This window comes from Sturnus vulgaris, chromosome Z (genome assembly GCF_052056855.1).
Source record: "Sturnus vulgaris isolate bStuVul1 chromosome Z, bStuVul1.hap1, whole genome shotgun sequence".
NCBI classification, from domain to species: domain Eukaryota; kingdom Metazoa; phylum Chordata; class Aves; order Passeriformes; family Sturnidae; genus Sturnus; species Sturnus vulgaris.
This window is the reverse complement of record NC_142283.1, coordinates 17,914,721-17,986,809: the sequence shown is the minus strand read 5'-3', so window position 1 is coordinate 17,986,809 and position 72,089 is coordinate 17,914,721. Positions and strand designations below refer to the sequence as shown.

General features: G+C 42.1%; 1 protein-coding gene across 5 annotated transcripts; it reads left to right on the top strand.

The window, feature by feature from the left end:
* Window positions 1–13,315: 13,315 nt before the first annotated feature.
* MUSK (muscle associated receptor tyrosine kinase) lies at window positions 13,316–70,806 on the top strand. Of its 5 annotated transcripts, XM_088156156.1 has the most exons (17): window positions 13,316–13,394; window positions 17,356–17,482; window positions 20,677–20,828; window positions 22,217–22,344; window positions 22,826–22,967; window positions 38,755–38,879; window positions 42,690–42,849; window positions 44,315–44,321; window positions 47,047–47,313; window positions 52,051–52,226; window positions 52,643–52,666; window positions 55,541–55,629; window positions 55,976–56,135; window positions 57,368–57,557; window positions 57,903–58,094; window positions 64,205–64,353; window positions 66,182–70,806. In XM_088156156.1, the coding sequence occupies exons 1-17, from the start codon at window positions 13,316–13,318 to the stop codon at window positions 66,856–66,858; spliced, it is 2,844 nt and encodes a 947-aa protein (XP_088012282.1). In that variant the 3' UTR covers window positions 66,859–70,806. The 5 variants fall into 5 exon arrangements, with proteins under 5 accessions (XP_088012282.1, XP_014739592.1, XP_014739593.1 ...); XM_014884106.2 differs by lacking the exons at window positions 55,541–55,629; window positions 55,976–56,135; XM_014884107.2 differs by lacking the exons at window positions 47,047–47,313; window positions 52,643–52,666; window positions 55,541–55,629; window positions 55,976–56,135.
* Window positions 70,807–72,089: the final 1,283 nt, after the last annotated feature.

The window sequence follows — 72,089 nt, the reverse complement described above, 5'->3', positions numbered from 1 at the left end:
TTGCTGTTCTATTGTCCCACCCAGCACTGTGAGCCCTGTGCCCTCTGGTTCTGCTGTCTCATGGTGCTGGGTACCACTAGGGAAATGCTCTCACACATTGAGCCACAGCAATCTAGGATTTTCTGGCTAGATTTTATTTTTCCTACACTATCAATCTAGTACTAACATGGTAACTTACAAGACAGCAGCTAATAGAGAGAAGACACTATTCTGGCAAGTTTTACTCTTTGCCTCTTGAACTGGTTGCACAGTTTCTTGGTTGCTGCTGGTGCCCAGTGATTGATGTGGATATTTATTGATTAATACCTCCATACTGTAAGTTTAACCCCATACAAAGGGTTAAAGAGCATTCCTACAGGAGCAGACTGGAAGCAGACTCAGACTGTCTGCGCAAAGATAGCAAAAATCACAAGCTGTACTGTAAATTATGTCCTAACAGACTTTCCTCTGACTTTAGGAACTCTTGATTGGTCCTTATTGCCTCAGTTTGAGGCCTCTAGGTCATGCTTTTTAATTGTCCTGCAAACTCCACCCTCTGAACTCTTGCTGAGAATAAATTAAGCTGATCATATTTTCAGGGGTGTTCAGAGTCGGTGCCTGACCTCACCTAGTGTAGGCAGCATCACAAATATATGATGTGCAGTCTCTCAGTGAGAAAGTTTAGGTGACCCTGCTTTAGTTGCACGATGCAGTCATGTTGGTTGCATATGCTGGCGAGGTCAGGCTAACCACACCAAATCTCTTTCAGCCAAACACCATCATGCAGATTTTTTTTCCATTAGCACTATCCCCTTTTTCTGAGACCTGCTTCCAACCAATGTAGTGCCTTCATCTTTCAAGGCCAAACTTGGCTTCTCCCCACATCCCTGGTCAACTCCACATCTTTCAGATTCTTTCTCCTTCTCTGCTGTGAATGGGCTTGTTTCTCACTTTCTTATTTTACTGTTGCCTCCTTTCTTGCCACGTGTAATTTGTGCTATACCAGTGACACACCCAGTTTCATCTCTGGTTACATGTCCCTCTTCCTTTCCGTCAGCACTGGTGTTGAGGCCAAGTAGTTGCAGCATGGAGGCAAAGGAATGTGTCTCATCCCACACAGACATCAAAGGGGGCTGTGCATTATCAAAGATAGGTACTACAGAGGGAACAGCATAGTCATTGCCACAAAACAGCAGGTCTTCATTATAGCCAGCTTCTTGTACCTAATTCAACATGAGGTATGCATAAGAGAGTCTAAATCCTCGTGTGCTGGAGGACCACATTGACAGATGTGTTCTTGGCTGGCACACAAGAAGGTTCACAGATCTTTTATCAAGCCTTGTAGGAGCTTGAACTGGGGCAAAGTGATGCCTCTGAGCTCACACAAGGGAGAAGAAAGTCTAGACATTACCACAGTTGCTCAAATAGCAGCTGCACAGAAATCATTGTGTAATTTTGTGCTTCTGACAGGCGGGGAGAAGCCTGTGAGGATTGCTTGTGCACAGAGTGCTATACTGGCAGCACCTTTGTTTTTAAGAACAATGGCTGATGAGGAAGAGCCTCATTGCTTTTCTTAGCAAGTACATGTGGTGCTCTATCTTTTGTAACAGATCCATGGCCAGATGTGGCATCACTTGGCAAAGAAATTATGATGAAATATTCTTGCAGGAAATGTTGATCCATGTTTTCTGAAAAACATTTTGATCACTGTGTGATGTATGGCAACAATCAAGACTGGGTGAATCTGAGGGGGTGAATGAAAGGTCTGGCAGAGGATTATAGTCACCTATGTCCCAGGAAAAACCCCAGCATGTGGAGGATATGACAGTTAGTGTAAGTCTGTGATTCTGGAATTGTTTCTAAATGTGGAATTGCCCTCTGTCAAACATGGGATGTGCTTTTCCCAGTGCAAAGTGCATGGTGACATCCTTAAAGACTAGGAAACCATGCCAGATCCATTCTCACTGTGATGGTGGAGACCCAAGGCCCCCAGATGATCTCCCATCATGAGGAGCTTGACAACTGGAAGAGCTTTGATTTACGCTAGGAGGTGCCGGGCATCTGCAAAGACTTTTGGAAGTTTTGGAAGCTGAGTTTTTCTTCCTTTTGAATCAAACCTTAGGTCCTCTTAAAAGTTAAGTTGTTAGCAAATAAAAAAGTGTATTTTGGCCAAACCTAATGCTACACAGGAATGTCATCACAATGTAATATACAGGAGACAAGTTTTAGAGGAACACATTGCCTTTATTGAAATACAATGGGGGACATTTGCCTTGAGTAAAGCGCCTAAAACCCCAGGAGGTCCTTTGAAATGTTGTGCTTTGTTCTGTTAGTTAATTTGTCACCGCAGAAGTCTGTTCCTCCAGGGGTTTTCTTTTCTCTTATTCAGAGAGACTTTTTCCATTGAATGAAATAGAGATATAATGTAATTTCTGACAGCAACTATCCAAAAACTGCATCCTAGGAAAACTGTGTCTGTGAATGACTCCACCAAGGCACACCATTCCTGTGGATGTGGGTTTTTGAACCAGCCCTGAAATCTACTACACAGATTAGTTTAGCTCCAGCATTGTGAACTGTTCGGGTTTTATCATATTATCTGATGTACTGCTAAATGCATCAGCCCCTGGGGCTGGTGGACTATGTAAGAATCTCTGCTTTTATTCCAAAATAAAGTTCAATTTTCAGTTTTTCCAGAAGAGTTTAGGAATGTGACCATTAATAGTGCAGACAATGCAAGGTTACTAAACCCCACAACTCTCATTTTTAAGCCAACTATGATTTTTTTCAGATCTGACTCATGATTTTTGAATGCCTGAGGGACACTAGTGTATTTTCAAAAATACAACTATTCTTCAGTTTTTCAGCTTGTTATCTTATTTCCTCAGCCTGACAGAATTGCCTAATTCGGGGATTATTTTCCTGTGGATGTTTTGAACACTGTAGCTCTGTACTGCATTTCTGACATTCCAGAAGCAAGCCCCCAGGAATCTCTGTCATGCATCTGTTGTTGGAAGTGCCTTGACAAGTGTGATACTACACATTAATATATCCAAAATCATGTTTGTCCACAAAAAAAACCCCCAACCTAAAACCAAAGACAAAAACTCAAACAAAAAACAAAAACAAAAAAAAAACCCCAAACCCCAGAAAACCCAAACCAAAACAAACTAGAACAACAACAGAAAAACAACCAAAACCCCAACAAAGCATTCATTTCCAGATATGGAATGTCACTTTTTGACATCCTTCTGTGATGACACTTTCCTTAGAATGTAAATTTCATCAGGGAAAGCAGATATCTTTCCTTTTCCAATGTCTGAAAGCAGACACACAAGTGTTGTAAAGCACCCGTGTTTGCACCATGACTTTGTGTGCAGCCATCCCACATGCTTTTGTCACTTTACAGATACAATTGGTTCCTGTTTTTCTGGCCCAGTATCTGGGGAGATAAAATTATGCATTACCCAGACACATGCTGTCATCCCCCAGAGGGGAGTCCTGGAAGAAATGCATCCCCCATTGTCTGACCCTTGACAATGCCAGCGAGTGATGTTCCCTCTTGCATGACTGCCAAGGCTTCTCCTTGCTCACAGGAGGCAAAGGAGAGGACTGAATGGGAAGAAGACAATGCCTCCACTAAAGTGCAGCTGAATTTTTGTGCTGTAGCTCTGGAGAAGGAGGATAGGCAAGAATGTTTTAGAGGAGTTGACTGAGATAAGTGCATGACCTGGGACAAGCCTCACCAGCTGGCAGTGGTGACAACAGCTACCAGAGCTAGGTCTGTGGCTTCTACATGAGAGTTGTAGACAGCTGCCCAGTAACTGCCCAGCTCAGATGGGTGAAGAAAGGAAAGTGATGGTCATCTCTGAAAGGCCCATCCAGAGTACTCCTGTTGGTGTGAAAAGCGTGAATTTTGTTTGGTCTAAAATAAAATTCTAGGCTCTCTTAGAAAGGGGGTCCCTGACATTGGTTGGGTGTTCTAGCTCCATATTTACCTGCAGATTGCAGCTGTAAATGGTCCCAATGCTAGAAGCTCAAGGTGCACACTGTTCATTGGCTTATGAACTGTTTGATGTGGTTTTGGGCTAGGTTAAAACAATTCTTAGAAGTGGCTTGCGTTTTAGAATGGACCCTCACCAGATGGTGGTTGGAAGGCTGTCCACCTCGAGTGGTTCAACAGCACAGATATAGACTGGTGGATGGTGGTGGTTGCTGTTATAAAGCCTTCTCATCTTAACCCATCTAAAAAGAAACTGCATTTTGCCTCACACATGGTACATTATAAAAAATTACAGGAGTTACAGAATATTCGCTGTTGGAAGGGACCCACAGGGATCATCAAGTCCAAATTTTAAGTGAATGGTCTGCACGGGGATCAAAACCACAACCGTGGCATTATTGGCACCATGCTCTAACCAAGGGAGCAATTCAGACTTATAGCAGAAACTTCATATTCAAAATGCAGAATCTGGCTTCTGCCCTCATTTGCCTTCAAATAGGAAGATACATCTACTGATGTTTTAATTTAGATTCTACACAGCCTCTGTGTCACAAGTCTTCACATAGACTGGATTTAAAATGTGTCCATGGGCTGAACAACTTATTTTTGAGCTGAAGGTAGGGTGTGGGAGAGAGTAGTTCACAGAGCAGGGCAGCTGCAGAGAAACTCTGATGTACACATAAGATAAAGAGCTGAATTGCCAGTGATACCAATCAAATATGAAGTTCTCAAGGAAAGGCAAACTGGCATAGTTTCACTTTTGCCAAGGGAATGATAACAGTTTGCACGACTTGGAAATCTACAGACATTTTGCTGACATTCAAATCCATCCTGCTTTTTCTGTCTTGCATCTTCAGCTGTCTTGTCAACAACATTAGAAATTGGGCCACTGGTGTCAATGAAAGTGGGATTTCCAGCTCCTGCTAAGAGAGGAGTGGGTCTCCCTGCGCACCTCAGACGTGGACATGCCCCGTGTGTCTGGAAGGCTGGGGAAGAGTCATGGAGTTGGGATGCAATGATCCATCCCTTGGTGTAGGACAGAGAGGGCTGCAGGGCACAGAAGATTGCATCCTGTGTAGCTGTGTGGCCTGACCAGGCAGTGTGGATGACTCTGCAGTTTGACAGGCCTGGTCTGCAACCACACCAGGATCCTACCATGGGAAAACCCCGCCTGCTCCAGACGTGCCGGCAGGCCCTGCTCAGCAGCTGCAGTCCATTAAACTGGTGCTGGGCAGGGGGAAATCCAACCCTGCTGCATGCCTGTTGCAATGGTCAGAGGAGATGAATTTGGCCCAGTGAATTTTTAATTCATCCAGATGCTCCAGAGCTGCTACTGCTACTCAGAGAAAAAAGGCAAATGCTATGAAAGCGTCCAAGGCAAAAGCTCTCCACAGAAGCAGAGACTGGAAGAATTGACTGATTAGGCTGTAAGCTATTTTGGGGGCTGAAACTCAGTGCTGCTTGCCAAGTATGATTTCTAAGACAGAATGAAACCTCGGCCACTGCTGCAAGGATGCTCAGGTATCTTGCTACTCCTGGAGAGCATCTGCATCCCTGAGCTCATGCAGGTTTCCCTAACATGATCTCCTCTCCAGTGACCCTCTGCCCGAAGCCAATCTGCCACTAATGAGGGAAGGCGGTCCAAGGTGGACATGTGCTGAAGCACTGACCAGAATCCCCCTCTCCAGCTGGAGTGGGATGGAGAAGAGGGAGGGAGGGAGGGAGAGGGGGGAGAAAAGGCCCTCACCCACGCTAACATCCCTCTCTAGCTGCCATCTGGGGACAAAATGTCAGGGCAGGTGTATGTAGGAGAAGTCACTTGGCAACAGTAGGTACAGCCCTTGGAAAGGACTCTAAATCCACCTTCTGAGTCTTGCCTCTTGCAGAGCTACCCAAAATGGCTTCTGCCCAGTGTGATTTTCAAATGAAAGTGTTTCCCTTTAGTTAGCCACAAGACAATTTCAGTTTAGGTGAAAACACTTGACCCCCATCTGTATTATCTTCTGACCAGCTATACAGCTGACGCACAATTAATTAGTTACTCATAATATACTAAATGGCAGAAGCACAACCTGCACACCTGTGCTGTAGGGGTAGGCCCACCAACTGTGAACATTGCCTTCACTCCAAACATATTTAATGATGCTGCATGGACAACATACAGGGACAGGACCCTCAGGTCAAGTCCAGTGAAGTGAAAGGACTAATGTGGGTATGCCAGTACTTTGGATCTGATTTTCTATTTCCTAGTTCTTTCTCAATATTAAACAAACCTAAGGAAGATTACTGGACAGTGCTAATAAATACGGGACAGAAAAGCATAACATCTTTCATTAACTTAAATGCCACCTGCTATGCAGAACCTGCTGAAGATTCTTCTCACTGTCTAGCTTTCTTCCCTGGCTCATAGGGCCTGTGCAAATTCCCATACCTATCCCTCTTTTGTAACATCTTATGGACTCTTGAACACCCTTCTCTCACCCTATGTTCCTCAGATGCTTTTTTGCCGGGCTGTTAAATCTGCATAAGGGCGCAGAACTGCACTCTGGTTCCTGCAGAAAGCACTGTGCTGGCTGTAGTCCCCCTGCAGGGGCCTATGGTCCATGGAGAACTGTGTGTTGCTCAGGAGGTTTCCTTGAGGCTTCTGTCTTTGATTCTTCTCCCATTTCTTCCCTCATGTCACCCGAATATCACTTTTGCAGTGTTTGCTCTTAAATATGCTGATGTATTGGATGCATCTTTGGGCCATTATCTGCCATTTGATTAAGAAGGCGTACTCACATATACTGCTGTGCTAATTATGGTGCTTCCAAATAATACACAGCAATGTTTAAATAGCTGCCAATGTGGCTGCTGTGGCAGGTAGATATTGAGATGATCCAAAACACCATGGCCAAGAATGCCTCATTGAGTGAAGTTCCCACTGGGAGCTGATCTCTGCTGTGCAAGCCTCTCTCTGACTGGGATGTCACCAAGGATTATGGCTTCAAATGAGCAGCAGGTGAACTCTAAGTAAAATAGATCACAGGCAACATTCTGCTCTCAGTTACACTCCATTGACGTCAATGGGGTTGCCTGGGGTGAGCTCAGAGCAGAATTTAATTTCTCATTTTTAATACGTATAGCCAAAGGCCCCCACAAATTACTTTCAGCATATAGCATATTGTCTAAAAATTTCTCAGCTACACATGCTGTAAAGTTCTTCTTCCTATCAGAGCAACAGGAAAAAGCTATCCTGTCAGGAAAAGGAGGGTGGAGATGTTTCACATGTTGCTGTATACTGCCCACATTCAGTGAAAGGAAAGGGGATAGGATGCCCCTGGGACCTGTGTATTGCACAGCTCCCGCAGCCACTCGTGGCAACCTGCCATCAGCTGGCAGGATGCAGCAGCTCCATTTCAAGTGTCCTGTTCCACTGGCAGACAAGCTATTGCATGGGTGCAGGTACTTCTGAAACTTGAGTGTTTCCTCATATCACACCCCTATGTTCTAACGCTCTTGGATCCCAGTTGGCTGCAGAGAGATGCTGTGAGTTTCAGAGGTCTCATGGTGATGGAAGGAAAAGATATTTACAGGTGATTCTATGATCACTCAGGACAGTTGATTTCTACGCTGTGTACAGGACCACAATCTTTCACTTGAAGGCAGTTGTGCTAGAGGCTGTAGGTTTGAAACTAATCTGCTTTTTTTATTTTGGCATGCCTATTGACACCTATGAACTCTCACTGCTGGCCTTTTGCTCTCCCCCATATAAAATAGGAATCAAGAGCAGCAAATAATGACAGAGAAAACCTTAAAATTGAAAATTCGTCGATCTGATGCGTGAGATATATGAGTTTAAATCATTGTGCTTTTCTTTGGTTTTAGTTTTGACTGTTTTAAAGAAGTGTTCGTAATAATTAAAATATTACTCAAAGGAGTTCTGATATAAAATAGCCAGATTTTATTTTGTAGTGACTGTATTTGTGCAGTAACTGCCAATATTATTGTCAGATGAAGCTGAGGTTTTATTTATTTTTTGGTGAGAGTGAGATATTACAAAGTGCAGTATTCTGGGATCAAAATCAACGAGATATATGAAATCTCTAATGTATTCCTGTTGTGAAACACATCCTTATTTCTGCAAAAACAGACTCCGTAGGAATCTTGCTCTCCTTTGTGTGTCTCGCACAGCCTAGAAATCCACACTGAGTCCCTCCTTTCCCAGTTCCCTGGGGGGGTCAGTAACAGCTCTGCTATCATTATATAATTATATCTAAATGCAGGTCTTGTTTCTCGCTTGCTGGGTTCTGGTACCATGTGGTACCACGCGATGGAGAGCAGGTTTTGTGTGTCAGCAGCCATCCTGGTCCCCACATTGCACTCTTCCAATGGCAAGCACAGGACAAAAGACTGAAACCAGAAGCTAAGGACCAAGGGTCATATATTTTTTGTGGCAACCCTTTCTGGGGGAACAAGACATCTCTGTCCCACTACAGCTCAGCAGTTGGAGTTGGTTCAGCATTATCCTCTGAGAGGAGAGGGTTATCAAGGGTGGGGTCTTTCCTTGTGTTATGATGTGGGGCTGGATAACACTAGCAGCAACTGAAATAGGAGGCAGATCTGTCAGCAGAAGAATTAGCTTTATATATTATGAAATAACTGCATTCATCTCACCCTCTGTACAATATACACTGTGCACAGTTAGCTAGGTGCATGACAAGGGTTATTTCTCTTTCTTTACAGTGTTTATATTATTTCACTACACTAATTATATCTCTTAACCCAATATAATTTTGTGCCACCACAAAACATAGTATGGCATCTTAGATTGATTGTCCTTAGTCAGTACCATCAGATTCTGTAAGCTAAAAAATTACAGGGAAGTTTATAGCAAGATAAGAAATTAATGCTAATTTTAGGTTTCCCAATTGCCACAAAATCTCAAGAGAATGAAACAGGATTATTTTAGATTTGGGCATCAGAGTTTAGTAAGTTTTGAAATATTAGTAGGAGACCAGAGATTGGTCCAGATGGCTGAGGGTAAAGGCCAAGCCAAGTGTGTCTGAAACCCTCAAATTTAAACACTAAGTGGGGCTTTGGGCAGGGTCTGTGTTTCTTAAAGGACTTTAGAGAAAAGGCTTCCTTTCATCTTGACAATTAAAAAATCAAAACACTAAACAAAAAAGCCTCAAGTGCAGGGTAAAGAATAGCAGCAGTACAGCTCATTCCTTTACACATTACACTGAGTACAGTGTACTATTTTTTGATGTTCTGACACATAGACATTTCGGTTCTATTACTGTTCTAAGCAGCAATACCTTACTGGCCACCTGTGTCTTGGAGGTTGGGTTGAAATCCTTGGAGCTGGTGGCTACATGAGCTGCTTCCACTCAGGATCACTGTAAAGAAGTGACTTTAAGTATGCAGTAAAAGAACTAAACTGTACTGCTGGCATAGTGGGCAGGGTGGAGTGGGAGGACTGGTGTGACCATAACCCCATGACAATGTGACCTTGATTCATTCCTAAGTAGAAAGGCACATCTGCAGCCCCAAAATGGGTTTCACTGTCAAATGTTTTCTGAGGATGCCCCTGTCAGATTAATGCATACCGGGACATGTGCATGCATCCATCTGAAGGGAAGACCACACAGTGCATCTTTTTAATCTCTCTGCTGGCTGGAAGAGGCTTGGAGACATGACATGGCATGGAATTTGAAAACCACTTGTCTTCTGTACACATCTGCTATCTTAGCAGGTTAGGGCACGCTCATTTTCTGGCTTGCCTTCAACAAAGCACAAACAATCTGGGAGGTTCTTGGAAAGTATTGATGGTAACTTTTTCATAGAAGAGGTGGAGAAGCCAATGACAAAGGTGTACTGTTGCACCTCATATCAACAACAAATCTTTGAAAGGTTGTTGTGACCAGGAGAGGTGCCTGAAAGCTGGAAGAAAGCAAATATCACCCAGTCAAAGGGCAAGAAGGAGGATTCAGGGATCTACAGGTCAGTCAGCATCACCTCAATCTGAGGTCAGGCAAATCAATCACTACTCAGGCTGGATTAGTGCTGACTTGTATTATTTCAGTGTGAATCACCAGATGCTTGGGTGATTAGGGCCATTGCCAAAGCTATTTCATTAAGTTGCTTTGTAGGATGATTTTGTTTTCTGTCTGGACAGTTTCTGCTGGAAAGACCTGTTGTAGCCTGTCGACTTGGATGAACATCTTGGACTACCTAGGGAGAATATACCCCTAAGGGTGATGTGGGAGAAAAGGCAGTTTTCAAATGCAGTGGTCGAATTATGTCACATTAGCAAGCAAAACTGTCAGCCTCCAGCAGAATACTTGGAAGAAGGAGGGACGTGTACAGAGGTGTACAGAAAAAAGATCCAAAATGTTTCTGTCCTGCAAACAGTTTCCAGTCATCATAGTGGAGAAATACCAAGCAATTAATTGACTACAAGACAATTATCTCTTCTGCCAATTGTAACAATTACTAATTTCTTTGTATTTATGCTTTCATTTCAAAATACTGTGTTTGTCACTTCACAAAGAGTTTGCAGTGGGAAAAAATGGTAGCTGGGTGAATGAACACTCCACATCTTGTCTTGTGTACTGAACTTCATGAACTGACTTCTTTGGAGTGTTTGAAGTGCAGAGAAATAAGCAGAAAGCTGTGGGAACAAAGCTTCACCCACAATGTCTGAAAGCTGGGGACTGAATTTCTTCTCATTATTGTGTAGGCTGCTGGGCCCTTATTTCAGCAGAAACCTTGGGGCATGACTATAAGTAACAATAGCTGTAAATACAATAATCTGTAAACTGCATGCATCTCAGCTTTATTAGGAAAAAAACCTAAAGACAATAGCCAACAAGCAGCAAACTCATAATCCCAGGAGTAAAATTTAAAGACACATTTTAGTTTTACAAGGTAAGCCTGGAAAATACTTGGAATCAAAAAGGGTTTGGTGTCACTAGCATTTGATTTTCACTGCATAGAAACATCTTTCCATGATGGGCAGAGGTAACTACCAGCTTCCCATATTTATTGTATGTTAGTTATGTGGCATGTGTAGCTGAAGCTTGTGCACCTTTGCCCATGTATCCTCTCTGTAGCCGTGGCAAGGGGTTTTAACCCTTTAAGTGCAGCGGAAATGAGATGCACAGCTACATGGTTGTCTTTCATGATAGAAAGAAAGAGACAAGTTTATTCAGAAACACACTTGGTTTTATATCATGACTTGCAATTCCAAGAGTAAAGAAAAGGTGACTGGTTCAGAGACAAGACACCTCATTGCCAGGGCCTGGTCACACACCACAACAGGTGTTCTATCTTGTTATTAATTCCTTTTTATTTTGACTAAATAATCACCTTGGGAGAAATTCTCCCTAGCCTTGAGCTGGACCAGCTTATCGGCTGGGAACAGAGCTGAAAATCTCCAGCCTGGATTATTTTTCAGGCTGTAATATTCTTACTTTCTCAATATGTGTCCCTTCACCTCTCTACTCTAATTTACTGTGTAAATTTACATCCTGTCCATTTAGAGCAGTGGAGTCATTATGATCCTTAATAAAAAATACATGAAGTAAAGGAAATGAGAGATTAAGACTACTTTGGTAATCCTCAAAATGCAAAGGCATTATTAGCATTTAACAGTCGTTGCTGGCCGTGTCATTTCTAAATGCTGTAATTAGCAAATAAAAAGGAAATATTAAACTCTGCACCCATATGGATGGTGCAGCTTCAAACACATTCCTTGTAACACATTCCAAAAGGGAATCCACCAATATAAAGGTCTTTGGTCAAGTCTCTCCATGGACAGAATTTTACCCTAGAAGACCAAGTTGTGTTTCTATGGAGCAGTTTAATTGCATATGTCTGGACTTAAACAAAAGAAATGCTTGTAAATTCAGCCATGAATCATTATTTTTCTGTTCCCTGATAGGATTACTGTTGTTTCATTGTCCTCTTCTTGTTTTGCTTTGTTGCCATTGCTAGCTCCAGAATTTCTGGAATATCTTTAACGTCTTCTCTGAGCGTTTCTGCCTTTATTCATCTTCAGAGAAACACTTGTCTAGAGATCTTTGTTCCTAATCAACAATGGCACGTCCCCAACATAACATTGCTATTATAAAGCCATGCCAAATCATGGGGATTCACACACTCCCAGCACCTCTCAGCTTTACTCCATTTGCTCCTCAGAAGAAGCACTGCTGAACCATGTTAATTGCAGAAATGTCTGTTAAGAAGCAGTTTAAGTCAAGAGTTTCAGCAAATAAAGGAAATTCCAGAGATCTCAAAGTACCTTTTACTGTGATATGTTATGACTGCACACTCACTTTCCTCAAACCATGTAGTTTAGTGCAAAGCTCTTTTCCACTCTGCTGATAAAATTATGAAAAGGATGTGGAGTCATGTTCCCAGAGGATCATCATCAATTAGGTTCTTCCCAGACTGATTGTTCATCTTTTTCTCCTGCTCATGCAGATATTGCCCCTGCATCAACCTTTCCACAGTGGAAAGCGTCTTTGCTCTTCATATAAATATTTATGTTGGAAAAACAGGCAGTACAAATGACTTGACATTTTTGGAAAAGATGATGTAGGCCCTTGTGGTAGGATGGGGAAAGACAGAGTGAGTCAGGAGATCTTGATTCTTATGTTCCTTTAAACCTTCCTCGAAAATGGGTCTTGATTGTCTGTCTTTTATCTTAGGCAGAGACCTGTGGTTAACAAGATATTTCTGAAGATTAAACCCCACTGTCATGCTTCCCTACAGAAAGGCACTTTTAGTCACCAATGCCAACCTCTTCTGCTCCAGCAAACACATCTGTTAAGAAAAGAAATACTATCAGCAGGGCAACAGGTGGCATATTACAGCCAATCTTGAAAGGTTATAATAAGAGGGAATATGTGTGAGCGAGAGGAGAAAAACTGGAAAAGAGGCGGACTAAGATGAAGGAAAAGGCAATGGCAAGTATTTTTCCTGCTACTGCACTTATAGTCTGCTGTAATAAAGGTCTGGTGAGTTTGCAACACTGGGGTAGGGTACTGCCTTGAAAATGCATTTGCCCATTGTGCTGTTCTCTGTTTGCTTAGGAGGAATTCAGAAGGGATTTGCTTTCTCTTGTTTCATGAGCCCCACGCTTTCACACTGACCAAAGTGGATACACACCAGCTGGCCACGTCCATCACCACCACTGGGTGGGAGAATTCCTGATTATACTTAGATCTCTCAGACCCCACTCTGTCACTCGCTGAGAAGCTCTGCTTGCACACTGCTTCCGAAATGCAGCCGGCTGGGAAGTCTGCACGCCTTGCCTGAAGGAGCTGGATGCCTTCAGGATCAAACATGAATGACCTGCTGAAGGTGCCCCTGGTGCACGTCCTCACCCTGGCAGCCTTCAGCTTGGCTGAGACACTTCTGAAAGGTTTGCTTGGAGGGGCTTTTCCCCCGCTCTTCTTCTTCCATTTGCTGAAGGAGGTTTGGCACGGGGGAAGGTATCTTTGCTAATGGTGGGGTGGGTGGTGCTGTAGCATTCCCAAAAAAGACAAAAACGATCTGCTTTCAATGGTCACTTCTCTGCTTTTAGAAGGATAGCAGTGAAAATATTCTCTTATTTGTGTTTGGAATTGAAGGATTTTGTCTGTGAAGGGCACATTGTAATAGGGAGGGGAGGCCTTTGGGTTCAGCCAGGGTGGGATGTAAATTTCTCATGTGAAAGAAAGCTCAGAAGCGTTAATGACTGGTAGCACCAGTTGCTGCAGAGCCCAAGACTTGTTGTGTTCAGCACATCTGTATAGCTTTGCAAGCACATAAATCTTAAAAAGAAATAAATATCTATGATATCTTTACAAGCAATATGTATATAAGTACAAACATGCACTGTTTGTTACAGTATGTAACATAGAAGTTATCATACCTTCTTCCTATCTTGAGTGAACAGATGCATATGGGCATATACATACGTACTTTTAGCCAACAAAAGAATTGGTAAAAAGTCTGTTTAGAAAAGTCTTTCAGGTATGAAATGCAACTCTGGTACCATTCTGGACGTACTATTTGGTAAAACTGCAGACAACAATTTTTGCTGAATGGTGATGGTCCAGTGCAATTCAACACTTACTAGAAACTTTGCAGCTTCAGGAAAACAAAATGAAATCTTAAGGGGAATGCCCTTAAGAACTCACACGTTAGGCCAACATTGCTGCTCTTGCAGGGCTGTGCTTTTACAATTGTTAGGTTATTCCAAAAACGAAAAAAAAAAATGGATCTTCTTTATAAAAATATTTTGAAATGAAAACGTTAGTATTTTCCTCAGGCACTGAAGTAAGTTTGTGAACTTTATGCTTTTCGAATGTTGTGGTAAGACAAGTGGTATTGGAGAGAGAAGAAAAATGAAGAGGATGGGGATAGATTTTTTCCTGATGTCATGGTGTAATGAACAGATACATTCCCTTTTCAAGGACATCACAGCTGAGCTGGTTTTTACCATAGGAAATGCAGTTTCTCCAGGTGTTTGCAATGTTGCAGAGGGACTGGTTCTGTTTTCTGCACTGTTTTGTTTGCCTGGTTGATCTGGTTTCGAAAGTGTGAATCCAAATCCAAAGCCAAGACATTTGGAAGCTTCTGGTGGGCTGGGGATAGAAGGGGATTTGGCTTTCTCATGGTCCCGTGACCAGCCTTGGGTCATTTTTCTATCTCGGGAAACTACAGCTGACATCCAGAAAAATGGCACCTGTGTGGCTTTACACATACATTAATTTATTTTCAGTTTATTTAGAGCCACAAAGATACCTTTAAAAATGTCAGAAAGCCCCAGTATATTCACGTGTAAAAGCCTGGCTCCATTTCAATGTGATGATATTTCTATACGTTTTTCAGATTTTATTTTCCTATGTTAAAAATTGGTAAAGCACGCATCATAAGTTTAGAGTGCTTTCTGGAGAAAACACGGACTGACACCAGCCCCAAGCTGTTTGGATGGCTTTTAGATGTAAGTACCATCTCAGCCATTTTGGGACACTGTTGCCACCTCACAAAATGACGGCGTGCTCCGCTGCCCACCGTCCTTACTTGGGTTAAATATTACAAAGGAGAAAAGAGCATTTGAGAAAACGATACATCACTGCTGCTGTCATGGTTGCTCTCTGAGGATGTAGAATTTGGGAAGGCAGCTTTAAAATAATTTATTTTCTTGTTACTCTAGTGCTGTCAGTTTGGACACTATTTTCTTGCAAGCATGAGCCTTGATTCTGCCCAAAAAACTGTATGCTGACTTTCAAAAGGTACCAGCTCAGACCATGTCTATGCAATATGCTGTCATCTATTGAATAAAAGACACACTTAAAAGTATGTAACTGTTTCTAGGGAATTTATTTAATATAGAACAGGTCTTGTTTGCCCAAAGAACAAAATAGTGTCATTATGCATACCAGTTCTTGGTACAAACGTAACTTCATTACTTGTGGAAGTGGCTGTGTTTATTGTTATAACAGTTATAAAACTGGATGCTTTGAGTTATTGTTACTGTAAAAATTTACATTTCTCAGAAAAACATCCTTCCAGAGATCAAGGAATGTGGACAACAGCAACAAAAACATACTGTATAAAACTAGATGGCAAACCTCTGGGGTTAATGCCATCAAACCCCAATAAACTCTGTCACGAAACAGCAACATCACATTTAAAGTAGACAGGATAACCATCAGTGGGGGTTATTCTCCTAAGACAACCTTCAGTAGTAGCAAAATGAAGACTTTATAGAAATCTTCCATTTGGCTTCACTGGGATTCATCTGGGGAAACAATACAGATGATTATTTCTGTTTAATAAGACCCAAAATGACCTAATAAAATGATGCATGATAGAATTTGAAGCAATAATCTTAAAAAATGAATTCGTCACAGACTCCTTCTAATTGAAGTTTCACCCATATGATCTTTAGAGCTATCTTAGATGTAGTTTGGAGATTTACATAAGTATAGTCATTACTGTTCATGATACAATCCAAAGTCATTCAATCTAGAAATATTATTGAGGCAGATTCATTCTAACGGAACATCAAAAGCGTTTAGAGTTTTACATAGACCTGATAGTGGAAGCTGATCCTTTCTTCCTCTAGCTTCATTCCAGCAGAACTCCAAAGACATTCTAATTTTGACTTCCATGTAAATCAAAAAAAAGATAAAGGTATTGACTTTCTATTATTCTCAGTCACTTAAATCTGAATGTCTTTTCTTTCACCCATTCCTTAGGGAGTGAAGGGTAAAACGGAATTAATTTTTTGCCTGAATTTGAATCTCATTGTATTAAGGAGGGCTAGTAGATACACAGCTGTTGGGATTCTCTGTGAAAAATAGTGGGCCAGATACTGCTACACTCTGTGCAAAAAGGAGGACTCCTGAATCCATGATATATTTTCAAGGTAGTGTTTCAGGAATATGGTAAGATCTAGTTTATCTCAGCACAGTTGTCAGTGAAATCCAGTGTCTCTTGCAGCCATTGATCAAGACATTCAAGTGTTTTTGAAGGCAGTGGCTGCAATGAATACCATGAACGGGGAAAGTGAGTGGCTAGGCTTATGCTTTGATCCCTTCCAGCTGTGCTTCAAGTCTTTCACCAGAGCAATGGCAAATGTTTCTAAAGATACATTCAAGTAATGTATGACAACAGGTCTGTGATAAGCATTAGATGTAGCTATTCAACTTCTAACGCTCATGCTACGTGGTAAGAAACTGTGAGAAAAAGAGAATGTGTCCTAGTCATAACACAAATCTGAATGGCCTGAATGGTCTTTGTGAGCCTGGCTTAGAAAAATATAGTGTTATATAATGGGTTTGGTGTTCGTATATAACAGGTTTTGATGGTTTTCTTTTTGTTGTTTGCTTTGTGGGGTTTATATTTTTTGTTTGTTTTTGTTTTTTGTTTGTTTGTTTGTTTGCTTTTGTTTTGTTTTGTTTTTTTTAAGATAAATAGTTGAGTGAATAAATCCTGTAATAATGACAAAAAAGCCCAGATCTCATGCACTAATAAGGAGGCACTCTTCCCACTGCAGGGACCGGTCAGTTTAGCTTCAATTTGTGTGCTGCCCCTTGCACTTCCAGCCCATGAACACCACCCTGCTAGCAGTAGGACAGACTCACTTTTGTCCTTGCAGTATGCTAACCTATTCTGTGAGACTCAAGGAAGAGGTAGGTCAGAAACACAGGATGCACTGAGCTTGTTGGAGCTTGGTTTGCTCTGTTTTGCACCTTATGGAGAGACCTCAAGGGAAAATGCCATTGAGTGACCCTGCAGGGACATGGCTCCTTCCACCAAGGATGCTTGGCAGGCTCTGTAACTCTCCAGTAAGCATCAGAAGGTGTTCTCATTTTCTCTTCTTCACACAGCTCCCTTGATCAGCACTCCTCTGGAAACAGTGGATGCCCTGGTAGAAGACGTTGCCACGTTTGTCTGTGTAGTGGAGTCATATCCTGAGCCAGAGATTACATGGACACGCAACAGCATTCCCATCAGGTAGGGAGCACACCCAGCCCTCATCAGTGCCTTCTGCCAAAATTAGCAGTGCTTACTTTCATGATACAGGAGATATCTGGGTAAATAAAAATGGGTCTGTGGCAGAAGAGAGAAATGAGTGACTCTGATTATATAGGATTCTGTATTTCTGAGGGAGTGGTAAGACCCCTTGGGGGTTGCTCTTGCACCTTCACACACTTCATCTTGCAGAGAGCTGGTTTCTGCTGCAAGCTATGCAAGGAGTTTTCTCTCCAGCTTCAGACAATTCAATCTGCTCTCTTCCTCAGTTTATGCATTTATGAAGGAGGAAGGTACTGTAAAATATTTAAAAGGAGCTTGTCGTCTGTCTCAATGTACTTGGAAACATTGCATAGAAGGGGTTGTGCTGTGCCATTCTTGTTTGTTTCTAGTTCTGCATCTCGAAATTGTCTTCTCATTGTTATGCACTGACAGACATTAACCACCAGGCATCAAGACATCAACAAAGAAGGCAGCCTTCTGGAAGTGTGGAAATGTGTTACAGGAGTTGCTACCATTGCTTTTGCTCTTTTGCCATAAATGGATTTCTACAAAGTAAACAGTTCTTGATCTTCTAGCTCTGAAATCATATTACATCTGCCACATGGCTTTGCATCAGTTTCTCATTCTAAATGGCTGTAAGCGACTTCCTCTGTGGGGGAAAATGCAGCACAATCTTTGTGTAATGTAGTCAATACCCGTCCTCCACAGGAGATGTCCATGGTGGGTAGATGGCCACCTGAAGCACAGTTCTCCCTATTGTGGTCAAACTCCAAAAAGCCTTTGCACCACTGGCATAGGAGGCTCCAAATAAGTCAGCAGCAGCAGGAGGTCTCACTGCTTGGAAAACTGCTTTAGAGTAAGACAAAGCAGAAAGTTACAAATATAATATAGACCTTCTGATTTTTTTTTTAATTGTCTGGAATCTCAGCAAAATCTGTCCCTAATCTTCTGACCCCGGCTTTGTTCTAGCATGGCGATCTGAACTTCCATGGATGTTATTTCCAAATCAGGTTACCTTTCTCCTAATTCCTTCCCCATCAATGACACCAGGACTGAAAATCAAAGCAAGGAGAGAAAGCCATCTATGAAGGACTGTCTTTCTCTCCCCACGTCTTTAAAATGATCATTCTCCATGTGTTCTAAGATAATTTGAAATCCAGATCATTTATCATCTCAATCCCCTCTTTCAGAAGCTCAACACATCTTTCTTAAAGCCATTCCACAGTCTCTCTGAGACAAAATGCTTTGACCAAAATGAAAAATAGATATTAAAACACCTTTTCTGTAAGGCCACAGAGCTCATGTGCTTCATTCTTTTACTGGGACTTCTGAAACAGCATTAATAACAGCAAGTGTTTCACTTTCACAAGGCATTAATATTCATTACTGCTGGATACAAAAGCTCAGACCAAAGACAGTGGGAAAGATAAGCTGAATATATTTGTTACTTTCTAAAAACTCAAATGAAAGCATTTGCACAATGGAAAAGCATCAGATCAGAAGATTCTTGTTCCTGAAAAAAACCCAAATGTATTTCTGTGTCTCTGTGTGTGTGTGTGTATCAAACTTCAAAGGGCCTAGTTATTGAAAGCAATTAATATCAGCTATTTCATTTTCAAAATGATCTTCTCTTGCCAAGGTCTCCGCATCCTGGACAGACGAAAAGATTAAACTTCAAAACAAAACATTATGTAAACTTTCAACTTCAATGGGACTAGAGACAGGACAGAGAATACAGTCAGCCTTAAGTCTTCTGGATGTGCCTTTACTTTTGATATCAAAACTTTTGCAAGTAAACCAGCAGGTGCCCTGTGCTGAGTGAAATGGTTACCTGTGCCATATTCCAGAACAGGGCTGCCCACAATGAACCTTTCTTATGACAAGAAGAGGACAGAGTCAGCATGTCTTTTACACACAGATGATTTCATGGAACTCTTTTTTCCCACCCTGAAAAAGAGGAGGGAGATGTAATACTGAATGGCAAAATGCTGTTGAAAGGAAATACTTGCTTAAAACATCATAAATGGTACCTTCAGATTAGTCAATGACTACTGTACAATTTTTAACAGTAAAAGACAAAACCTGACATATGTAGTGGTCAGATATTTGTGATTACTTGGGACAAAATCCTCAGGTCAGAACCTTTTGCCACTGTTCATCAGAATCAAAGTCCAATTGCATGGAAACACTTCCTAAAAGCATCAACAAATGTGTGAAAATAAAACACAAAGAAATTTTCTATTCGCAGTGTGTCTATTTATACTATTTATTTATATTTATTGTAGTTTTGCAGTTTTGCAATGAAAATCAATAGCTCAGCCCTCTGATTTCTCACCATCTTTCTGCTTTCCCTGGCTCTCACACTTGGATACACACATGCCCTCTACTCACATACCACATTTCTCTGGTCATACTCAGATATGAAATTGGTCTTTGCTCCACATGCTTTCTTACAACATCCTGTATTTTTGTTGCTCTGGCTTCAGGGCTTTCTTCAGTTCTCTGAAATATCCAGGTTAAACCCTGCTGTCATTAAACTACAGTTATCCTTGAATCCTCTAACTTTCAGATGGCTTCAGCACATTTCCTTGCTTGTTGGTTGGTTAGGTTTCTTTCTCTAAACAAATAGACAAAACTACTATGGATGCAGACACAAAAGTTCATGGTTTTTGGTTTGTGTCTTTCCACAACTGTAAAAATATTTCCAGAACTTTATCTATTTAAAAAAAAAAATATTGTGGGTTTTTTGTTTTTGTTATGTTTTTTTTTTCTTTCATTTATCCTGAAGGTTTCTTTAAACAATTTCAGCCTGCTCTCGCTCCTATATAAGCATCTCTCTCTTACATTGAGCAATTATGCCTAAAACAGGACCTAGTTGGAAAAGATTATTTGTGCCCATGCCTGTCCTTGGCCAGTCGAAACCCCAAACATACCTCCTTATTTTACTGATAACTGGGTGGAGGAAAAATTGCTACTAGAGTAGTGGCAGTCAGGAGCTACATGGTCTAGTGACAACCTGAATCTTAAGATTGAACTCAGCATTTTAAGCACCTTCCCTTCTGCTTGTGGTTTGAAAATTGCTATCTGCAGGGACATCAGCAGTCTGCATATTCAAATGCAATTCCCTTTCTCTGTCCCTGGTTGTCCCTGACAATCTGTGCTGTGTCCTGCAGGCTGTTTGACACACGGTACAGCATCCAGAGGAACGGGCAGCTGCTCACCATCCTGAGCGTGGAGGACAGTGACGATGGAGTGTACTGCTGCACAGCAGAGAACGGAGTTGGAGCAGCTGCACAGAGCTGTGGGGCTCTCCAGGTGAAAATGCGTAAGTGGGAATGCAATTTCTTCCTGACGCCACGTGAGTGAGCAGAGTCCCGTGTGTGGCACCTGGGGATCCATGTTCAGGGCAGAGCCACTCTCATGAAGGGCAGCTCCTCATGAAGCTGGGTGAGGTCCTTTGAGTCAGAGATGTGGCATATGGGATCATAATTTAATGATTTAATGCAGTTGGGATTATTCACTTTGAATAACATTCACTTGGTATACAATCAGAAGACAAAACCGGATGCTTTGTGAAAAACTCTGTAAAAGAGGCACGGTTTGATAGGTTAGACCTCTGTGGCAATACTGCATAGATCTCTGGTGAATTTTAAATGTAAAATTTCACTCATTGGATTTCTTCTGGAGGATGGCAAAATCAACTAAATTATCTTCAGATACTCTCAACAGCAGTGTTGCATGACTTGGAGCACTATGTTGTAAATCTCATCATCCCACACAGAAGGCAGAAGACTTGTTCTTGCAGAGAGCTACATATGTGCCAAAGATTTACTTGTGTCAGTAAAGCTGGACTCACATGGCCAGAGTTATTTACACGAACACTTTAAAGGGCAGCAAGGGTATATTATGGCTAAAGCATGTTTGTAGGAAAGGATTTGTCTGTGTTAATGAGATGACCCTCAGGGTCTGGTAATTCTGGAACTCTGCATCGTCCCAGTCACTTGCAGGTGTTGGGCAGGAGGTAATGCTCACTGAAGCTTGTTTTTCTGCTGGTTCATTATCATGCAAGGGCCTCAAAATGTCAGATCTCCCAAAATACTGAGGTGATGATCTTTTGTACTGTCAGCTCAGACTAAGACAGGCCATGTTCTTTCAGTAAAATGAATTTAAATTTATCCCTCATTAACTTTAAGGGAGTTTGATTGCTTTTTCTTTAAGGCTTGATTGTCCTTTTCACTAGCATAGTTATAAATCCTTCAGTTAAGGATATTAATTGTGTTTACATGCCCTTCTTGTTGAGCTAGAGGCAAGCCTGGGTTAAAATTTTTTCAAACTCAATTCAATCCAGAGATCTGAGCTTTGAGACAAGACCGTGTTTACGCAGTGAAGAATGTCAGAACCTGGAATGCTAACATTCTTCAATACTGGAAATACTCTTATCTGAATTTGGATTTTAGCCCAGGCCCTAATTCAAATGACTGTCAAACTCCACTCAGGAAAGCAAATTACCCACACGAGTTTTTGCATCCATAAACTGAAACTGAATGCTGTGCTGAAAAAAGTTCTTTCTTACCAAACCACTTCATAACCAGGAAAGACTGCTCTATCTTTCAGCAACACACAGAAAAAGCAGCGGTGTAATTTCTGAATTTGTCTCCTTCTATTATATCTTAGCTTCATTTCAACTTTAATTTTTGGCTTTTGAAATTTTAGGACCCAAAATAACCCGCCCACCTATAAATGTGGAAATAATAGAAGGGCTAAAGGCTGTTCTTCCATGCACTACAATGGGGAATCCAAAACCTTCTGTTTCATGGGTCAAAGGAGAAACAGTTGTAAAGGTGAGTAGAGGATGTTTTTCAGTAATGCTAATTATTTGCTAAATAGCCAGTGTTAAATACTAGCATTAGTTATAGTATTTGTAAATTGTAATAGTTAGAAAGGAGGCATTTGGAAAATCCAGGGCTCATCTCATAAATATCTTCATCTGCAATAATTCTACACACAAACCAAATGTTCTCTGTGTATCTATATTCTATGTGACATATGGTTGTTACTACTAAGTAAGAGGAAAGCACTAGTGGGTGCTCTCTTAAATAAGGGCTCCTTTAAAACTATAATTCACTGATGTGAAAAAATAGCAGTGGGTGAGTATGTCATGACCATACTGAGCAGGAAGAGCTGGTCTCAAATCCTTGAGTTGTAGTACAACATGTATAGTGCTCATGCATGTAAACCCAAACTTTTTAAACAGATTTTTGATGCTGTTTGTGTGCAGCCTGCGTGTAGAGTCCTCACCTCAGTTGCTCCTTCCTCTGGCAGGAGACTGCTCGCATTGCTGTCCTTGATTCTGGGAATTTAAGGATACACAATGTTCAGAGAGAAGATGCAGGACAGTATCGTTGTGTAGCCAAGAACAGTTTGGGCACAGCCTATTCGAAACCTGCAACTGTGGTGGTGGAAGGTGAGTGACTTTTGAACCAGGCTCAAGCTCCATACATATGAGTGCCAGCCCCTCATGCATATCTAGTTAACTTGAATTAACCTGAAGTGTTGTGTTGATGCTATCAAGACCACCCTAGAGGGTGATAAAAAAAGGAGAGGAGAGGAGAGGAGAGGAGAGGAGAGGAGAGGAGAGGAGAGGAGAGGAGAGGAGAGGAGAGGAGAGGAGAGGAGAGGAGAGGAGAGGAGAGGAGAGGAGAGGAGAGGAGAGGAGAGGAGAGGAGAGGAGAGGAGAGGAGAGGAGAGGAGAGGAGAGGAGAGGAGAGGAGAGGAGAGGAGAGGAGAGGAGAGGAGAGGAGAGGAGAGGAGAGGAGAGGAGAGGAGAGCTTTTGCTTTTGCTTTTGTAGACTTGAACATTTTCTGCCCACTAAATGAACACTAGATTGATTTTTAGTTTCTGGTTCTTATGTACTCTATGTCCAATTCTTATGTACAAAGGTATTTGCTTTGTGGTGTGAACCACCACCAGTTTCAGACTGCTGAGAACAGTAGAAGGGGTACCTAAATGTTGGAATGCAACAAGGCATTCTCTCTTTCTGAATCCTGTAAGAGAATTTGGTTTGGGCAAGGGCTTGTGGAGTGAGTGGGGGAATAGCTGATTTAGTAGATGAACTAATTTTTATTTCTGATTCTGGATGACTGTAATGCAGAAAGTAGAGAAGGGTCTTCATTTGCTTAGTAAGCTTCAAATTATTATTGTAAGTTAACATTTTGCCTGGAACTATCAGAGGTTACTTAATGTGCAATCCCATTTCTAAGAGGAACATGGATTTCCTTCCAGGAGCAGTATTGGGTATATTAGGTCCAACTACATGTTACACATTTGCCGTTTTCCTAAAAAAATGCATCAATTTTTCAGGGATTTTTTGTCCCTTCTTAATATTTATGCATACAGACCATGAGACAACTATTCTTAACTGAGATTCAGAGCTGTACTTCTCCCAGGCCAAATGTGATGAAGCAAACTGAAAACAGTTGGATCTTGAAGTGAACAGCTTGCGTCCTGGGTTTAATTTGGCCCCTGTCATTGAGACAAATGAGCAAAGGCTTGTCAAGAGACAAACCATGAATGGTAGATACTTGGGGCCACGAACACAAATGCTGAAGGGCCTCCAGCACTGCAATTCTTTGCTCCAGATCTGCCAGAGTCAGTTGCTAAAAGCAAGCTAGAATTGCACCAAAAATCCAGGATGCTAAGGTTGATGTCTTGGTTTTTCTCTATCTCCAGAATTACATAGTGGCCTGTTAATTCAAGGACTGGCAAAATAAAACACAAATACCCCATTTAGGGTGTGTATGTGGGCTCTTTTTAAAATGAAGATTAATGATAGTGGCAGGTCAATGCTCCCACACAAATTATCCCCTCATATTCCATTCATGTGTTGGGTGAACAAATAAATCCTCTCCTCCAAGCTCACCTTGGTTTCTCTGGTAGGACACTTGAATATAATATACCTAATAATTGTATTATTCCCTAATGTAATATACCTAATTTCAGGCAGCCACCCAAACTAGACAGACACATGTTTGGTTTATATTTTTGGCTTCCAAAATCCAGTATTAATCCTGACTTAGAACATAGAGTGAACTGTGCGGGATCCGTTTGTTCAAACTGACAACAACATTAATAATTCTGATACAGCAGCCTGCTGTGTATACAAATCCCTTCCCCTCATGGTATTTTAGATTAATTTTCATGGTTATTTAGCATAACTACCTGTGTGCACACCTGTGTACGTCTGCAAGCAGGTATGCACACACATCACCCTCACATACCTCTTTAATTATTTTTAGTATCCCTCCCCTCCTGACTCTTCCACCCCATTAGTATCCACATTTTAAAATAACTCCAAGTAAATAATATACTAAAATTATTCAAGGCAGGAAAATCACACTCCAGTATTCTTTGAGCATTTATCATGTTCAGAAAACTTATGAAAATTGTTGTTTATTGCTTCTCTGTATTAAGATTACCATATTTAAAAAAAAAATCTTGGTTTTAGTATTTACTGGAGTCCCCAACCTGCATAGTGTAGCTTAATATTAAAATAAAATGAATAAGCATGGCTTGTTAACTGTGAATATTTAATTCAAGGCAAGTGCCCATTCAAAGAACAGAGTAAATATTTAAGTGTAGCTAGATTGAGGTCACATGGATCCTGATTTGTTGTGTGCTTTCTTCTTAATGGATTCAGCATTAGTCCTGTGTGGCACCCCAACCTTACATGGAAGGGAGCACACAAGGATCATAGGTCCTCGTGGTTAAAAGGAATGAAAAAAGTAAGAGGGCCTGCAAAAGCTTACAAAATTACACCAAATTACACGTTTGGCATGGATATGTGTGTGGTAATCCCTGACTTCCTATATAAGCACGGGGCAGTGGGTTTTGGATAAAAGGCTAGGATGAAAGGAGAGAGACTGAGAGAGAGAGAGAGAGAGATGGATTAAAGAGTAGGACAAAGAAAGAAAAGAAGAGGAAGCTATCACCAGTCCTAGCTCCAGCATCAACCCAGCTGATGGGGTATGCAGGTCTATGGAACACACGTGTGCCCAGGCTTTGTAGTCCTTCTCATAGTGAAGTTTCCACACCCTGGAGCTAAGTTCCTCACTCTCTATGCAAATGAGTTATGTGCAGGGCTTCAGGGATCTTGGGTGCTTTTGATCCCTCCTTACATTCCATGCCTGTTCATCAGCCTCATTCCTGCACCTCAGCTGCACTGTGCTGTGCTTAGCTCCAGGAGCCAGGACAAGGACACTTGTCCCAGTAAAGTACTGCCCTACTTCCTTCCATACGGCCCTTTTCTCCAGTCATGGTTGGTAATTGGCCATTGCTACCAACAATCCTTGGCTGGCTCCACAGCTATGTGGCTATCAGTGTTTGAGACATACATATTAGCCCCTTATCTTCTAGGCTTCCACATCCTGCAATTAGCTTAAGGCATTGTTCAAAGTGCAGAGGTGTTCTTCAAAGCCTGACTGCCTTCTGCAGGCAATCAGGCTCCTTAACATACTTTTGATCAGGCACATGCTTAAATGACTTCCTCAAGTTGGCCCAGAAATTACAGCAAGTCACAAAGTACATAGAGTGAACTGTGCAGGATCCATTTGTTCAAAGTGACAACAGTCTTGGCCCAAATGTTTACAGTGCTGACGTACCTTACAGTACTACTTGTCTGGTTTCAGTGGTTCAAGGTAGAACTCTTTGAAAAATGCTGCTATTTCTATTTTCCAAATATTTTTCCTCTATTCCTTGTCAGCTTTCCTCAACATTCATAACACTGACCTCTATTTATTACTTTTAAAGCACAGCTTTAGTATTTTTAATGTTTTATTATATTTAAAGCAGTGTTGAAATAATTTGAGCAGTAGGTTTTAGATGAAAATTCAGGTGTAGCTCTTATCAGGAAAGAGAAAGCACTGAAGGCCTCTCTCAGTGGACCTGATTCTTCATTTCCTGATTTTCATCAGTGAATGTGGTGAAGGATATAAGGATTCTGTAGGCTCTTCACCTTGCACAGATTTGTCCCAAGTTAGGGCAGCCTGTTTGCTTTCTCAGGGCATGTTTCAGGCACCAGGGCTTAAGCCATGAATTATCATAAGTTAATCCTTGGTCAGGATTTTAATTAACAAGACTAAAAAGCCTGCATTTTTGCATCTTTTCTCCAAGTCTGGAGCAAACCCAGTGAAGTTGGACAAGTGATGGTGAAATAGATTTTTTTTCTTGAAAGCTATGATCCACATGATCTTGTATCATAAAGGACCTATTTTTTGGGTTTGTGGGAAGAGCTTTAGTGGGAAGGGTTCTTTACTGGGAACTCTTCTGAGTCTGTGGACAGCACTGTCCTCACTGAAAGTCTGCCTGGGGTGCCTGGAAGGTATTAGGAGAAGAAACAGACCATGGAGCATGCCCTTGATTTCACATCAGGGAACGGGCTCTGGAGATGAGGGATGGAGAAAGGATACAAGAAGGAAGCATTGGCCAAGTGAGCTAAATGAATGACTAAGCAAGATAGGCATTGCTCCTGTAGAAGAGTTACATGCATGTTTTATGATCTTGGTGTGTCCTGTAGCAGTAAAATGGTATATGTCTTTGGTTTAGTTCTGAGGAATGTTTTGGACGAGTAGGGTTGCTTCTTTCTGACATCTGCTGGGGTTATTATAAATTGGTTCTCCACTAGTGAGCTGGTTCACAGCTGTGCAGAAGCTGCATGGTTGTATTTTCCTCACTCGGTTCTTCTAGTTACAGCCCACTAAGCTTATGAAGACAAAGACTAGTGAAAGTACTGGCATGAAGCAGAAGTCCAAGAAGGCAGAAACAAGCCTTTTCCACACTACTCTGCAAAGCCAAACAAATAAGAAATGCTGAGTTTGTTTGGTCTGCTAAGATTAGCATGTGAAGATGACTTCTTCTTGCTACTGTACATCCACAGATGTCTACAGAACGTAACACCAACATCGAGATAAAAGAACAATATTATAATCTTGACTGTTTGCCAAGAAATGAGTTTTTAATTTCCTAGAGGCAACATTTCTGACCAGCAGCTTTGTATTATTTTTCTATCATCTTAAGATGTCATTTTGCTAACTAGCTTTTTAATTACTACATTATCAATTTTGGTAATGTACACTTCTGCAAAATCTAGAAGAGTATTTATCTACTCAATGAAGCAGTACATTGCCAAAGGATTTCCACAGATTTATTGTTTGCTGTATTGATTCTCAAAGTGAATGTCTAGCTGAAATGTTCCTGCATAAATCCAAGATTCAGGACTATGGTCAAATAGAAGCACTTGCTTGCTTACCTGATCTGTAGTTCACACAGATGTCTGAATGCTGAAGTTTACTGACAAGATGTTGACTGAGATGGCTAAGATGTTCCAGTTTTACCTGAAATTTGAAATCACTTCTTTGGAAATAGAGAAGTGGCTATTGCCATCAATAGCGTTGAGATTTATCATCAAATGCAGAAATTCCCATTGATGTAAGTGAAAACTCAGACAGGGTACAAAGATGTAAGCTGCGCCAAGAAGGTGATTTTGGGCCTCCTCTGAGAATGTAAGACCTTTGTCTGGCTTTTTCCTTTATCCATTGGGCAGCTGTTTATGTACATAGGCAGTAGAAGGGGAGGAATTTTCGTTTTTGTTGGTATTTGCACTGACATCAAACCAGTCCATTAACAGGACCAGTTCCACAAAATCTATGCAAGAACTTTTTAGGTTCAGCTTCTGGACCTGTTGCCTAAAACTGTACAGTCTCCAAGGTTTGACGTGTATTAAGAACCGTGTTCTCCATACCCATTACGTATTAATTGTGTGATATTAAAAGAATATATTTAAAGCCATGAGCTCTTGTGTGGTGAGAGGCATGGGAATACTCTTGTTATGAGCATGCTTACTCAGACACAGAGTGAAACTGCCTTATTAATTTTTTCTTAACATGCAAAAGAAATTTCATTGGATGGTTTTGCTTTAATCTCTCGCTATCTTTTTCAGATATTGTGCTTATAGCCAGCATTCAAATTATATGTATTCCTGCATCAAATAAGAAGTCTACTGTAGAACAGCCACAAAACAGTAAATTTTGTGATGATTTACAAGTGTCATTGCCTGACCTGGGCTCAGTTTCCTTCTTTATTTTGGAGAATGTTTCTTCTGTCCTTGAGGGAAAGGAAGTGTCACTTTGTGAATTGGTAGAATTTGCATGAAGGGTGGCTCTTGTCCTTCTTCCTTCTTCAAAACAAAAAAAATACAAAAGAAATTGAAAAGTTGACCATGAATTTCTGACAGTTTAGAAGTAACACATGCATACAAATGAAACAATGCCATAAACCATGTTTCAGCCCTAGCCCTATATTTAGCTTCAACTATTGAAAGAGCATTTTCTGGAAATTAATGGATTTATTGTCACTGAAATGTACAAAGGGTTGCGGTGGATTAGGTACTACCACAACAGAAGGTAATATATTCCTCTGAGAGGTGTCCTTCCAATCTGACAGCAGTGTGTGATTGGCAGTCTTCTGATGTAGGAAGATAGTGTGAATAGTCTGCTGGAATGTGGTGTGCAAAAGGTTTTTCTTCCCCTGCAGGTAAAGAACAAACTTCCTGTCTTTCTATCCTTTCTTTCTTTGTATCCAGCTAGTGAAACCTCTGCAGTTCTAGTTTGCTCAGTGATGCAGTTTTAGTGTTAAAAAGTATAGAAAAAGGCAGTAAGTACAGGGACTGCTGTGTGAGAGGAGAGAGTATGTCCTGTTGGTTGTGTACTGAGTTAGATGCAACTCCATCTTGTGATTTATATGAAACTGAGCTTGATCTCCAGCCTGTGGCACCAGGAACTTGTGGAATTCAGGAGTATGCTGTGTGATAAAATTTAGTTTTGAAGTCATTGCTCCACAGACACGTCTAGAAGTTTGCAATCATAGATCTGTAAGGAAGCAAACAAACAAATTAGCCAGGGCAGACATTAGAAGATGCAGTGTGGTTAACAAAAAGCTACCTGTATTCTCCATGGAGTTATTAACATTTTTGGTTCAAATCTCTGCAGTTTCCAATTGTCTGAAGAGGCATCGATTGAGGACTACTGACCCTTTCTTTAACTAGGCCATTTAATTCATCTCTCTGCTGAAGTGTTGCTGCTCTGCTTCATCCTCAGCACATAAAAGAACCAAATCAAAACAATGGTAGGAAAAGGCTCCTTGGACTCCCCTGACTTAGATGTTGTTTGGTTTTGCATTCCAGCCCTGGATAGAAAGATAGAAAAAGATAGAAGTCTTTTTCTGGCCACATTTTATTGCTTATTACTGACTTCTAAAATAATACCCTGCCATGGGCCACAAAAATGTTCCCCTGTAAGCCACTTCTGAAAACTGCCTTAGCCTTAAAAATAGGAAGGTTTTCCTTGGAGAGCCATCCCTTCAGAAGAAAGGACCTGCCAGATTTGGTCTAGATTTTTATTTTCATAATTTAGTCTAAATGTTGTGCCAGACTTGAGGGGATGGCAATCTAGTTAACAATAGAAAGCAACGGTTTTGCTATTTAGTTAAGACAATGTCCCTGTAAAACACTAGCTTCCTTCAGCTGTTTTTTGGATGTCTTATATAGTCTTGGGACAAATTTGCATCACAGATAAATCAGCTGACTAGCAAGTCACACCAAAATTCAAGTAACAGGAATAAAAGCATGTATTTATTGCAGGTAATTCTATCAATTTGGATAAACTATATTCCAGAGATGGTCTATATTTCAAATTAAAGCTGACTCCTGATATGTCATCCAGAAAGGTTTTTACACTTTTGTGTCAACTTGCCTGCACTTGGCATAGATGATGTAGGAAAGGGAGATACCAAGAGACCACTGAAGCAGCCAGTCAGCACTGTTACTTTGCATTTCCCACAGATTAGATTTCAGTGTGAAATCCGAAATTTTATCTCTATCGCCTTTTGAGGCAGAGTGTTTTTGGTCAGGTGAATTGCCAAATAGCAAATTGGCAGTAATTAATTTAAGTATTGGGTGAAATTTCCTCATGGAAGTTCTAATACAACACTGAAGAAGAGTCTTTGGCTCAGCCTTGAGCAGAGGCAGAAACTCTGGGAAAGGATGGCTTTCCTGTTGGTGCTGGTGTATGTACCTGCAGGCAATGTCCTAAGGCAGTGAAGGGTAAATACAGCAGTTTCATTTTAAAAATTGCAAAAGGTTTGGGGGGAGGAAATGTTACTGGGAAAGAAAAAGTTTGCCTGTAATTACACGAAAGTATTTGACTGACCTCAGTGGGGTGGCATGGGTGTAACTGAAAACCCAGAATATCTCATTAAGTCTCCTCCTACCTGCGGCATTCACCAGAATCATCCCAAAGCTCTCGGATGCTGCAGAAACAACCATGGCCCTAATTACAGGGCAACAGGGCAAACTGCAGGAGGAAGAAAACAGCTTCAGACCTTCAAGGTGTGAGGTATTCAATTTACTCCCGAGGCCTGCTCTGCAGTGACATTGGCAGGAGGCTCATGCTGCCTTCCAGTCATTATCACAGGTGGCCTCTGACACTGAGGAGCTCCAGTGAAGGCCTCCTGGGAGCATGAGGCTTCAGACAAGGCACATACACAAAATTCGTCTTTAAGAAGCATTTGAGCCTGCTATTTCCTTTCACAAAAACCTCTTTCCCCTAAGAGGTCCAAAGACCTTAGGAGGGCACTTGAAAAATTTATGACCTTCTCACATCATTGCATGAATTGTGGTTTTAAGAGAAAAAAAAAATATGGTCATTAAAATCCCTCTTTTGAACCGAGGGCTAGCTGGAAAGCATGAGCTTCCCACAGAACAATGAAGGGAGTAGAGGATAGAGAATATCCATAGCTATTAGATAAATGGGACCAGAGCACACTGAGATAAGTATTCTGAAGTGGCTGGAGCCCCTCATAGACCCTCACAAAAGGCATATCAAACAGGGAATTGAGAATTTGGAATGAAGACGGATCTATGATACAGGAGGAACTAGATGAGTTTTCAACACTGAAAATCAAGCATGCATGGTTGGTAAGGTGAGCAGAGAACAGGTGCCTTACTATCTCCCAAACCAAGGAACATCCTAGCAGCTACTGCTTGCAGCACTTTAAAGTAGACGAAAGAAAGAACTTCTCACATGACATGTAATTAAATTTATGACATTGCTGTTACCCAGTGATGGAGACTAGATGTCAGGATTATGCATGAATAATCTCATTTTGGGGTATCCCAATGATTCCCCATAATTGTTTGTTCAATTCCTTAGAGTGGGAGACGGAGACCTGTTCATAGCTGTGAAGATTTCAATATGTGCACACAGACTGGTAGCCTTGGTGTCAGTCATACTGGGTCGTGATCATGAATGGAACAAGAAAAGGAATTGCTCCTTAGCTCCGAGAGGCTGAGAGCTTCCTTTCCAATTTCAAATGCAGTAGTGGGTAGAGGCAGAGATAAATGCACCTGATATGACTGTGCTGTAGATGAGACAGAGCATGGGGAGGTTTAAAAGGATCTTTCCTTCAAAGAAAGCAAACACATATATAGGACCAGTACTGACATGAAAAGAATTTCCTCATTCATTTCCTTGGGAAGTAATTTGAACACATTTATCCTCACTTGTCCTTGAATCCAGTGTTTGCTCTGTATATAGAGATGAACACTTGTACAGAACAAGTTTTATATAGTTACACAGGATATAAGCTATCTATTTACATTTTACTCCTGGTTATTACATCTTTGCGTATTTGTGGTGTCTCCTTTTAGGATTCCAGAGACATCCAAATGCAGTGTAAAGTCTTTCACAACTGAGAAGTTAGTGGCTGATGTGTTTACCATCACATGAGTCCTTGTACTAATGCAAATTGTCCTACAACCCATAAATCTGGGAGTCCACCCTGAAATAAAGTTACCTTGAAAAGTTATTGCCTTGCTAAGAAAAATTTGCTTTGATATCAGACACTAGAGCTTTGGATCTGAAGGCATATGATTCAAGATGGAGATGTGCTTAGCTCCTTCTTCCTTCCACAAAGATTGTGAATTGTCCCTGGTGTCCATCTCATAGCCTCAGGCTCCAGGTTGAGTTTCTATGCCTTGCTGTAGAGTTTAGTCTGTGCCATGATGTTTTAAGGTCTATGACAAGACCCAAGTCTCCCCATTAATATATCAGGAGCCAGAAGAGCTTGCATCTTGTGATTTTGTACACAATGCAGATATTTCAGATGCACTGGAAGCTTAACCTCCTGGGTTAATAACAGTGTGAGGGTCAGTGGATGATGAAATACTGCTTGCTTAAAGCTCGCTTACAGCTCTTCCTCACCTTGCTCTTTTGGGTCCCATATGTAATAGCGCTGTTCCTTGAGAAATAATACAGGGACTGAGTGGATTTCCTACTGCATTTGTAAATTTTTTTTGGTTTTATAACTTGTATACATATGCTTCCCTAGCAATAAGCATGTTTGTACATAGATTAAATAAAAATAGGTAAGCAATTTGATAGAGATAAATGGAAGTGTCTCATATCAGCTTTGCCTGAGCTGTTTTGCTCCTCTTTATATTTACTTGGTAGGCTTACAAAAAAGATAAATACTGCAGCTTTGGTAAGAAATACTTGGAGAGAGAAGTGAAACTGAATTTAATTATTAACCAATCCCCATTTTGGATGTGCTAAGACACGCTCAGAACCTGCTGCTGCTGCTGCTGCAAGAGGAGTGGATGACTGTCCTTGCTGGAGAAATTGTTCTCCAAGGCGGGATTCAGTTCTGCCATGTGATGTCCAGAGACTGGTCAGCCCTGGCCCTTGGAATGTGATTAGCTGCTGCACACAGCTTGGCGTGGCTGTCTCTGTGACCACTGACCCATGGACATGGTGTGTGGCCTGCTCTTGGCCCTGGTATTTCAAGATTTTTTATTTTATTTTATTGAGGAAATGTTAGAAAACACAAATGCTGCAGGTTTCTATATATTGAAAAAATTATTTGTCAGATCTTCCCCTTGTCTCTCACCAGTGAGAAGGAAATGGTAGTCCCTCTACTTCTTGACTGCCTAGTTTAGGCTTGTCAGAAAGAGTGAAGGGTTATGAGCTGAATTAACCTGAATTGGGACTTAGGCAAATGGATGTCTCACTGGCAAAAATCACAGTGCCACAAGTTCATGGTTCTTCAGAGCATACAGCTGGCAAGCAGAAATATTTTTTTATGGCTTAGTAAGCAAAATCCAAGCCCAGAGACACTTCTGCAGACAAGAAATAATTCTGACCTTTCACACTTCAGGTACAAAAGAGCTATGAGAACACTGGCAAAGAGAAACAAAAAATGCTTGCAATTTAGCTAAGTACTTGCACATGAATTTTGCACAATGCAAAGTCTTTGCCAGGATATTTATGTCAGGACACCTTTCAAGACAATATGTACTTTACCAGCTCCTGCAACAATATAGACACATTGGATCTCAACACAACACTGGATGCAAAGGAAAATACATTGTATACACAGGATTTGCCTTTACATATAGTGTTCTGCAGCTTAGCTGCAAAAAAAATTATGCATAAGACCATGTTTCAATCACCCAAAAGGTCATGTTTCATTGATAAATACAAAGCAGTTGTAGTGATGCAGGTTGAGATATCAGATCTGGCAGGATGGGTACATCGAGTCTGGCTCATAGGACAGGCTTTGGCTGCAGCAGGAAGGGAATATTGCCACGTGGTTGCCAACACAAATTGAGCTGCTGGTGGCCTTACCTTGGCTTGCACTACTGGGGATGCAGATGCTTTAGAGTATGCTGGGACTAGCAACAAACTCTTGGATGTGAACAGCTGTGGATGTGGAAAGGCTAGGTTAATCCACGTACATGGATGGGAAAATGTTGTTCATATTCTCTTAAATACAGGGTTAACCAAAGCAACTAGGGCCTCTGAATAAAAAGCAACCTACCCCACACTCCAAAACTGGTGCTTGACTGGTCCTGATGCTGCCCTTTTCCCAACCTGGAAATGAAATTGGATATCATTTTAGTAAGGAGGTAATATAAAAGTGTATCTTATTTGGAGGCCTTCAGGAGCAGTTAGGGAAAGATGTCCACAAAAAGCCCACCCTCCCAAGGATGAGTACATTTTTATAGATTTTAGGAAATTAGCATAATTGATAAAGAACACCAATTAGGAGGGCAAGTGGTGATGTAATTCTGGAGCCCCCCGCTCAGCACTGGCTGTCCATTAAAATGTATCTCCAAGAGTTGTTCTCAGGAGGAGCCAAGATAGCACTGGGACCTTGTACCTCCGAGGCTTGGAGCTCTGGAATTTGCTTTGTCTTTCTTCCTGGGGAAAAAGCACGGAAAATTACTGGGAAAACTAGCCACTAATATCATAGGCTACAGAGCTACAAATACATGTCTGAAGAATACAGAGAACATATAAAAGAAAAAAGGCAAAAACCAAATGGCATCACTGGTGCTTCAGGCATCACTTTGTCCTTTCCCCAAAGCAGCAGCATGGCCCCAGGCCACTTACACAGCTGTCTGGTTGTGACTGGCCAAATCCAGCCTTCTTTAACAAAAAATTGGCCTTACCCAGGCTGAGGGCAGGCATCTGCCAAGACTGCGGGATCAGACCCCAAACCTGGGAAATGAAACATAGCTCAATCAAAGGCAATGGGGGAAAAAAGCCACCTGGAAAGAGTTAGCCATTCAGTGTGGAGGCAGTGGGGAGGGCATGTTGCTTTAATCTTTTTATAGTATAAAAATTTTGTGACTGAATTAAAGCCCTACTGTTTGGACTGGATGATGTTACGTAATTCTCAGAAACGAGAGCAGCTGGCCACAGTACAGATACCTCCTAGCAAGCCCTGCAGTGCACAGAACATCATTTACCAAGGCTGTAAAAAAATACATTTATTAAGGGGCTTGGGAGTGATATTTGACATGCTGGCTTGGCTTTTAGCTGTCTGGATTTCATTTACAGCTCCTCTGTTTTATTTTCCATTAAAATAAATAAATAAATTAAGCCATCTTTGCCCACTTTTCCTAACTGCTTTTTGGCATGCTTGTAGGTAAATCTAGTGTGGAGAGCCCAGAGGTATTGATGAGAGTGTTGCTAACCTTGTAATGGCAATGTAACTAAATAAGCAAGGGCAAAATCCACATTCAGGAGGACGTGGAAAAAGGCAGACAGGGGTGAGGGAGGGGGCAGAAAAGTCATAGATGTGGGGACTGTGTTCTGCCATTTAGATACAGGACAGTTTTTGTTGCTCATGCAGTTGCCAAAATGGACTCTGAGCTCATCCTGGTGTTCTTGCCCTGCTTTGCACAGGTGGATGGTGACACTGGCTGCACTTATGCAACCCATCCTGAATTTCCCACAGCACTCAAGTCTGACAGCAATGCAGGTGTCGATCATCTACCCGTAGATTATGTGGTTGAGAAATAGATGATGTAACTTTTTTAATACTATTTCCCAATGTGATTAGGAGCCCTTGGAAAATACGTCTCTGGATTGGCCAATCAGCCATGCTCCAAAACCTGTTGGAAAGTCAGACCCTTTTCCCAGGAAATTTCTCATTAAAAAATAAAATAATATAATCCCCCATCCTCAGCTTATTCCAGTAACACCATCTACAACTACGTACTTAAGGTACATAAGTAAAATATTAGAAAGCATGGGAATGTAAGTACCTGAAATGTTAAAGAGTTAAATCTATAAGTTCAAATTTGAAGGTCTTGGAAAATGCACATGATAGCATTGGGCATAGAAGGAATCTCAATTCTTCCACACTTTGGAAATCAGATTAGCTCCTTATAGGAATTTATATAGGCCAAATTTTGTGTAGCCATCCCTCCCTGTGGTACTTGCCACCAGAAACACAATTGTTTAGGAGCCGTTGCTGGATATTTTATCCCTGTATTTGGTGTTCTAGGATTTTAAGAATGGCCTGATGCTTTACCTTCCCTATGCTGGCAGACAACTGCTTACCTAGCAGTGTGCTGGGCTCCTAAAGCAAGTGCAGTGATCAGTGCTGATGGTTGGACTCTGGGAAGAGGAATGCAGCTTTCTGACCCCCTCATAGGCACCATACCAGACATGAGCTGGGCCAGCCATAGTGCTTACTGTGGGTTTGCACCCTGCCTGTGCTATTACCATTTTCAAAGTGTGCTTTTTTTCCTCCTGGCTGAAAGATCCCAGCAGATTTTGGCAGAGCAACTAGTACAGAGGAGGACATATGTGCCACCATCCAGCATCAGCTAACTGGGTGCTGGTAATTTGTCACTTTGGTATTAACTTAACTGGGCAGGATGTGAGCAGCAGGGTCAGAAAGCAGCATCAGGTGGGCAAGGGTCCCAGCAGCACACTGGGCAGCACAAGAAAAGCACTAAGGGCAGTATTCTGACTCTGGAAGTTAATGTGCTAGCTTCAGCCGGAGCCATGTGAATCTAACTGCTGCCAGAGGACAGGCCCCAAAGTTTCGTATTTCTCCAAATGAAGTATAAAAATAATTATGAGCTTAGCCTGCAAAATTTGGATCTAAATTCATAACCATCTGGTGTGAATGGCCTGAAGTGAAACTTCAGACAAAGGTTTCGTTTTACTTATTATTCATGAGAAAAGCCTCTGGCCAGTCACTGCAGCTTTGCTTACTACTGATGGAGCTTTATACCTTCTGCCTCCCTGAGGGGTAAGGGGATCCAGAAGCCTGATGCTGCTCTGCTTTGATTTTAGGCAGGTGGGATTGCCTGGAGCACACAGAAGAATTAAGAAGCTCAATATAATATTTATTCTCTCACCATTTTCACTTCACTGGCATTAAACTTAATCTTCCTACAAGTTCCTGCTCAGGAGTTTATTGAATGACAAAAAGGTTTCCATGCTGAAATTAACTCTTTCTACTTATCTGTGAGCAAAAGCTGTTTTTAGGGTCTTTGTCAAAACAAATCGCAGCTGCATAGAGCTCAGAACTGGGTGGAAGGACTATGTGGAAAGCATAAACTTCCTTCAGTTCAACTGGAATTTTGCAGACAAAGCCTTCCCATCCCAAATAGTGGGGACAGATGCTCTAATTCTGAACAGGGCAAACAGAAGATGGCAACATGGTGAGGTATGTTGATAAGGAGAAACATACAGATAAAAGTGGCAAACAAGAGCTCAGGCTTTTCTGACAATTCCAAGAGAAACTTCCATGCTTATTAAAGTTTCTGATGGAGACTTTTAGACATTGCTGTGTGGTCCAGAAGGTGTTACTCACTAAGCATGAGAAATTTGAGTAAGAAATGGCAGTGCTATTGAGCCTGCTTCCGTACAGACATTCTGGCTTTTCCATTAAAAATTTTAGGTCAAAACTCAAATGTTCCAGGTGGGAAATTTTTCTTCTCTGCTTTTCTATATGTGGTCCAAGTACAGCAGTTTGTGAAGACCATCAGGGTTGTGCTTCTGGATCAAAATAAGTTTTCAGCAAAAATACTTCAGTTGTTATTTCTGGCCAACAGTCCCCCCTACCTCACCCCTCCCCCACCAAAACAAAAAACTACAACGACAGCAACAACAAAGAAGGGGGGAGGCGGAGGGAATGCTTATTTTGCTTATCTGCAAAGTGCCCAGTAACCATATTTCCACAAAAGAAGCAAGAGCTGTAGAAATGAAAAGCCACTTTAAAAATCTACTTTTCCACTGCAATCTCATCTTCCTAAAGTTTTTGCCAGTCATTCTCTCATACCTTAATGCTTAATGTTAGACATTTTCCCCTTGGGGCAGCTAGTTGTGGTGTGGAAAATGCCAGTGTTTGCAGCACTCTGTGGCAAGTCTTTGTCACTGCAATCAGACTGAGTTTATCTGACCCTTGACCTTCATGGCACATGTCCATACTGGTGGTCCTTAATGGTTTGGAAAAATTTTAACAGGAGGTCATCCTGGGCAGGGCAGCATGGTAGCTTGCTGCTTTTTTGCTGTAAGCTGTTCCATCTGCATGCTACTGAAGAGTTTGCTCTCAGTTTTCGTGCACATTACCTCCTCTGAGGCTTTGGACTTGACACAGAAATCTCCTGAGGTAAGCTTTTGGTCTGTAAGGTGCAGAATGAATACTTTTTTTCTGAACCTTTTTTTTTCCTCCTCATCTCTTTGACAAGACTTTCACTCATTTGGAAGCCTGTTGCATGTTCTGCTTTTATTTATGGAGCTCTGACTTACATCAAGTCTCACTGGGGAGGGAGTACCCCCATGTCAGCACCAGCCTCAACTTTACATTATCATGGCACCTTTATCTTCTCTTACAGTGTTTGCCAGAATCCTGAAGGCTCCTGAATCCCAAAACATCACCTTTGGGTCTGTGGTGACATTGCGGTGCACAGCGACAGGTCTTCCAGTCCCTACTGTCACCTGGCTGGAAAACGGGAAAGCTGTAAGTGCCTCTTTTTCAGGCTTTTGGCACTGGAGGACTTCTATCAGCTGGAAGCACAACAGGGCTGGTAGTCAGCACCAGTGGTTTCTATTTCTTCCTAACTCAGCACCTTGTTTTTCAAACTGGTTGAGTCCAGCTCATCTCACTGCTGCAGTTTTCTCCTCTGAAAAAACGTTGTCCCCTTCTCCTGGGTGTTGTATGACTTCATTTGTTAGGGTATGGAAAGCCCAAGATGAGGGGTGCTCTAGACCCTTTCGACCTTCCTCCAAGACAGAATTTCTTGGACTATGTTGTGTGTTTCTGCAGCTATCTTTCCTTTCCTTTTTTAATAATGTGGTAACAATAACAAGGCAAAATTGCGTATTTGACAAAGGAACACAAACCAAGAAGTCAGATAAAGCAAACTGTCTCCAGGTCAAATACCTGTAGAGCAGCATTATGCACAGCATATTTAAAGAAGAGAGTAGATCTGAAATTTTTCTAGACTGACCTAGGTGATGTGAAATATGTCATCAATTTATCTCTGGCCAGAAGCATGTTCTTAAGAAAGGCACACCCTCTTCAGTGGCAGGAACCAAGGGATGCAAATCAACTGTGTCTCGTAGGAAAGATTCCATGGTGTTTAATGATCCTGACCACTTAATGTGGGTGCTTGCTTTCAATTCGCCTGGCTTTCAGGCCTGTTTGTGGGCTATTGCAACACCTTCATTTCAGTGAACTGAAGACCTGCTTGATGCCTGGTATTGCCCTTGTGGGACTGAGCAGGGCATCACAGTCACATCAGCTCTGCAGCCCAAGCCTGCCATGGGTTCTCTCTAGTTCCTTCATGTGCTTAAGGTGAACATATTTTATGCTCTCTTTGGTCTTTTGACAGCTTTTTAAAGGATGTGAGCCCCAGTGTGTGATTCTGTGGAGGCGGGTGGAGTTTCTGTTGAATGCAGGCTGGCAATTTGCCTTTGCTCTTTCTCACTGACCTCCTGTCAACCCCAAATCCTTCTGAGCACAGGCTGATCCTGACCATTCCTGTGGACTTGCTTGTCCAGAGGACCAATAAACCCCCTTGGTTCTTACTTCAGGGGGCTATCACAGTCCTGGTTTGTATATCCTCTTTCCATACATTAAAACACATTATTAAAACCCCATAATTACTTTGCAGGCTGTCTTGCCCTTCTTGCCTCCTCAATACCTTATTGTGTCCTCCAGTCTGATTAGGGCTATTTTTCTGTATTCCAGCAATGTTGCTAGGCAGATCAGCAAAGGGATCAGATCAGCCTCTGCTGAGACCCATGGGTGCTTGGTGGTTTCTGACAAGTTTGAGACAACTGCAGGTATTTATTTAAGACCTGTTCCCCACTGGGAATGAAACCTTTTCAGGAGTCTAGGGTGCCTGGCAAGAGCAGTATATTTCCAGAGCACTTACTTGTGCTCTGCCGAGATCCCGATGCGTGGGTCCCACAGAGAGCTGAGGTGCATGAGATGATGCTCAGCCCCTGCCTGGGCCACTGCCTGACTGGTCATATCTGCTCTGCCTCATTCCTGTCTGAAAGGCATAGCCCAGTCCCAGGAGGGTAGTGCTCAGATTGCCTCATTTTAAATATAGCAAGGAAACCTTAATGAGAGCTCTGGGAGAGTTAGCAGGAAATCCAGTGGACTGGAGATGGTGAATTTGAGGGTTGGTTCACAGTAATGGTGAGTCATTTGAAGATACAGCATGCCTGTGGCAGTATGGTCTCTGAACATTGACCTGTAATTGTCCTGAGGCTCAAAGAACAGGAGTCTGCTGAGCTTACTGAGCTGCCTTCAAAGAGGAGGATGGAAACTCCTCTGTGCAGCAGCTGCCTGGCCTACCTAAATAGAAACACAATTCATTTTCCTCCTGCTATGCACCACAGGACATCATGGACCTTATAATGTAGTTTTCCACATATCCAGGAATAAATGAGCCAGGTGTGAAGATATGAAGAGGTCTCTAATTTCCTGGTAGCTGAGGTGATGTTTTAAAGGCTAAAAAGAGTACTCCTGGAAACAAAATCTCAGGAAATGTGCTTTAAAAGGAATCAATTAACACAAGGGAACATTTTGAAGTTTCCATTAAAGAAAACAACAGATGGCCAGTGTGAAGTCCTAGGCCCACAGTCCTGCCTATGATTTTCCACTGTATATGCTGCATACTGCTTGTACTGCTTGCAGTTACCTGAGCAACCTCTTCTTCCTGCATCCCAAGCCAGAAGGAGCAATCCCAGATTTCTGTGCTCGGCAGGCGCAGTCCAGTGTTGCCATACATGGTACACCCGAGGCCTGAGGAGCCAGCAGGGAGAGAAGACTGGGTTAGCACAAGCTGCTCATGGCAAGCAGCCACCTATCCCACCAAGATGCTGGAAGGCGGGAGTGGCCTGCAGGAAGCATCTCCTTCCTACTGAGAACGTTCCTGCACCATTTTAGTGTTGAGTGATTTCTGGAGAGAAAACTATTCTAAAACTAAATTTGAGCAGCTCTGTAATATAGAGATACCTGTGAAAAAATATCCCCTGGACTCCCACCCTCTTGAACTGATTTCATGTTATAAGGCAAAAAATATCCCTAGTCCCTCCATTTGCACAATGGCTGACATACCTGGTGCAGTACATACTGAGTATGCTGGTCTGATTATTTACTGATTTCTTTCCATGAACGTTCTGTCACCACAGCTCCAAGGTGACTATGAGTGAGGCAAAACAAATATATTCTTTTCAGCATTTTCTTTTCATAGAAAATCCAATCTGCTTACAAGACATGTTACAACACTGATGAGTTCCTTCTTGCTTTTTTAAATATTGCTGTCAATACCTGTGGGTATTTAATTTTACTGAAAGATCTCATTGAAAGCATGTTTTTACCAACCTGCAAGAAGGTCAGATTGATATCTCTCTTAGTTACACGTGTAGGTAGAGAGCTTTGCTGGGACGGATCCAGGAAGATAATCTGCAATATCCTTAGAGTGAGGTCATACCTATGGGATCCACAAGGAATATACCTCACTTGAATTACATTTGATGCTTCCTATCAGTATGATGGCTAGAGCAGGCAATGCTATCCTTCCTTCTGCTGGTGTAAGATATAGTGTGCATGTACCACACTCCTACTTTAATGAATGCCATGTTGGCAGGAAAGACTTGATGGCAAATCAAGTTCAACTGGCCAAAATTAGCAGGCTTCAAGATCATTTAACTGGGAATTACTGATCTGGGAAAAGAGCTGGCTAATACCATCGTATTTGCAGCCCTTTCCGTATTTCCAGTTGCAAGATAAGAAAATCTACCATATTTCTGCTGAAATATTGGAGCCAGAGCACTTTCTTTGCTCATGACTGATTTGAGAATATGGCAGTGGTTATATTAATCCAGAATCAATGACTTTCAAACTATTTTCTTTTCTTCCTCTGTTTAGCGGATGTTCACAAAGTCATCTTGTGTCATTCCTTGCTAAGGCATGAAGAGGCAGTCTACTACAAGAAGCCCTGTAGTAATTAGCCACCTCAATTACATAAACGAAATTGTGACTATGACTCTTGAACTGGAACCTAATTGCAAAAGCAATGCTGAAGTGTGAAATAGGAGAGATCTTTTAGCATTTATTTTTGTGTGTGAAGTCAGCTGCTATGAAAGCACTGAAGTAATGCCAGCAGCTTTAGCTCTCTGCCACTTTTGTCTCCTTGCCACATCTTCCTCTGCTAATTTAAATGTTTGGGGCTCTGTCTCTTAGATTTTTCCTTGGTTTGCTTGTTTGTGTCTTTGTTGGAAATGTTACTGCACTGGGCTTTCACTCTTTTAGGTTTCTGCGGGGTCCATAGCAGAAAGTGTCAAGGACAGAGTGGTTGATTCCAGACTGCAGGTGTATGTCACCCGACCTGGCCTGTTCACTTGTCTTGCCACAAACAAGCACAGCAAAACTTTTGGAGCCGCAAAAGCAGCAGCAACCATCAGCATTTCAGGTATGCAGGGAAAGAGATCATTAATTTTTTTAGCCTTTCCTGCTGGGGAAGAGGAAAGGGGTGTGGAGTACTCTGGAGGAAGAGGGGAAGCCTTGGAGAGATTATAATGTCCAGGGGCCTAAATTTGAGTACAAGTACATCCTCCACCAGGCTATTTCCTCATATACTCTTACACTTTGGAGACGGGCATAGCTGTCATTTCCTGAATGTTTGATGATGTCTTGTACTTTGTGTCCCAGAAGCACATTTGGTAAGTTCATCCATGTGAAGGAAGTCGTGGTCATGACCCAGCGTTGGTATCATCTAACAGCAAAGTGAAAATAGCTCCAAGCTTCACAAGAGGTTGGCATTCAGAAAGCAGGGTGGTTGCTGTCAGAGTAGTACCCTGCCTTGCCTGGAATTATCTGTTCTCTCAGGGACATCTCGCAAATGTGAAAATGAATTTCCAAAGAAGAGAAATACCTCTGGCAGAGTTAACTAACAGCATTTGTCATACACCCCTCTTTTGACAGACAGGAGAATTTAGTTAGAGGAAAGAGGAATCACACAAGACATGGGATGTAGCCCAGGTCCTGCTTTTAACCAGTCAGGTACTTGTTCATCTCTCTTCTTCTCCAAGAAGCCTTAGCTTCTGCTTTCTTGAGAAAAAAATCATCATGCTCTTTCTTTCACTGGGCATTGAAATTAATAACAGGAAACTCTGCCCCATGAGGTACTCAGCACTTGGTGATGTATTTACCATCCCCACTTCTGCTTTTAGCACAGGCAAGTCTGTCTCCAACAACTGCAGTGGAGCAGGCAGGTACTTTGGGCAGGTGGAAGTTGTACTCCTCCAGGCTGCGTTTGCTGAGCAGGAGGAGAACACCACGCTAGACCTACCTGAACAGGAGTCTGTCTTGGCCTTGCCCCAGCTCACAAGGCTCCCAGGACAGAGGTGCCATGGCCTTTGGCTGATGGCCAGTGCCTCCTCCCTGTGCTGGCATTGCCCAGCTCCCTGTGGCACTGCAAGCTGGGGCCATGCTGTGTGCCAGTGCTGCATTTCCAGCCCTGGCTTCTCCTACTTGTTACAGCTGCTGCTTGAAGTAATGGATACCTATGTGGCTTAAACAGAGGATGCTGCCTGCTGGTTACATAGGACCCAAAGGATCAGCATAAAAGGGTTTATGGTGCAGGAGTCCACTTCAGCTGGCACTGCCATCAACAATCCACTTCCTCTTCCTCATTCTTTCTCACTTTACAGTGTTCAGTGTTGGCCTACTTTTCTTCCCCACGAGAAGATACAAAAAAAAGGAACAGAATTTAGGCCCATTTTTTTTCATACAGCTTACAGTTGTCAGACACATTTCCTAGCATGGAAATCTTGACTTATGCATCTCAGAGGGAACAATGAAGTGTCACTGATGTCTTTTCCATTTCTTCTTTCTCCTGGTTCATCACAATTCCTGGATCTGGTGCCACTTGGCAGAATGGAGGTAAGAATGACTTTCTTTGGCTTTGTGGAGGCTCTTTCTGGGCTGGGGAGAAGAAGAATGATGAACCAAGGGGGTTTAGTTAATTTGGCTTAAATAAAGGAGTAGAGTTTCTGCATGCCAATTGTGTAGATGAGGTTCACCCAAACGGATCATTGAGCTCTTTTACAGAGGCATAATCGGAGCCTAAGACTGGGTAGATAACAATGATTTTGAGTCAAGACAGCAGTAAGGGTGTTTGAAATATGGTAGTAAGGAGAATATTCTGAAGGAAATTCTATTCAGTTACAGATCTAGAGTTTCCCTTGACCTTATAAATTTTCACAGCAAATATTAACTGCAAGTTCAACTCCTGCCTGTCCACGGTTAATAAATGTAATTTGGTTTGGTGCTTACCAGATTAGGGCAAGAGAAGGTTATATTTGTTCCAAGCAGAATTATGGATGCATAAAGCCTCTTACATGTGATGAGATATGAACTTCTACTTAGTAATTTTTGCAGGACTGAACAATTTAGCTGGCTTTTTCTCTTTAGAATCCTTCTGTGTTTCTACCCACTGCACTGGCTGATCAGTCTGGAAGGAAAATGAGAATGTTAGCCTGGGAGATGGGCTGGTAGTTTCTGGCCATTATAGCAGGGCCCAGGAAAGTCTGAGCAAATGGCTTTACACTCTGCTGACACAGACTCCCTGCAAAGGCTATTGCCTCCATCACAGGAGTTTGCAAGATAGATTCAGGAAGTTTGTAAGTGATTAAGTGACCACTCAATGATGACGGCAGATCTAAGCCTTACATGCAGGAATGACAGGCATGGGGACACAGACCAAGCTCTCAGCCCATCTGTCCCATAGGTGTTCTTAACATTTGCTGCATGACATTCTGTTTCTGTGACAAGCCGTTGTGAGAAATGTGTTGCTACTTCTCCGTTGCAGCTTGGTCTCTATCTCCTTGCATATTTTAGAAAAGCAATAAAAATTAAGAGCACTGTTAGCTCTTCTCAGTCCGCATCTGCAGCCCCTTGAAGCCAGCAGAACAGTTGTCCCATGCACACCTCTCCTTGCTTTTCTCCTGGGGCACAGGAAAGATACAACTTTCAGATTAAGCACAATGGGCATCATCAGGAAAATGTAAATAACATGACCCCTGACATGCCAAGAACAGTTCCATCGGGGTGCTGGGATCAGTGCATTGCTTTGGGGAAACCTGCTGTGTGCAGGGGAGATGTCATGGGCTGTGAGACTAGTACAGCATGCTGATGGTCCCCTGTGTCACATGAAGGTGTGGCTATGGAGCCTGGGATGATGCAGCGTCAGAGCATCACTGCCATTTTGGTAAACCTCGAGGGATTGGTGCCTTCTTGTATTTTCTATCCAATGTGAAACAGAAAAAGAAAATAAAGAAAATTCACATGGAGACCAAAACAGAGCAGCTCAAACAGGGCCAGGGAGTGTCATCTGCAGAGAACATCATCTGAAGAACAGAAATGTGAGCATCCTGTGTAATCCCTTGTCCATGTACGTCCAGATTTCTGAAGAAAAAACAGCAAGAAACCCCAGAGTTAACAATGGGTGATTATTAGAACAGGGAAAAGAAATAATAGGCAAAGATACAAATAGCTCTGTTGACTGCTCCAAATGGTTGGCATGTTGTGAATTGAACTCTCTGACCCCAGTTACACTGACCGAATGAGCACTGAGGACAGCTGCACACAGCTCTCCTCCCTGCCCTGGTTTCACCGTCCCCCACACACAGGGAGTCTGTTTTCCCAGCTTTGCCTCCCATACCAAGGACACTGCATCCCACAGGCTGCCTAAGCAGAGGGCACCTCCTCACCCTCAGACCTTGCTGCTGTTGGGTGACCGTGGGAGTTACTGGAAGCATGTGCCTTGCCCTTACCCTGCTGCTGCCTTTTGATGGCCGTGGGGAAGAAGGGAGAAGGGGGCGGGGGGAGAGATCTCCTTCTAGATGCAAATAACATAGGAAAGGTAAATAAATGGCCCTCAAAGAAGATGACCCTACTGCGATTTTTATTGCTCCTGCATAGCTCTGTCTCCATGCCATGGGGCAAGACTTTGCAAAATGGGAGATGTGGTGAAGATGCACCTTGCAGAGAAACACCAGGAAGGAAAACAGAGACCTGTGCCTTACTTGTCTCTGAGACACCCCAGCCAAAGGCGTGCAAGAGGGGCAGGGTCAGGAATGGTGCAGGAGCTGAGGAAGGGCAGGCAGGAGGCTGGCCTTGTGAAAAATTCCCTGGTACATGATGAGTTGAACTTACCTGGCTCCTCCTCATCAAGTCTATCTTAAATTTAACTCTCGTTAACTGAAAAGTCCTGAGTAATCACAGGACTGCAACAAGTCAAGACAGCTGATCCCTACTGCAGGGAAGCAGGGAAGTAAAATATTTTCCCATTAGAAGCTAGGGACAGGGTGAGGGGCCATGCTAGGTCATGGTTCTGTGTGATCTATCAGTCTTTAGTCCACTTGTAATGTTAACAACACTTGGTCAGAGCCTCATCCCTGGAGCTCACTTGGGCTGGCACCAGAGTACCTTGCAGAAGTGTCATTCTTGGATTATATTAGCTAGTTTTAGTGGTTATAAACATCTGGCATCTCCTCTGCCCTCTGTTAGCCTCACACTTGCCACTTTATTCAGAAACAGAGCCATTGTGCTCATGCAGCTGTTTAGATCTGTGAGCTTACTGTGTGTGTGCTCTTGTCCTCGACAGCAAGTTGTACAAGGGTGACACAGGCTACTGCAGCACATACAGAGGTGAGGTGTGTAGTGCTATCTTGGCGAAGAATGCTCTTGTTTTCTTCAACTCCTCGTATGCTGATCCAGAGGAGACCCAAGAGCTGCTTGTGCACACTGCCTGGACTGAACTGAAAATGGTGAGTTCATTCTGCCAACCGGCTGCTGAGTCTCTGCTGTGTAACTACATCTTCCAGGAGTGCAATCCCTCGGGAGCTGGGCCAGCTCCAAAACCAGTGTGCAGGTAAATGAAGAAAAACATGCTCATATTTCACTTTCATTTCATGGGGATGTGTATGCAGCAGGGGAGTGGTGAGGGACTGCCTAGGCTTGCAGTAGCAAGTGAAGCTGAGTGAAGCTGGGCCCTCTAGGTTTGCACAGGTTTTCCCTTTGCTCTCTCCTCTGTACACACAGACTGATTCAGCTCTCACTCCAGACACCTTATATCAGGGGTTTGGAGGACAGTGCTGAAAAGAAGTATCCATTTGAACTACATAAGTAGTTTCAATAATTAACATATTGTTATCTGTTAAGTCTTGCTAGGCCAGTATGTGTATTTTTTATTACTATAAAGAGTAATTGCTTCTTTGGAATTTTGACTAAATGCGGCTCCAGAAGATGCAACAAATCTGGCCTAGAAAATAGGCCAATCATTTAGCACTTCTTGCTATGACAAAAATGCGACAAAAATGATGAGACCAGAGACATTGCCTGTGTAATTGTACCCGATACACTGAAACTCCAGTGTGGTTATTGTATCTTTCTATATACAGAGAAATTGGGCTGACAGGAGTCTGAGGAGTCCAAAGCATCTCTTATTATAGCTAATCTACTGTTGACAGGTATTTGTAAACACATCCCAGTGACAGACGCTTCTCTCTCCCTATGCAACCTCCTGAGCAGTCCTTCCCTCGTTGTTCCTTATCCTCCCACCGTGGTCATGGAGGCGAGTTTCTTTCTTTCCTGTTTGCAGTGAAATTTTACATCTTTCCCAGATTCTCTGACTAGACTAAAAGAGGTTTTTCCAAGCTCTGCACATAGCTTTTGCTCTTCTGCCCAGTCCAAGTTTTGCTACTTTTAACTATAATGGAATTATGATTACTTGGTGTGCTTTGCAGAGGACAACCTCCCCCACACGCATATCAGGGTGAAGCTTTCTTTTTCCTGATACATTCAGCCCCTAAAAAACTAGTCATTACCCGTTTCACATTTTGGCAGCTGACACCTGTGTCTAAAGTACACTGCTTTGTTCTTGTCTTCCTTGAAACACATTTTAAAATACTATTCATATCTGCATTTATTGGAGGAGTAGCCACAACTCTAGTATCTCAAATAAAATCTTTTCTACAAACATGGCAAGCACACTGCTTGCTGGACTTGGGCCAGATGTCTAATGGTAATAATTTCTTCAGTTATGTAGGGTTTTTTAAAGACAATTAGCAGCATGTTGTTTTTGTAATCGAAACCTTTTTTGTTGCTCCTCCTTTAATATCTCTAAAACAAAGGCACAGAGGAAAATATCAGTGTGAATATTGACCATATATTTAGTTTTCTATTTGGTACCTGTGAGCCTGGTATTCTACCATTGACACAGGGGTGGAATATATCCTACAAAAGAAGACTGTGCAATATCCAGAGATAATCATGCAGCCAAGTACTACAATTTGCTTTTTGCTGGCAATCTCCTCCCTGCCACCTCAATATTCTGCTCTTTGTCATTGTGCCCTTAAACACATGATCTCACTGCCTTTTTTCAAGATCTGTGACAGTACTTATATCTCAGCAACACATGCACAGCACATTAGTCAGCTAAGGGTTTTGCACATTGCTCTGCAAGGTATTTCAGTTATATACTGGCCTTGCTTCATTTACCCCTGCTCATGAGTGGCCCTGCAGGACCAGAACTCAGAGTGATTTGACTGAAGACCTGTACTTCTGGGGTACTTCTAAAGTCGGAATTATATAAACCAACATAAATATGCACTTGATCTTGATGCACCTGAGCTAACAGTTACAACATTTGCAAATATGTCTAAATGTTAATTGGCTTGCCTGGAACCATTTTTCGAACCCCTGAGTCAATGTTGATTTTTATTAATTATTCCTCCCTTCTTTACCCTCAGCCCCCCTTATCCCCCCCATCTGAATTTTAATGCAGCTTTCTTTATAAGAAAATTCTGGAGTAGCATCCTTCCCAATTCCTCAGAGAACATCAGCTGGACAGCAGTTCTTCCAGAGCCTTTTGATAACTCAGACATCTAATATATCCTTCTTAATGGCTGAGAGAGGTCTGGGGGCTCTTGAACACATCTCACATGGTCTTGGGTACTTTCCAACTCTCTTAACTACTTTTTACTGACAACTTTATAGCTTTCTGCAGAAGCTGGCTGGACTACACAAGTTTTCAGCTGAAATACTTCATGAGTAAGAATTTAACTCTCTCAGATGTGGGAGAGTTCTTCCAGTTTTTGAGGGACATACTGCCCTCCATGTATGTCCACATATTTTTATCTTATTATTTATTTTCGGCGCCAATCTTTCTCTTTCCATGTTGGTTTTTAATATTTATTTGGTTTGGAAGCTAGCCAGCAGGAATAACAAGTGACAGGCTGAGTAAAGGTTTTGTAAAAGTAATCAGGGGGTAAAACAAAATTAAATGAAACAGAAGAAAATACGGGAAGGAAACATGGGAAGGAAACATAGGAAAAGTTCACTTAATGTAAATTTAGATGCAAATTGATTAAAATGAGATTTCTCAAGGGAAAGTGATATCTTGTCTCATAATTCTTGATTACATCTGCCTCTTGTTGCTGGCTGCTATTGCAATAGCAGAAGTATCCCCAGTTTCTGTTTCAATCACTGCTGATAGGAAGTGATCAGGCTGTAGGGAACAGTCTTGTGCTGGGGAAAGTCTCTGTTTGGCTCTGTGTGTCCCCACCTCCTCAGACATAGCCTCTTGTGGTCCCTAGAAACACTACTAGCACACTTGCTGTCTTCTGCCATTACTGTCCTTTGTCCATCTGTCATTTATATGACATAACATTTCTAATAATAACCCGAAGTAATCTTTGCATATGACCTCAGCAAGCTCTCCCCGCTCAGCATCAGGTGCTACAACAAGGCTGTGAAGCCAGCTAGAGGTGACTGACCACCCCTCCCTCTGCCTGCTTTGCCATTCTTCCAGGGTGCAGATAACATTTCTTTAACCCTGGAGCAGACGGCATTGAAGAACAATGATCTTTTGCATTTCGTGATTGAACACCGAATAAAGGGCTTATTTAAGGATGCTCAGGATCCAGGAAAGAACAGAGCTAATTCAATCCAGATCTCCCAAGCCACTGCTTCAAATGCAAATTTTTCTCATTTCTCTATCTAAGTATTTCTTTACTTCACAAGGTCATTCCTGTTCCACATGTTGTTTAATGTAAAAAAGATAAATTTGCCATCTGGCTGCATTCTGGCTTCCTTGGAAAGGAGGGAGGAATAAACCAGGACTGGCTAAAATCGAGCACAGAGTAGCTGTGCATTGATAACTTCTGTGTGCTGGATTGAAGGGCATCCATTACTGTTGCAGAAGAGCTGTTGCTCTGGTAGAATTCCCAATGACTTCTATCCTTCAGGTTCTTTAGAGGGTTTGCAGTGTTGTTAGCCATTGCTGAAACTCATGATCATCTGCTCTTGCCAAAACTGTTGTATAATTAAAGAGATTGCATCAACCCATCAGGTGGTGAATTTGGCTAAATCCTTCACCACGGCCCCCAGAATTACCTTTCTCTTTCTGCATTATTGTGTTGTGGCTGGAAAAGTTGTGGAGCTTAGATGTGCAAAAGAAATATTTGCACATGACCTCAAAGCTGATTTTGCAACCCAGGCTTTCAAAAATGACTTCATAAATAAGCAAATCACTGATAAATTGACCAATACAACAAATCCACAAACTCCCCAGTATGCTGTGTTTTCTTTTTTTTTCTTTTAATCTTTTTTTTCTAGTGCAGCTATTTCTGCCTTGCCCTTCTTCACAACTATTTCTCATATAAGGCCCATCCAAACATCCAAAGCACTTCTTGTCAGTGAATGTTTCACATTGTTATGGAGTTAATATATTAGGTGGGAGACAGGTCAGTTTTTACCAGGCAACCTAAAGCTTTTACTGCAGGTATCTACAGAGAAAAAAATGGACTTTTAGTTGTCTGTAGAGACAATAAAAAAATTCTATTTTTTTATTCAGTGAGATTAAAAGTATATGAAAATGTTTAATATAAGAAGGTTAAAAATTGAAGCTCACATCTTGCTTTTAGTAAATGACACTCCAATGTACAATTTATAGAAACCAAGTGAGATTTTTAGAATATACCAAAAAATTCTAACTCTAGAAATGAGAGGGAGACTATTTACAAGACATGTACTGACAGGACAAGGGGGAATGTCTTCAAACTGAAAGAGAATAGGTTTAGATTAGACATTAGGAAGAAATCCTTGGCTGTGAGGGTGGTGGGACACTGGCACAGGTTGCACATAGAAGCCGTGGATGCCCCATCTCTGGAAGTGTCCAAGGCCAAGTTGGATGGGACTTTGAACAACCTGGTCCAGGGGAAGATGCCCCTGTTCATGGTAGGGAGTTGGAACTAGATGATCTTTGACATCTCTTCCAACACAAACCATTCTATGATTTAATGATGTTCATTAGTAGAAGATGTCAAAAAATCTGTAGAATGAACTCCTCATAGCTTGGTGTGTGTTGTGTTTTGAGCATAACCCTGCTTCAATAAAAATGTAGGTTTGTATGTTTCTTAAAGGAAGCTGTTGTATTTCATACACTTTCCTTCACTGTTTATAAGTCAGACAGACTGGCTTTAAAGAAGTGTCACCCCATTAATGGATTTCTGTCAGCTGCATAACCCCTGCACATCACTGCTAAGTGCAGCCATTTTTTTCAAGCTATTGACAGCTGTATTTCACTGTTTTTTGCAAAACAATGTAGAGAGAATTGCCTTGCTGTAAAGGATCTCTACTGCTTTAAGGAATGGCTCTCAATGGAGGAGAACTCTCAGAAGGGGATTTACAAGCCAGGACTGATGCTGCTCACTCTTCCTGAATGCAACAGGTTGCCCAGCCTTCACCAGAATCCCAGCTCCTGCACCCGTATCCCTTTCTTTGGTAAGGTGACACATGCTGCTGATTGTCCAGACAGCTGTGTTCTTGGTAAGGGAGGGGGGAAAGGTACAATCCATAATTTACAGCTAAAGTAAAAGCTGATGGCGGGTACTATCCTGTCAGCACCTGTGCATGGAATTGTGACAGCTGCTTTGGCTGTTTGCCTCTCTTGCAACTGGGGTGTGGAATAAAACCCTCAAGTAAATAAAGCCTGGATATTTATTGAGAAGATCATAACAATCTCAAAAAAATAGTCTTAATGACAGCAAAATTGCCACTCGGGTGCATTTGCAAAAGAAACAAGCTGTTTAAGCACTGCTAGAGAGGGAACTTTTTCATATAATGTGAGTCTAAGTGAGCATCCAGTGATATTACATCCTGGACAATCCCCCCTTACATCTTGTCTTGTCTTTTTGCAGATTTTAAGAAGGAGAACATAACCAGTAAGTAGAATGCTTCAGACTATATTTTTAGAGATGGACATGATATTCTTCATGGAAGCTGCCATTTGCACAGTGTATTTGAGTTTTCTGCTGGTCCTGGCTGGCTGAATTTATTACTGAATATCTGGGTTTCCATGTCCAAGGCATGGGGATAAACATTTCCAGCTCTTTGGAGGTTGGGGAGACCATGGGCTGGTAACTTTTTATGAAAGAGGCGTGGTGGTTTTAGATGGTACCCTTCCCTCCATCTGTTTCCTTTTCTTTCTACCTATTGCTTCTTGCTCCCCACTACCCATATTTGTATTTCTGATTCTGAGGTCATCTCAGCTTTATATGTTAACAACATGGTTATCTATGTCAGGTTGTCCTTGCAAGACCTTAAGCTCCCAGCACTTTCCTCAAAGCACCTCTGAAGTTTGTCTGTTTCTTGTATGAGCCTCCCATGGCCAGTGGTGAGATCCAGGCATCCCCTGAAGTGCTGCTTTGACTTCTGTCAGGCTCCCACCCTGCTGCTGGTTATGGCTGAAATATGCACACCCAACTCTTCCACTCATGTGCAATTGCAGTTTCAAGCTCAGCCACTGAGCTTGCCTCTTTGGAAAAAGGAAGAATCTCTCTCTGCCATGCTTCTGTGGAGACAAGGGCTTCAGCACCTTCTGGCCAGGGCTTGCAGCCTGCAAGTGCGGCTGTTGCTGCCCTGGTGGAGGGACCACAAGAGAGGGGTGTCAGCATATGAGCATTTATGGGATGGCTTCAGTCTCCCCACAGATATTTCAGAACATATCTTCTGTCTCTTGTGTATGCATGACCTTTTTTGTTCAGCTTCCACAGCATTTTCACAGAGTGGCATTGCACAGATGTGCAGTATTAAGATCATGAACTGGGAAGATATAACAGTAACATTTTAGTAATATTGCCTCCTCTTTTTTATTTTACATCCCCTGTTATGTGCACAAGGGTTTGTCGAACTGTTTTCTAGCTTGCTATCATATTATTCATTAGTGCCCAGATGGACCAGTTATATTATTGCCTCTGTCCTCATTATAGCAAGACAGTCTATGAAAGCATCTACATTCCCAGAGTATGAAGGATTCAGAGGTTCTTTCTTAGTGTTGCTCTTGCCCCTAAAGCTCTCCACATTCATTTTTTAAGGTGTTCCACTGACATTTATTTCAGATCTGTGCAGAAATAATTTTTATGTTTATTACTAGCTGTGTCATGTTTCAGGCACTGCTTTCCTTGCCTTTGAATGTGAAACAAGTAATATTCTGGGCTCAGGTACACAAGTATGTTCCAGGACAGCTTAACAAGTTTTTTTCGCCTCTTCAGAGCAACAAGTGCTGGTCATTTTCGGCCTGCTATCTTATTGCAGATGTGAGTCATAAATGGTATCTATGTATCAGTCAAAGAAATCCACATTTCATTTGTGATGGGTTTAAATGTTCCCATAAAGTCCACAATCATTCATCTACTGAAGAGTTTGGATGCCCCAGGGCTATAGGAACTAGATCCTTTGTTTAAGCTCACTCTCCTGGAGTTAACACTTTAGAGGCAGTGTGTCTACCTACGTGTGTATAGTGTCTGCTACCTCGTGAAACTTCAGAGAGCTGAGAGTTTATCACAATATATAACTGCAATCCTGAGTGCAGTGTATGATGCATGAGGAAAACACTGGATAGTCATGATGGTATGTTGACTATGGTCCTTGTAGTTGAGAAAGAGTACAATCCACAAGGACACATAGCCTTGTGCTAAATCTGGTTCAGCCCCTTATGCTTTCAGGAAGATGAAAAATATTTGCTTAAAAAAGTCATTATTTTAGAACACATTAGATTTCTTCTTGTTTTTCTTTGTTCCTGAACTCAAGATTATGAACATAATAGAAAACAAAATTATGACAAGAGAATTTGCTGGTTTGTAAATTTTTCTACCAAGGCTAACAATGCAGCAGACCCTTATATATGCCATCTATCATAATGTTAGCCTTGGCTCAGCTGAGTTTAGAGATTAGCTTTTATGTACAGAAATGTGTAAGGCTGCATCTCCTCTGCTGTCTTTCTCCTTCCTAGATTATGCCAGCATGCATTAACCTCTCCTATTAGGACAGATGTATGTGAGGACATATAGCCTATAAGGACATTAATGCATATTCCTGCAGTAAAATCTCAAGATTTTCTGCCTATTTTTTCTGCAGCTGGAACAAGCCCTGTGTATGCTAGTGACTACACTAACTTCATTGTAAAGAACATTGTTTTATACTGATACCATTCCTTAGATTGTAGTTCAGATCATACTTCAGGGGGTATGGTTTCCATGCATGCTGAAAACTATAGGCTGTTTCCAAATAATCTGTGGGGATTAAGACTGTACAGAAGCAGGAGGAGGACAACTTTATGAATCCGAGCTCTCTGCTACCAACCTGAGGAACATGAGTGTCTTCCTATTAGTGCCCCAGTAAGAATGTAGGCTGTGAATCATGGAACCAGTGCTGTGATTTGTTTTCTGCCTTGGTTTGGCTTGGGTGGCTACAGCATGGTACAGCATGGTTCTGTCCTGTACTTTCTGCATGATGTACTATGAACTAGGTAGTTGCAGCTCTACCATGACAGGCACATGGCCTGTTTTCTCAGTCTGAGAGGGCTGCAGTACCCTCTTTGAAGTTTCATCAGATTTCCTTCTATTGAGTGCAAAATCCATTAACATGTAAACAGGAGCCTAAGCAGTACCCTTCCCGTGTTGTCTAGCCCTTCTGTGTGCTTCAGATCTGATGCTGTCAGATGGTGTCATGTAACGACATGAACTTTATTCTTGTGAGTCTCTGCTGCAGGACATGGTCTGACATGCCTTGACCCCATGTTCTTTTTCCTCTTGCAGGGACTTGCTACAGTGGCAATGGCCAGTTTTACCAGGGCACTGCCAATGTCACAGCATCTGGCATTCCCTGCCAGAAGTGGAGTGATCAGGTGTGTGTCAGTGTGAGATCCACCAAATGCAGAGCCGTGTTTGAGGTTTGCTCTTCCAAGGAGTTTCTCAGAGTTAGGCAGCCCAATCTTGGTGAAAGGGAAGAACAAGGAACAAGTTGCCTTCATTCTTGAGCTCACAGGTGTTTTACAATCTCATCATACTTCAATCTGCAAGTTCCCTTACTGTGTCAAGATGCATTCTCTGTCATTTCAGATGACTGAAAGGCTATTTCAAGGAAGGTTCTGTCTTGATTCACTTCTTCGGGTTTTTAAAAAAAATTATTTTAACAATAATATCAGGGAAAATTATGCTGAAACACTAATACAATTTGCTTCCTCCCCCAAGGCTCCTCATTTGCACAGGAGAACTCCTCAGGTTTTCCCTGAGCTGTTTGATGCTGAGAATTACTGCCGCAATCCAGGTGGTGAGAACGAGCGGCCCTGGTGCTACACAACGGATCCAGCTGTGACCTGGGAATACTGCAGCGTGTCTCCCTGTGGAGATGGTAGGCAACTGCACTTAACAATTTCTGCCACTGTGGCCGTTTTGTGGCCTTGAAAGGTGTGTGCATCTTGAGCACACCAATCTGTTCTGCCTTCTGGATTCAGCTAGCTCTGGGTCTTCTCATAGATTCACTCAGCATCTTTAACCAGAAGGTTTAATGTGCCCCATGAAGAGGAGAAAATGAAGATAAGCACCTTGCCCTAGGTTATATAAATGCCAAAGATGAAGAGAAATGTCCTGTGGCATTCTGAAAAATTGATTTTTCACACTACTTAGAAGGTAGGGTTGTTTTACAAAGTTGTTTAATTTAGGGTGATTTTTTTTTCAGTAATAAACCCCCCAATTTAAACCAAAAACAAGCCTAAAAAACGTAGAAACATCTTCGTTCTTTGATGTTGAAACTCTGTCTTCCTTAGCTATTCTTGCTCCTCTTTCTTCCCTATCTCTTGTCCAAGGAACAGACCAATTTCTGAAAAAAATTTCATCCAAGATTCCCAGTTTCTGGATTTCAGTGCTGGGAAATAAGACTGCATTTGGAAACTTCCTGCATGGGGAACAGGGGTTCCATGGATTCAAGAGAGCACAAGTAATTTTCACTTTAGCTGGCAATTAAGAAGAAGAGTTTAAATTCTTTCTGTTCTCAATCATTGCATGCAGAGAGTAGCATTTTCTAGAATGTCTCAGAAACTACTCCACAGGTGTGTTTTTCCCCCTAATAATACAGGCAAGCGGGCTTTAAATTAGTTTTTCATATTTGCCCCATAAAGACACTGAGATGCAAATTTTTGGGGGCAAGAGGATATTTTGGGAAAGTATCACTCTGTACTTACTTGGTCTTACACTCCTCTCTGCAGATTCCTTTTAGGACACATGATACATTGTGGTTTACACTGTGCACCATTGATCTTTCCCACTGCAGACATTACTATATTTGAATACTATTGAGACTATCAGATGTGACCTCTCATTTGTAACTCTTGCAAATATTCTATGACAAAACTGTGTTCCCAGATTAATGGGAACTATATATTGGTCTAACTAGATCTTGGATTTTCACATGTGGTAAGCACAAATGGGTTTTGCTTCCCTAGTATGGTCCTCTCATGTGGTCATATGGTAATATCTGTAATGTCAGTAATTCCCAGGATGACAGTCTAGCTCTGTAAATTCTTCTTAAGAGACAGCACTATAAACTAGCAGAGGAATAACCTTCTGATTTTATTTGCATTACAGCATTGTTACCACTGGGAACAAGAAAACCAAACGGACAGACTCTAAATCTTCCCCCTCCTCCTCCATTTTCCCCTACGTACTCCATGACCGTTATCATCTCAATCATCTCCAGCTTTGCTCTGATCGTGATCTTTGGCATTATCACCCTGGTTTGCTGCCGTCGTCGAAAACAGTGGAAAAACAAAAAAAGGTAAAGCTTGGAACTTAATTTAGTGCAAGAACTGCTGCTTTGAAAAAAGGGCTTTATTTCTTCTGGGAGCAAGGTCCTGTGAATGCCTGGTAGAGGACAGCAGCCCTCCCTTTGCCTGTGGCAGCCCAGTGCAAGCTCTGTTGAACTCCTGTGCCAGAGCAGAAGGCGGCACGGTGACTAGGGACATGGCATGACATTTTTCTGCAAGGCTTCCTCAGTAGCTCTTCCCAATAACCCTGCTGCACCTTCCTTTTCCACTCCAAAAGAAATAAGCTTTGGAGGAGCTGTAGCTAGTTTTCTCCTGGTTGAGGGACACACTGACCAAAAATCTCTCCATTGTTTCAGAGAGTCAGAGACACCAACTCTCACCACTCTGCCCTCCGAACTGCTCCTGGACCGGCTGCACCCCAACCCAATGTACCAGCGCATGCCTCTTCTCCTCAATCCAAAATTGCTAAGCCTGGAGTATCCCAGGAACAATATTGAATATGTGAGAGATATTGGGGAGGGAGCATTTGGGAGAGTCTTCCAGGCCAGGTAAGCACCCTCTTTGTGAGTCTTCTTTATTTGAAGATACTTGTGAAAAGTTGGCACTGGAAATCATCCATCCATCCATCCATCCATCCATCCATCCATCCATCCATCCATCCATCCATCCACTCAAATGCATGTGTACCAAATGGTACAGAACACTCAGGTTTGAATAACTGTTTTTGTTTTCCACTGCTATCTGCCAATAGTTGTTAAACTTTTGCCACAAATTACTCTTTTCTACACTCTAGTAGCTGTAATACCTTCCTCACACACTAAAGTCTGATATAAAAATTCAGCTAAATTTTGCCAAGAGTACTGCCTGTGACGTGACCTATAATGAAGTTCTTGCGTTTCCCAGTATTTATGAATTGTCAGTGTGTGGTGACGTCCATTTTAACACCAATACTGATCTGTGAAATTACCACAGAAGTCACTGTGTCATGCTATAGTTCAGTCCCAACCGAATTTCAGTTTGATTCAGTGGCAAAACCAAACCAAAATCCCCTAAAAACCCTCCCCACATAGGCCAGTGTGGGGTTGGGTGGAGGTGGATGGTTGTGTGTCTGGTGGTGTCTCAGCCTTAATGGGAAATGCACATCCAAGATTTGTAGATACTCGTGGGTGAAAGGAACAGCAAAAGTCAGAGTATCTGCAAAAGTGTACAAATTTTTATTAGTAAATTACACACCAGCTGTGGAAATAGCTATTTTACAGTCCCTGACATCCTATATAAGCACAGGGCCATGGGTTTTGAATAAAGGTAGTGTGGAAAGGAAGAGAGACAGAAAGATGGATTAAAGGTGAAAGGAGAGAAAGAAAGGAAGAAAGGAAAAAAAAAAAGAGATCAGTGGTCCTGGCTCCACCATCAATTCAGCTGACAGAAAGTTTAGGGTCCTGGGGCACATGGGGCACACAGGCTTTGTAGGGTATCTTTTTTATGGTAAAATTTCTGTGCCCTGGAGCTAACTTTCTCACTTGCTATACAAGTGAGTTATCATGGGCTGCCCCTTCTCCCAGATCTTTCTGGAGATGGTTTGGGGGCTTTGGGGGTCTTGGGTGCTCTTGATCCTCCCTTGCAGTGCATTCCCGCCTATTTCTCAGCCTCATTCCTGCACCTCTGATGTACGGTGTTGCGCTTATCTCCAGAAGACAGAACAAGGACACTTGTCTCAGAAAAATGTTGCCCTACCTCTCTATGGCCCCTTTCTCCAGCCATACAGTTCTTGGTTGGCTCCATGGCTATCTGGATATCAGTGTTTGAGTAACACACATAAATTTCCTTATCTCTAGACTTCTACAGTGTCCCCTTTAGTTAGTTTGTAATTTTTATTTTTGGAATTTGCAGCTGTTGTTACCTGTTTTAAACCTAAGATAGTAGACGACAGCCCAGTTCTGATAATCATGGGATGTTAGATTTTAAAAGATGCTCTTTAAAAAATGTGAAAAATCTTTAATTGACAACCCAAAAAATAAGGAGGATGGAAGGTGTCCAGCTTTTCTAGACACCAGAATCCATGATTTCTGCAAGATAATCTTTGGACAGTAATAGTTTCCTTCTAAAGTCCCATCTCCAAATTCCTAGACGAAAATGTATAGGCTGCGTAGTTCTCTGATTAGTCAGGGCATTTATCTTTGTCCTTTGCAGTTAACAAGTATGGGGCACGGCTGATTTTATACCTGTATCTGGAGTAGTGTATGGTAACCTTGTAAAAAGCCAGGGAAGGATCAGAGTCCCACCATGGGCCAAGATCTGCTTGTTGAAATGCTTCTGTTGCCAAAGCAAAGGATTATCCTTGCACAAAGCAGTCATAATGTAGGTATTTGTAGTGTTTATAGTTAAGCTGTTGATGTACCTGATAGAAAATGAATTCTATACAGGTTAAATATGTTACAGCTGGAAAACGCTTTCAATAGCTGTGATGGATTTTTTTCCCTAATGAAGAGATAAATTATTTCTAATGGAAGAAAAGCAGGTACACTTTTCTTTATTACAGAAAAAACTAAAAATAACAAAATTCAAAGGGCATGCAGTGGGATCATCACAGATGCTTAGCCCATGACAAATTGTTAGCCTGGATGGCCAAATGCATCTGAGCTTGAAACAAGACCAAAGCTATAGAAACTGCACAACAGCTGTGCTTGAGGCACTGCACACCAGGGGCGCAGGGCAGCTCTTGTCCCAGGCTCAGCACAGTGCTTGAGGTGCCCTGAGGTGCATCACCTTCCTGCTCATGCTGCAGGAGTCTTCACCTGCGTGTGAGCAGGGCAGGCATTCTTCTTGCCAAGTGCTGCTTTGGCCCTGCTCTGGAAGCTTAATACAATTTGAGTGCTGCACAGACCTTTCTGAGCTCAAAATGACTTTCACAGGTATCAAGCAAGACTTAAGGGGCATTCAAATGTCACTTAAAGTGCTAGTTAAGCAAGTGCCAAAGTGGTGTAAAGACCTCTTATGTGGATTTCATCCACTTCAGCACTGCAATTTCTTTTAATTAAGACTTTTTGTTATTGTCAGTGGAAACTGAGAGAAAAAGACACGGGACAAAAAAGAAAGCATCACCTCTTATCTAGCATTTGCAAAGTGAGGAGTACCACATCCTGAGATGCTTGATCTCTATGCCTCAAGGAAGAAACCACAGAAATGTTGCTTCTGAGGGACTTCATTTTTTTACCATCTCTATCAAAAGTGCCTCCAAGGCTTTATAACGCCTTATAATAAGCTATAGACGTTTCTCTGCACTGGTGGCAGATTAGTGCTGACTGCTGATCCACTAATACAAGCTGTGTGTCCATCCAAGTCACTGAAACTATCAAAACTCAAATTATTGCCTTCCCATCTCAGAAGGATAAAATGTACTTTCCTGCATGTGTTAAATGGACATCTTGAGCTAAGTTTAGAAATCCTCTTACTTCTCCTGCTCTCATGTTTCTCACTCTTCTGTAAACACAGCTCCACACTCAGTGCCAGCGATGCCTTTGCCAGTTGGCTGCTGCGAGTCCTGATTCAGTGTTTACTCTCTCCTGGGTCAAGCAACATGTTAGGACAGGAAGTGTCTAGCTATCATTTACTAGCTTCCCCTGAAAGGCTGCTGTCTTCACCAGGAACAGCTTCACACTTGGAAGGATAGGGAAGTAACCATGCTTAAAACAAAATTCAGGACCTGGCTCAGATCTGTTCCGCCTGGGTCCTTGTGGCTGAATCTCCTCCTGGGAGACCGTGCTGGCCCCACAAGTCACCAGAGCACTGTGCAGTTCAGTGCAGAGCAGCATACAAGTTTTCTCCCAGAGATGGAGCAGTGTGGTCCAGGCTAAGCTTGAGGCTCCAGACTCCAGATTGCTTAAAAGCCTGGATGTGAAGTCTTTGCTAGTAGGCTGGTAGACCTACACTACAAATGCACAACTTGTTGTCCCTACTTAGGGACAGGGCTGCTCCTAAGGTTGGAGTTTCTTAATCGAATTCTCCTCATGTTCTCTCTGCTAAGGGTATTTCTTTGACCTGCTGTCTCATATATAGCTGAAAAACAGTGTGGGTGTTAATTAAAAAAAACCCCAACCTTCCCTTCCTCAAAAAGCGGCCCCTGCTGGTTCAGAGCAGTCTCCTGCTCACATATTAACTTAACCAAAGGATAGTATAAAGATAAGTTCCCACCAGACTCAGTAGATGTTAATTGCATTATTTAATGGTCTAAGAGAAGCTACTCAACTGTTATGGTGAGCAAGATGGGGACAGGACACATTCTCAAATGCAGGTTCAGACTGCTCCTCATTTTTTTACATAAGTTCCCAGCCAGGTTTTTCTTTCCAAAGCAGTACCTAAGTCAGATATTCTCTAGATAAGCTCAGGGTGAAATTCCTAACAGCACTGCTGGTTAGTTCTTTGAACAGGCATGTACTTAAACTGATGCCTCTAGTGCACAAATCCATTGGTAGTGAAAAAGGCAAAGGACTGTTGCTGTCCACCCTGTGCACAAACAATGTAAATTTCTCCTTAGCTTTTGATTAATTGCAAGAGAGATTACCTAAGGTAATTTATTTTGATGCTTTCCAATTCTAGAAGAGAATTAACCTATTTTTTGAAAAACAGTCCCCTTTCTGGCCCTCCACCTGAATTCTCCAGGTTCAGAGGCAGAAGATTCCCATTGCTACCCAGCAGGTGGGCCCCTATCATTTGTACAAAGACTGTCTTTAGGGCATGAAAGGGGTCAACTTTGATAGCTCTCTGCCAAGACTTCAGACAGTCTCTGCGTCTGTGCTAGATCAGTGTGAGTTTTCCAGGTCTGCTAAGAGCTGTACTGAATCACCATGAGCTACCAAAGATGAAATTTCTGGCTTTTGCCTGAAGGCCAGTTAAAAGACTGTGTGTCTTAACTGCACTTGGTTACATATAGGTTAGTTTACATTTAAGGATTCTGTGAATTTGGGTGGTTGGGTGTACATCAGCCTGGGGTGAGTTTCTGTCTCCAAAGCAGGCAGGACTGAGCTCTGCCTACCCTGCTTTGGCACTGTGAGGTCTGCTAGTCCGGGATGAGTGATAATCTATAAGACTAGGCCTCCTATTTTTACTTTTAAATTCTCCATTACTTTGTTCAGGCTGCTGCTGCTGGCTCTAGTGCTGAGAATTGAGAGCAGGTGGTAGGTGCTCATACTCCTCCTCTCCTACTAGGCTGGAAACTGCTGCCAGCACAGGGAAAAAGAAGGAAGATATTGTGCTGTAATGGAGGCAGTAGCAGGCAAGTGTGGGGTCTGATCCTTTGCTCTGGCACGCCAGACCTCCTTGCCTGAGTGTTTCAGCCACCTGTGATTCCTTTCTTGATGGACACTCGGCCATCCAGTGACATTTGACATTTACAGCATCCAAGTGCAACTGTTGCAACTGCCATGTGTCTGAAGTAGAAGACAAGGAAGCTGGAAGTTTGCTTTGGAAATTGGAGTCTCCTCTAGGTGCTACTGAGCAATAAAATAACCTCGCATTTGAGCAATGGGATGGCAGTCAGGCTGGCATAGTGACATGGCACATAAATGGGCACCACCCTCCGTGGGCTCTGGCTGGCTACCTGTACGGAATGTGTTTTAGTCGCAAGGACCCTGGGAAGAATTCACCCAGGAAACAAAATGTATGTCTGAGTTTTGGTGCATGTTTGAAGAGTGGAAAGTTACTCTTCTCTGAGAGCTACCCCTAAATCTTTGGCAAGCCCATCTAATTAAACTTGTTTAAGGACCTGTGGATAAGAAAACAAATTTGTTGCTCTAAGTCAGGATTCTGTTTCCTAAGGATTTGTGTCTATAAGCTTTAGCTGAAGATTTGCCAGTGTTAAAATGTGTGTATTAACACATTAACTTGTTCTTCAGACAAGGCACAGGTTTGCTTTGTCCCTTCTGTCCTGTCATGTGTTTCCACAAATCTTGTAGGAATATTAACTGTTTTCTAGACCTCAGCTACACCATATTAAATCCATCTGGAATCAGCTAATGGTTTTATAACTTGTTGAATTAAAAGTGCATACACGTGCCACACACAATTATACACAGAAAACAGTAACAAAAGGCCATTTTCCTTACAAAACCAAGGGAATACACTTACAGTAATTGTTGCTTTCACTCTAACAGTAGCCAGATATACCAAAGTCACCACTGTGCCAGGTATAGGAAAGGAGGCTCTTTCATCAGTTTCATAGAAAACAGGTTTAATTTTAACTCAGCCATTACACCCCAAAAGTGAATTGCTTGTACTGAAGAGTCCATTCTGTCCTCCATTAAGTTTATGATGTGATCTCCAGCCTAGGGAGAGGTTGTTTCTTACCAACCTGTTACTTATTTATGTCTTTACCAGACATAGTAATGAGTCTGTAAGCAGCAAGACCAGTGATCAAAAAAAAAAGCTATATTGAATTTAGTCTCGTCTGAACCAAATTAAACATCTCCGTAATATGCAATTCATATTGCAGTCCCAAGAGTCCCAAGAGATGAAACGGGACTTTTAGGTTCTATCTGCTCATTCTGGGGCCTTCTATTTTTTTTTTTTTTTGTCAGCCTCTCCTTTTGCACTAGAAACAGAACCTATATTTAGTATGCATGTATTCATCACTGATGGTTTCCTCTCTTCTCTCTCCTTGCAGGGCCCCAGGGCTGCTGCCATATGAACCTTTCACCATGGTAGCAGTGAAAATGCTGAAGGAGGAAGCATCTGCAGACATGCAGGCCGACTTTCAAAGGGAAGCAGCTCTCATGGCAGAGTTTGACAATCCGAATATCGTCAAGCTTTTAGGTATCTCAGTGAGACATCCTGTTGCCTTAACAGGATGGTGCATCACATCAAAACCTCCCCATGCTGCATTAAGTATACTCTGGCCGTCTTGCTGCCTAGCTCTGCTTTCAGTCTAATAACATTGACACAGATGTCTTATAGGGAAGACGTGAACTTCCTGGAACTGTGATTTATTTTGTGGCTACTGAAAAGAAACAGTACAATTCTTATTGTTTTTATAGGTCTCGCTTACTATTGTGATAGCGTTTAAAAAACCAAAATCAAATGAACAAAAAAAGCCAGCCACCAAAAACGTCTCTTCCTTTCCTTCGATTCTTATCTGAAAGAACATCCTTCTTTGTTGGATTATTTTCAGAAAGTCTTGTCTCTGCAGCTTGGCTGTTAAGATATCTTCTGAGAAGAAAGCTGCTGACCAAAAATATTCCTTTAGAAAATTGTCATTTTTTTTTGTCTGAAGTAAATGCTGCTGGACATCTATATCTGGCAATCCTGCCCTAAGTTGTTGTATGCAGATCTGATTCTCATCAACAGGGGCATCTGAGATCTTAATTTATTGCAGTAGGAAGCTCCACAACATTTTGAAATGGATAAACTGCAGTTTTGGGAAAACTGGTTTGATGCAAGTACTTTGGCTACAGAAAAGAACAGCAGGAAATACACCCAGCTCAACTAAACTTTGTGCTTATTGTTAACACATTTTAGGCCAGAAAAAGGCAAAGGTACAGGCACAAACTAGTATCTCATCATGGGGATGTGTAGAAACAACCCCATTGTTGAAGACAGCTTAGATGATAAATCTCTCACATACACTTGTCATGCTTGTCAGATCCTGATGTCATCAGATTGGGAACAGCTATTTGTTTTTCCTCAAAGATTCAAATATTAGGTCATCAACCAGAATTTCAGATTTCACAGTAAGTTGCATCGCCAATTGCTAAACGATGGCTCTAAGAAAGCAAAACACATACATTTTAAATGTCGGCCTTTGCTGGTTAGCAGCTTAATGATAGGAGCACAAATATTACTATATCACTGTATGATCTGTAAGACTTATGAAGGTGTGGTTAATGATGGCTCACCAATAAAGGTGATGAAGAGCCAAGCATGTACCCTTCAGTGGGACTGCATTCTGCATCTAACAGATATGGTAAATGTCTCCTTTCTGCTGTTTTTGATTTGTCTTTTTTTCATTTTTTAATATCTGTCATGCCAAAAGTAATTCCTCAACCAACATTTTTTGCATGAGTTGTTTAAAAAAAAAAAAAAATCCATAAGCGCGAGAGTCTCCTTGCAATTCAAGTGTTCCATTGAACATGCCTCTTGTAAATACTTTTCAAGTCTTCCTGCATATGTGTCACCCCTGCAATAATATTATTGTTATAATAACACAATAATCACAACAAATAAAATAATTTTAAATTACATGATCAGAACTTTAAAGATTGCTTCTTGAAACTCCTTGCAGTTGCACCTGAGAAGAGGCAATATTTTTGTTAATACCTACTTAAGCAGGATTGGGCTCTCAATTAAACAAAGCTCCAAAAGTCTGTGTTTTACCTGGGATGTCGAGAAAAACTGTGCATGCAGGCATGTGCATGACCTGTTAGCATCAGCCACAGAGCCCAGCATTAGATCCCTGATGAAGGAGCTTTAAAAGAGGCAGCATGCATGATGGATGCATACAAAGTGCATGGCATTTGCATGGTCACCTCTCTCTCTGCATTGCTGAAAGTCTCCCTTTTGCGTAAGTGTTTTTGGACTTTTTTGGCCCTTGCACAGCAGAAGTGTCTCTGCTCCCCAAATGACCTGTGTGTCTGTGCTCCCCCAGGCGTGTGTGCAGTTGGGAAGCCGATGTGCCTGCTGTTCGAGTACATGGCCTATGGGGATCTGAACGAGTACCTGCGTGACCGCTCTCCCCGCAACCTCTGCAGCCTGGCTCAGGGCAGCCTGGACACGAGGCTTGGCCTCCCCAACCCCCTGGCGCTGTGCTGCACCAGCCAGCTCTGCATTGCCAAGCAGGTCGCTGCCGGCATGGCGTACCTCTCCGAGCGCAAGTTTGTCCACCGGGACTTGGCCACCAGGAACTGCCTGGTGGGGGAGAACATGGTGGTGAAAATTGCCGATTTTGGTCTCTCGAGGAACATGTATTCGGCTGACTATTACAAAGCAAATGAGAACGATGCCATCCCCATCCGCTGGATGCCCCCCGAGTCCATTTTCTACAACCGCTACACCACAGAGTCGGATGTGTGGGCCTACGGAGTGGTGCTGTGGGAGATCTTCTCCTATGGCATGCAGCCTTACTACGGGATGGCTCACGAGGAGGTCATCTACTACGTGAGGGATGGGAATGTCCTCTCCTGCCCAGACAACTGTCCCCTGGAGCTCTACAACCTGATGCGTCTCTGCTGGAGCAAGCTGCCTGCTGACCGGCCAGGCTTTGCCAGCATCCACCGCATCTTGGAGCGCATGTACGAGAGGGCCGTGGCCAACATGTCTGTCTGAAGGATGCCTTTCCTTCCTTGTCTCCTCTGTCCACCTATCCAGACTGACTTGGGTCAGTCTATGAGCTCCTGAGTGATGGTTACTTCACAAAATGTCCCACTCAGGGAGGAGAAACAGCTTGTTCCGATGCCAAGCAAGAAATACAGACTGTACCCCCTGATGCACCTTCTTGAGTGGGACTGTACCTCCCAAACAGCAGGGCTGACCTTTAGCCACCACGACTGGACTCCTCAGGTTGGTGAGAGTGCTGGTCGTGCTGACTCAGTGCTTTTATTTAGCATTTCCAGGAGCACAGAGTTGCCCAGGGAAGGCAAACCAGTGTTTCTTTCTAACCACTGTTTCTTCCCTTCCTAACAGACGTCACCATGCCCTTCTGCATTTACACTCTTGGCTTTTACCTCTTTTTCCCCCTTCTCTTATGTTTTCAAGTATTATTTAAAAAAAAAGATTGCAGAGGTCAATCTTCTTTTGGGGATACTCTTTATTATTTTATTTTTGCATACTGTTTACTATTTTGTTTTTGCATACTCAGTCCTTTTTGCAGAAAAAGGATGTTTCTGAAGCCATAGGCCACTTTTGTCTTCCTTTTATCTTCCATTCTCTCTCATTACAATAACACTGACAGAGTCAAAATAGGAGCCTGCTGGACCACTGGCAGCCACCTGCACCTTATGCTACAGAGACAGGCAAACTCCTGTGAAGCATGACACTTTCCATTTTCCAGTCTGGGAAATCCAGAGTCATATCTACTTGATGTTTGTTAAAATTCCACCTGAAAACTTTCCTTAAGCATTGCACCACATCTTTCTTGCCTTCCCCTGAAGCAACAAAGCCATTTGGTGCTACAGGAGAAATTAATCCCAAAGACCTGGTGCTGCACATTGTAGGCATCCAAGGTGTATTTATTTGCCGCTGTATGGTCCTCGCCATGCAGAAAGCAGGAAGAAATGCATCCTTTCTTTGCAGATATGTGGCAGATTGTATTAATTATTTCCTTTTCCTTTACAATCTTTGCCTCCTGTTTCTTGTTTTCCTTTCCTGACAGACTCTCCAAACTCCCACTACAGTATTTGCTGGCCACCTTTCCTTGTACTGCAGTTTAGAGACAGAGAATAAGAAAGGTGGATGTCTGCCACCAATGTCCTTCAGAGACAACCTGTCAGTTAAGAGAAGCTGGAGAAAGTTAAAAAGAGCCACAGTTACACATATCCCACACCCATCTCCAAACACCAAAAGTTTCTCTGCTAAAAGTTCTCCAAATTGTAATGGATATTTAAATGCAGAGAAAATTTTATTCCTCTGATGGCAGGTGTAACCTTTCAGCTCCTTGTGGAGTGATGAGCAGTTGTCCCAGAGCCTCATTGCTGATACAAAATGTAGCCTAAGGCAGAGATGTGCATTATGACTGAAGAGCAGGAGTGCAAGTGAATGACTGTTTAGTGTGACTTCTGTAACCAGGACACACTGCTTTAGCTTACCCAGAAAGCAGCAGCAGAGAGCAGCTATCTATGGTTTCTGAAATGTAAGCTTGAAAAGGTCTGTGAACCATTTTAAAGAGCAGACTAGAAAGATCATGCTTTCATCTGCTGCTCTCTTGTTTGTTTGGGTTTTTATTTTGTTGGTTTTGTCGGTTTTTTCATATAACCATAGTTTGTGGCCACAACAGCATTGTTTAATATTTTCAGGCCACTGGTGTCACTTTCACTTGGAGCAAAGAGCTTGCAATTACCAAAGGCAAGAAAAGAGGTTTGGACTGCAAAATGTTGAAGTGCTAAAATAGTAACTTCACAGTGAGCACAAAATGACCAGTACTGTCTTAACCATTTAGCAGTCCTACCATCATGCTGCTATGATACACCAGTTTACTGAGGTTTGGATGCTAAAGACATACACTCTTGAAAATCCCAAAGTCCTCAATTTCAATAAAAAATTATACTGGAGTTCTTTATATAGCTCCTGTCATTTATTTCTGACCACCTTGCAGTGCGCACTGTTAAATTTCTGTTGGGTTGTATCAGCTCCCTGTCTGTCTTCCCTGTTCTGAGGAGGCAGAAATGAGGAGGCAGGCCTGGAGGGATGATGGGTGATGCTGAGCTGAGCCCACATACACAGCCCAGGACTTGCATCATTTCTGTAAGGGAGGGTGCACATTCAAGATCCCTGCAGTGCTCAAGGCATCAGGTATTTTGTCACCCTCTTTAGAGGGCAGGGTCAGAAGCCATGTGGGTAGTGGTGTGGGTCCAGGTACCTAGACCCTCCCCTGAAGCTGGAATGATTCTTAATGCTAAGCAAAGGCACAGTAACAGGTGCAAAACCTACACCATGTGCTAAATGTAAACAAACACACCTATTTACAGTCTGGAGGACAGTCTGCCTTTTTGCCTTCTAGAATCCCAGTGCTGGCTTCAGTTGTTCATACTCCCATTCCCCCAGGAAAATGATTTTAAAACCATAATCACAGTTTTCCTCTTAGCTGCCTGTCATGTCACATGCTTGGAATTTTCACTCACTTTCTTTGTGAAAGAAGGACTCTCATAAACTTGGAAATGTAGCCCTTTTCATCTCATTTTCCTAGTCCAAATACTTCTCTCCGTGGCCCCATACTTAGGAAAACAATGGAAAATTTGGTCTTCCTTGTCCAGCATTCCAGCCTTTGCATTATAAGCCCGTACTGAAGTGTGAGGTAGTCAGTGTCTGCAGGTCGGGAGGGAAAAAGCTTCCTTTCCTGCAGGAGGAAAGAGATCATTTAAAGGTAGACTCAGAGAAGCTCTCAGCAACATGCTCTCCAGGGATGGTAATCCATCCTGCGTACCAATCCAGCAGGAGGGCTTAGCACCTAAACGGTGCTGTCCTTTGAGGATTAAATTGTAGCAGGACTTCTGCTGCCTTAGTGTGTAGCTGGATTTTACCGTTTCCTTCTGCTGTATGCTTTTCAGCTTGCTAGGAACCGAGGATTAACTGCTTTCATGACATGCTTTCTTTCACAAATCTTTTTCTCCTCCTTATGTTTAAGATTCTGCTGTTTTTATTCTGTGTTGTACAGTGTGCTATGCCAGATTCTTCTAAACTTTCTGTACAATTATCATGTAACACAAATTATTTTGAACAGGAATAAACAAAGGGATTAGGAGAGTGTAGAAGAGCAAGAAAACTTTGTTACTCAAAAAGTTGCTTAGAAGCAAAAATATTTTGCTTCTCTAGTTTGTACTTATAATTCATGTGGAGAGAGAAAAATTTAAAAATGAACATTTTCACATTCATTTTAGAATATTTGTGTGCTGCAAGGTAGAGCACTTTTCTACATTTAGTTCTGTCCATACTGGCCCCAAAAATATGGAATGCTTCATAAAATTTCATGTCACCCTGGTGCAGGGACCATACTAATACAAGAATTTAAAATGAACCTTTTTGGTGCTTCGGTTCTCATTCCCACTGATAGCAGAGGGAGCTAGCAACCTGGGGTACTGGATGAGAACCCCAAGAAGAAGATTTGCAGCACATTTGATGTACCCAATCCCTTTGCAAGTCTGCTGCCTTGAGCACTGGCAGCACGTATACATCTTTATCCTGGGTGACATACTGTGAAATCTGACCAACCAAACAGCACAGAAATCCTCTCGTGTTCCTGTGCCTTTATTTGACAGTTGCATTTAAAATGCATTTTTATAAGCATAAATTTCATAATTGATTGGACGCTGTTGACAACATGATCAAATTTGGTTCAGAGGAACTTCCTCTCAAAAACTTTGTGGGCTAAACATAACTGTCTTGTCTCATTTACCCAGAGAATATACTATTATTATTCTGTGATTGTTCGTTATACCTTCATGAATGATAGCTTTGAAAGACATCCTTAGCAGAGGCGTACATTTCTCATTATCTCAGCCTATGTAACTCATGTGTGCAATATTTTTTAAAATAAAGAGACATTGAAAAGAATCATACTAATTCTGTTCTCTCTGTTCTCTTCCTTCTCCAGCATGGTTTTGCCTTTGTTTGTTTGTTGTTTGTTTTTTGTCTTTGTTTTTTGTTTTGTTTTGGTTTGGTTTTGTTTTGTTTTCATTTTTGTCTTTGTGGGTTTTTTTCCTGAAAATGGATGTATTTAATTTTATTAAAACATCTTTATTACAGCTTTGATATCACAGTGCTTATACTGCAGGAAATTGCAGTAATAAGTCAACTTTTTATGTGTGCTCAAAGGCATGTTGTTTTGGTGGGTTAAACTGGGGTGCTGTAGGACCACATTAAGAAACTTTACATTATGAGAACACATTAAGGGCTGGACAAGGGAAAGGAGAATATTTTTACAGCAATGTGGATTGGAGTTCCTTGACCACTATCCCAAGGTGTAAGATGCCTCACACAGATGGGAATGACAGCAGTCCCCCTCCCAATATCTGCTGGTATTTGTGCCTGGATTCTGGTCTCACACCTAGATGTGTGAATTCAAGTGTGATATAAAATCAATAGGGAATTGAGTTTGCTGTCTGTAGAACACAGCTGAGCAAAGTTTCATGCTGATGGGTTTACCTAAAAGGCTGTAACTCCTTTTTTCTGCACATGATCCTTGAAAATGAGCTCACTCAGTAAGTCTATGGGAATTTTAACTATTTCAAAATTAATTGCAAATCTTTAACAATTAGAAATGGGGAATCAAACAAAACTCTCTGACTACAATTAGTCAGAAATCAGGAGGTACACTCTTTCTTTCTTTCTCTTCTCGCCCCCTTCCCCCCAGTCTAAAGTTCTGCAAATCTTCTTGCTAGAAACCTTGGGGGAGAAAGTGTTTTGTAAGAATTGTCCTTGCTGAGAAAGTTCTTAATTAATTAGGAAAGGAGTTATTTTTTCATCCTCTCAATCAGATAAAATCGTATTAAAGTTTTGACTGTTACATGCCAAGGTTTTCAAGGCACAAGAAGACGTGGGGCAGTTATTTCCCACCACAAAATGAACAGACTCTTGAAACTGTAGAGAAACATTCTTCTAGCCTGGCTAAAAAGCTGACCCTATTACAGAACCTGTTGTCTCCAGCAGTACAGTCTCTGCCAGGCTTCCTTTCTTCCAACCCCCTTCTGAGATCACCTGAACCAGACAGCACAATGGGATGTCTGCAGTGCCTAGAGTCACCCTGAGTATTTTGGGTAATTCAGCCATCCTGCGTAAAAGAATGAAAGTAACTTGTGGCTGGGAAAAGCAGAAGCATGTAATAGATGATTTGATTTTCTTGGCCT

Coding starts and splice junctions, on each gene's coding strand:
- MUSK (XM_088156156.1), top strand. CDS start 13,316: ATGAATGACCTGCTGAAGGTGCCCCTGGTGCACGTCCTCACCCTGGCA. Junction 52,227..52,642: donor CACCCGTATCCCTTTCTTTG/GTAAGGTGACAC, acceptor GTCTTTTTGCAG/ATTTTAAGAAGGAGAACATA. Junction 57,558..57,902: donor CAGTGGAAAAACAAAAAAAG/GTAAAGCTTGGA, acceptor CCATTGTTTCAG/AGAGTCAGAGACACCAACTC.